At 38.8% G+C, this 72,089-nt stretch overlaps 1 protein-coding gene across 1 annotated transcript; it reads right to left on the bottom strand.

Moving 5' to 3' along the window:
* Nucleotides 1-41,878: 41,878 nt before the first annotated feature.
* klf6a (Kruppel like factor 6a) lies at nucleotides 41,879-49,542 on the bottom strand. The gene is made up of 4 exons (XM_088402275.1): nucleotides 49,208-49,542; nucleotides 47,285-47,867; nucleotides 46,261-46,384; nucleotides 41,879-44,275 (listed from the first exon to the last, which is right to left on the bottom strand). The coding sequence occupies exons 1-4, from the start codon at nucleotides 49,307-49,309 to the stop codon at nucleotides 44,224-44,226; spliced, it is 861 nt and encodes a 286-aa protein (XP_088258401.1). The 5' UTR covers nucleotides 49,310-49,542; the 3' UTR covers nucleotides 41,879-44,223.
* Nucleotides 49,543-72,089: the final 22,547 nt, after the last annotated feature.

Here is a 72,089-nt window from a genome sequence, read left to right as displayed (position 1 = left end):
ACTCCATGTCTAAATCCATGTCTAATAATCTACCAACATAACTGATTGCAAAACAACAAATATGGGAAAACCTTTATAAAATTATTCTAACCACCATTTTTTTTTAAAGTTGACGACAACTTGCAAGTTTGATATTTTAGTCAGAAACTTGAAGACAAATCTGTATTTTGCGGCCACGTAAAAAGATGTTGTGGGCCGGATCTGGCCCCCGGGCCTTGGGTTTGATACCGGTGGACCGATGCAACAGCACCCTATTTGAAGTCTTTTATAAACCTTTGTGTAAAAAAAATGTTTTGCATGTGGAACATCATTGAAAAAAGATGTCATAGAAAGAGCCTCATAAAAAAAAGGATCTATAGCACTGAAGTCACTTTCCATCTTTTTGCTGTTTCATTTTAAGCACAAACCATTGGTGTCCAGGTACACCCTTTGGGGCCTACAAACACAGTTGTCAAGAATGAACATGTCGAGCTATAATCAGAAAAAAAAAGATCCTCAGGTACATTCATTTTGTTCTCTTTGTCGTACATGAACAGTCGAGTGGAGCGTCCCACTTACACAGTGCATGTCTAACCTGAGGCCCGTAGTTTAACAAGGCCCTATAAGGACCTGCGTGAAGAATCTGCAAAGTGCCTCTCATGTTAACTATGTCAGCTATGGCCACTGGTTCAAGCACTGCTTGGAGGCGAAATCAAGTCTCGCATTGCGAGCGCTGAAAAAGCCAGCTTGTTATTCAAAGTCTTTAAGCTGATTTAATAAAAATGATTTTGTTAGGGCATTTGCAATTTCGGTTTGCGTCTGAAAGCTGCGCCACATCAACCTGTGCAGTGTGTATTTGTGTTGTGTGGAGCTTACTGTGTAAAAAAAAAAAAAAAAAAAAAAAAAGAGCACGTACACTATTACAGAACAGACTGCTCAGATCCCTCCTACTGTTCAACACAGACCTCTTAGGTTTTAGTGTGTTTTTATGATGTAACTCGCTTGGCAGCTGCTTGTGTCCTCCAAGTAAAAGACAGAGCATAAGCCCTAATATTTGGTGACCGGAATGCTGATGACTTGAAATCTTTCATGTGCACCGCTTGTCCCCCACAACCCCCTCGCTCTCTCTTTTTCGTTACCCCCGGTTCTGCCGGCTCCAGCCTCTGTGCAGCGTAAGTCACTGAATCACAGAATAATGAGTATCTCATCCTCCCGTGGTGAGCCGCGCAGTGAGCGCAGCAACCCCGGGCTTCTTTTGATATGTATTCTGTTTAAATGAGCCGTCCCACCTATTGGCGGGTTTCCTTGAGAAGGTCACACTCTCATTAAAATCAATCAATGCAAGAACTTTTAAGATCACTTTCCCCCCAGTTTTGTGCACACTGAAAGCCAATTTCTGTCCAAAGTCCAAATCTGGCGAGAAGAAAAAAAAAAAAAAAATGCGAGATTCTGCTAGATCAAAGAGGAGGATGGTTTCCCATCTATCACTAATTTTGCTGAGATGGAATTAGGTGCCACTGCTGTCACCTGAGCTGCAATGCTATTTAACAAAATTGATTTGATTAAATGGAAACTTGGAAATGTGAGCTCAATATCTGATTATTTGGGCCTGCAGCCATGTCCTACTGCGCATGTGACCGTACACCATGTTGTCATTCAGAGCAGTTAGATTAAATTAGAGTTGGGGAGATGTGTAGCATGCAAACTAAAACATCCAAAATATTCAAATCCCGCAAATTATTCAAACACTCCTGCCAGGCCTGAAGATGACAGATTATACATCACTTGACATCGCATCAACTAAACCTTTTCCATTATCTGATGGGATTGATTGCATAAATAACAGCTGTGATGATGAGGAATAAAATACAGGACTTTACAGCAAATTGTGTGTTGTACTGTATTTTTGCAACATATTACAGAACACGATTTCAGTAAACAGGTTTACGCTATTCTAGGAAAATTCCATACATAGATTATATAGATTTTTCATATATATAATGGGTTATAAAGCGGACCGGGTTATAAGGTGCTTTGGGTTCTCAACCGCACAGGGGTCAAGGATGCACCGTGTTATAAGCTTCACTGAGTTATATGGCGCATCAGGTTACAGGAATTAATCGGTTTGATTTAACCCTTTCACTCACATTAAGACAATGCGTTCCACACCTCAAAAAAAAGAAAAAAAAATGCAGTGGGTATAAGAATCATAGCAATAACGTGAAATGGCATCCCATTTGTTCATTACCTTTCTACCTACAGATTGTAGAGGCATTTAGCCACTTTTCCCCCCATACACAAGCCAGTGCTGGCTGTCAACAAGGTATGTTATGTGTTATAATTTCTCGTCAATGAACGATCTTGCACTGTGGAAATATATTGATATGTGCTATATATGTTACTATTGATTACACTGATTTCTATGTATTTTAGGCGTTTTGTGAAAATTCAAGTAATACGTGCGATTTTAATTAAAAAAAAAAAAAGGATTCGGTAGTGAACGGATTATAAAGTGCTTCCTGAGGTATGGCCATCATGTTTTAAAGTGTGCCAGATTATAAATCACAAAATGTTATAACATGCAAGGAATTATAAGGCTCACAAGGTTATAAAGCATGACAGATTAAAATGTACATTATATTATATGGAACAACAGGTTACAATGTGCACCAGTTTATTTGAAAGGTGCACAGGAACAGAAGGTGCATAGAAAAAATGCATGCATTGAATTTTAGGCCATACCGTGTTATAAAGGTAATGCAGCGTCGTGTTAAGGTATTCTGATAAGATACATCACATTAATAAACGTACCTAGTTATAAGGCACAAAAGGTTATACCATTACACACTGAAATAAGACATATCAGTTTGTAATCAGCACCAGGTTAGAAGGCGCACTGGTTTATCAGGCACATTGGCTCATACAGCTGAAGAGGTTATAAAACACACACACACTTATTAAATTACACACACACACACACCTGGATTATTTCCTACTTTGAGTGTGACCTGAATCAGAGTCAGCACTTTGTGAAAATGCTGTTTACAGAATTTACAATCTCAATTACTTTACTAGCGCAATGACAAACCGACACTACACAAACAGAAATCACTCACGTTTCACCGGCCATTCATTGTATCACCATCCATTTCAAAATGTATTATTCATCGTGCCAAATCTCCATACACAAGCACGGTCTCGACATGCCTCCCTTTGAGCGAATCGAGGCAAAGGAAGTGCGACTTGGCTGAGCAATTCTATACTGAATGCGCTCAGAAAAGCCATAACAGTTCAAGCAAGCGAATTGCCAGATGGCTGAGAGTTGTGCGACTCCAGTGTGTCGAAACAAACACTCCCACACACCTCCATTGTATCAAATGACGAGTGGCAAGTCTGGCAGCCAGCCCGTGACATCACAAACCATTAAAGAACAGGTAGATGAATCGTATTGTATCCCTCTGAGTGTGATAACAAGACTTGATAAAAGTGATCGGGGTGGACAGGGAGGCAGGTAAGGAATGGGTAGACGAACTAAATATGAATTATAAGACGGAAAAACAGGAGCGCTGGGGGATGGACTGATTTGATTAAACATGGAGGCTCGGTTGTGCGCGGCATTGTTTACTGTCTGCTTGAACTCCCTGAACTTATGCTGGATGCTGCCGAGGATAAACAGAATCTTACCGCTGAACTAGAAATGACTCCAGAAATAAATAACAGTGTTTTCCATGATGACTGACAACATCCCAAATTCCCATAACAACCGCAATAGCTGTTGGTTAAATCATTTATGAGGTGTACACCTGCCGTCTGCAAAAACATAAATAGAGACATTGTTTTATGCGTGGAAACTTTCCGTTTTGGTATTACCACAAAGCAATTTCTAACGTTGAATCAACCCTTATTGTGAATATAGTGTTGGTAGCAGAGATGAGCAGAGGTCAAATCCAGTCAAGTCTCGAGTCTCTGACCACAATTCTAAGTCAAGTCCAGTATTTTATAACTTTGTTTCCCAGGTCTCATCTAAAACATATACAAGACTTTAACATTCATAGATTTCATATTCATTTATCACTGAAAGTACTCAACAGTAATCCAAGTGCTTTATTGCTCCCTGTTTTTGTAGTTACTTGAAGGGGAAGTACTTTTTCCGTCAAATCGAGTAACATTACAAAAAAAACGTTGTTTCAGTAAATATTTTTGCTACTTCAACCAGCAATGATGACTGAGAAAATGATAGAACGCAACATCAGAATTTCCTAACGTTTGCAAGTCGAAAACGAAGAGTCAAGTCTCAAGTCTAAGTGAAGGAGTCTAAGTCTTGTAGCAAGTCGAAAAAAAAACCCCACTTTAGTTTCTCATGAGTCCTAGTCACGAGTCCCCATTTCCGAATGGAACTCAGATTCTTTTATGGGCCAGTGAGGGTATATTCAGGTGGCTTCATCAATCCTTTTAAGAAATATAAAAATATTTGCAACAATTCCAGCAATGATGAATGAGGCTGTTCCATCCAGTTTCCAAAATAATGGCGTGAAATAACATGGGCGTGTTAAGAACTCCATGTGAATGAATTGTTTTGGCAGGTATCCAGAGAGTTCCTCCGGCTGAGCCAGTTAAAACACAGATAGCCGCACAACTCATTGTTATGTCGGGTTCCGCCCCAGAGCTGGGATTTGTTGCGTCGAGTACAAAAGCACGGAAATCAAATAGTAACACAAACTGTGTTGGGAGGGAATATTCCACCCAGCAGGAATGGAGTAATGTGACAACAGGGTTATTTGGGGTTGAGAATACATCCTTGGGGAGAGGTGAAACTTAACAAAGGCCTTCACATGCTCAGACAAGCACAGAGAGTGCAGATGAACATTTTAGTTAGAAACACTCCCGTGGTTAACGGTGTTTACTAATGCAGATTCGCCATCGGGAAAAATGTGCGCGAAGATGCTATTACTATTTTGCTGCTCTTAATCTGGAGCTACTTTGAAAAGTATTGTTGAGCTTGATTTACTTTTAGTGATTGTGGAATGTGCCTTTCTAGCTGGAAGATGTGATGGGGAAATGAAGCCCCATGAAGTACTTAAGATTTTTTTTTTTTTTCGATCCTCTAGATCAGGGGTCATTTTAGTTCAGGGGCCTCATGGAGGAACATCTATTTTTTCAGCAGCCCGGACTGCTAAAAATCATGCTATATAACTTAAAAACAATCGATTATATGTCGATTTTTCCATGTGTTTCGGCATGGTCTCAATTCATAGCGAAAAGCGGGGATCAACTTTAACGCACCGCTTCCCCAACACCTGAAAACATGCCGGCTACATATTGTATGTGATATTGACACAAAGCTCTGCTTCTCTGATTTCAAACTCCGAATGGGTTAAGTTGCTAGCGCAAATGGCTCAGGAGTTTTGGTTATTTGAAAAACATCTCACGGGACGAGTTGAACCTCTATGCGGACCGCATTCAGTCCGTGAGCTGTAGATTTGAAACCGTGCTCTAGATGGCACCTTTTGTTTAAAGAAGCATTGGAAATGGAATACGTTTCCATTGCACTTTAAACCAAAAGCACCATCTAGAGGACTCAAATAAGATAATAAATGCTTCATGAGGCTTCATGTTCCAGATATTAGTTACTAGTGCAGTTCATTTTTGAAGTTGCCTTGATGTTACGGTAACCAAATTTTCAGAATTGAAAACCGAGACATTAACATTTGGCTGATCTTATTTGAACAATTTATAACACATTTGGTCGTTAGATAATTTGATGACCGGTAAATTATGTCATGACTTTAGCTAATGCGAAATGCTATTGCAATGTACTCATGGACTAATTGCTGCTGATTGGTGCAGTGAGCGCACCTCGATTAACCTTAAGGTGAGTCATCACAGTACTCACTTATTTTGCTTTTTCACATAGCTATCAACCTTTGAATGCAAGCATCTTTTTTTTTGTTGTTGTTTTGTACTAAACCTTGCTCAAAAAAATGAAAATCAATTGTCACAACCTCTTTTGAAGCAGAAGGGCGACGTTGGTGTGCACTCAAAAATAATAATTTAATACGATGTTGAGGAAAAGCAAACATGGTATTGGGACTTATCAAGGTGAAAATAAAGCAACAAGGGCAAGAACTGAGATCCTAAATAACACAGAATCAAATAAGTCAATCTGCAGTCTCACAGAACTTGTCAAAAACAGGACAACACAAGCAGTAAACAAGAGGGGCCTAAAGCATAAATCGTTAGGAAAAGAAAGCAAGCTGGAAATTTAGGCCTAATCTACATGTAGTCTGGTTTCTAGCAACCGGTAGGTAAATGTCTGCATTCTGTTCTCTGCCCTACACACAAACCCCACCCTTAAAAATAAATAAATACATACAGATTCCAGCCAATAACAGCCATAAATTGAGTTTTACATAATCACCTCAAGGTATCAGCTCTCACCTTTGTTTGCTGCGGATGTACTGCTCACACAGCTCCACGTTGAACGAGATTGTGGTCTTAGTGCAAAATGTGACACTAGTTGTTATTGCACTTGTAGTAAAAAGTGTTGTAAAAAAAAAAAAAAAATCAAATAATCCCTACTGCCACCTAGTGGCTTGGCATGATTGTAAATGACATTAAAGATGCTAGAGGCGATTTTTTTTTTTTTAAACTGATGGAGTTGTATGGGGTGAAAGAGAAATTTGGATACGTGTAAACATGGCCTGAACACAAGTCAACTAATGAGACAATGATGAACACATGGACACAAAGGGTTAAAGGGAGCCGATTGGGTGACACAAGCCACCAAGTTAACAAGCATAGGTGGACGCAATCAAATTAAGGGAGACACTCAAATGAAGGACAAGAATACATGACAAAATTAAAATCAAAAGGAAAACAAAATCGGTTTAATTTTGACATTTGGCCACCTGATGCCAATATTAAAGATGTGCTTCACATCATGGCTTTTTCATTTTTATTGGTTGCTATATCAATGAATGAGGTGACATGCTAGCTGGCATTTGGCTACAAACACATACCAACAGTGTCTACAAATGACTTTTGTCATAAATGTTGATGACGATTTGAACTGTAGTGCTGCTGGGAAAAGAACATATCTTAAGGAGGTTCGTTTTAAAGAAATCTCAAAAATTGAAAATATCAAAGACATTTTTAAAGTCAAAGTGTCTTTATTGTCATTTGCACAGTATAGCAACACATTTCTCCATACAATGCATTTTTTACCTTGCCATCCACACAAATGTTGTAAAAATATGTACCAATTTGGACCAAAAAATAAATAAATGAACAGTAAAAACAACACGGAAGTAACAGAGCACAGTAGGACTAGTAAGTAGGTTAGATTGATACCCGCAATACCTTCAATAATGTGCAAGTGTGCGTGGTATTTTAGCTATTTACAAGTAGTGTACAAAAGAAAATTTTGTCCAAAATGATGTATTTTTGTCATTAACTCCAAACAAACTCGATCAAATACATTTGATCTTGTGAAAACGCATCACATATATAAAAATAAAAATCTAGCAATTGTGAGTAATAAATGCATCTCATAGTACTAGCAATAGCAAGACTCGAGGAAAAAGAATTTTAGAAATAACCGGTATTTTACAGGTTTTTTCTCAGATATTATTTCAGATTACACTGGGCAAGCGGCACATTTTAAAGTACTGCACTATCCGGACTATAAGGCACACTGTTATATAAGAAGCAGCAGCAAAATATGAGCAAAAAATGTATTTTTTGTCACGGGTAAGCCACAACATCCTCTCTTTAACAGACTGAACATGCCTACATGTTTAGTCCTAACATATTTATAGAAAATGGATGGATGGATGGACATCTGTTAGTTAAATAGCAGTTCAAAATTGAAAGCAATACTTCAGTAACATCTTTTTTGAAGTGACCATAATACCACATTCTACATCATTCATATACAATCATAAATACATAAATAAAATCACATATACTGTGTACTGTATATGAAATTTACACATCACAAATTTACCCCAAATTTTATACATTCTCTTATTAAATTTAACATATAATAACATATTTTAAACAATATATTTTTTTGACCTATTTTTGAGCACAACCAAATCTTTTCACTTCTCTTTGATAGTTGTTCCATAAATTGACACCTTGAACAGATAGACACATTTGCTTGCTGGTGGCTCGCAAAAAAACAACAAAAACAAACAAACAAACAAACAAACAAAAACGATAAGCCACACTGGACTCTAAGCCGCAGGGCTCAAAACATGAGGAAAGTCACGTCTTATAGTCCGAAAAATACGGTAGATGTAATAGAGGCCTCCAAATATAATCAGGCTATAAGATCAATTATGCATATTAAACTTTGGCATGTATACAAAATGTCTGTAGATGCAGCCAGGCCAATCATCACGCTGGAAAAAACCTACCCAGCAACTGGTTTTGTACCCAGCAGACATTTAAAGACTGTGTTTATCTTTCGCTTCAGTGCTTGCCAAGAAAGTAGATACTTACCCAGAAATGTCAACCATTGCTTCAACTGAAGTATTGTTCTGCACAAATTCCCATCAGGAGAACGTTACCCCGCAATTCCAAATATATATGCCTGAAGATGCACTTTTCTTGGCAACAGCAGGGTTTTATCACTTGGCATCGTCTTTTTTGCAGTAGCTGTTCCACAACTACCCCTCCAGAGATAAGTCTGTCCTTCATCTGCTATGTCTAAGCACCGAACCCAGATTACATGGCCACGGAAGATTCCCTACAGGCTGCCGGCTCCTCCGCCACATCTCCTGGACATAAATAAGGATGCTGCAGGAGAGAGGGAACAGACTTCCACTGTGCTCAGCTTTGTGATCTTGCATGGGCTGTGGATCTTTGTAATCTCATGCGTCACGACTGCGGTAAGAATTGCTTCAGCGCTCAGATGGAGTCATGAATTGGGAGAGTTGAATGTGTGGTCTAATCACCATGGCACCATAGGACAACCTCATTGTACGCTGTGTCTTTATAAAATCGACTGGAACTCAACCTCACACTGCTTTCCGAGTCTTGGAAAACTGTCCCGGACTTAATGGAGCTACTTATTTAGCGCTCGACATTTTTTTTTAGCCCTTTGATTGACTGGTGATTTGGCTAGTGTGAAGCCCACCACTGTGGATCCTAAATCAACTGGGATGGACTACAGTTTCCTCCCGGCCGGTAGTACGGATGTAAATTGGAGGGCCGGATGGCTGGGACTGATTGAGTAACTGACAGTTTCAATATATAAAATTAAAATGATTAAAAGTGGTGAATGCAAAAGGATTTAGAGGTGTTCAATTGCAGGAATTTGTTGATTAAAGCAACTGTTTCGGTGGCATGATAATTGAGAACAGCAGTACTCTACATCAGGGTTGTTCAACTGGCGGCCCATGGACAAATGAGGTGCCCTACCACACCCCGCCTCTTTTTATGTATATGTATATGAAAAACAATTAGCGACCAATCAAAAATGTTAAAAGAATGTTGATAAACATACATTATAGGTTCCCCACAGAAAATGAGGGGAAATATGCAGGAACGAAATTCAAGGTAAAAAAAAAAAAGCCCGAAAGAGGTGAAAATGGGACCATTATGCAAACATTTTCATTTGTTTTTGTTTTGTTTTTTTGTTTTGTTTTTTACTCATTTTGGGTTGGTTTGGATTGGGTTGCTTTTTGGATCTTTAATAAATCAAATAAGCCACAAAATTGGTGTTTTTTTTTAAAAAAAAAAAGCATGCCTAACCTACAAAACAATAGTTTTTTGTTTTGTTGTTTTTATTTGCTGTTGCTATTTACCAAATGTTTTTTTACTAAACTGTTTTTAAAATGTAAACAAAGCTCATCCTTGCCTAGATTCGTGCAGACATTCACTATGTCTCAACTACCTCGTCACTTTGCCACATTAATACAGTACTTCCATGAAAGTTGATATAATACATGTTGATAAATGTTCACATTGCTTATCTTAGAGACAGTTCTATTGTCTCATTTTTTATATAGCATTTCTGATGCATTTCAATAGCATGACAGGAGTAACCAAATTTTCCTTTCTAATCAAGAGAGAATTATTCTTAACATAAAACAAAATTATAGTTATTGATTTGAGAAACTTTGCAGGTCTTAATTTTGTTTCATTTAATACAGATGTGCCTTGTCATAAATGACACAATGTTCCCAGCAGACGAGCCATAATTAAAACAGATTTATGGGATTTATGTTGTAATCTATCTTCTGGAGTTGCTCAATAATATATGCCTAAAGATGCCAGTACAATATGCACCACACTCTGTTTTGAGCATCTTTTTTCCCCTTCCAAAGTGCACTGCGCGGGTTACAGGGTACTTGGCTAAAAAAAAAAAATAAAAAAAAATTCTAAATGGGCAAAAAGCACTGTAACCAGTAAAAGCAATTATCCTTGTCAGAACAACCAACTTTTTTTTTTTTTTAGCTTATGTGCTTTATTGAAGAGAGCCCGTTTTTGTAGCTGTTCAAATTCACAAATGTTTGACCATGACATGACATGCATTTGTTTTATAAGGATTCATATTGCAGAGGCCTGGAAATAACATATCTCCTCAGCAAACAGTCAGTAGAAAGCGGTCTTATATTTAGCGTTATAAATTTTTCAACACCCTGTGAAATATGAACGCTCTGAGGTTGTTTTTTTTTTTTTTTCCTTTCAGGTATTTTACAGCCAAACAAATCAGTTTAACTCTGAACACAAACGCATCACTTGAAATAATCCCCCTTAACTTCAGAGAGGCTGATTTGCATTCTTCAGGAGGTATTTTTATTTTTCAAGATGCACTGATTTTTTTTTTTTTTTATGCATGTTGCAGCAGCGTGCTGACAATACCCTGGCGAGTCCCCACCCCCTGCTTTTTTTTTTTTTTTAAACCCCTCCTCAGATAACCGCCTTTAGCAGGAGATATTCTGTCGGCACCTGGCACCCAGGGGAAGGAAGGCCTCTATTCCCTGCCTTACACACACACACACACACACAAATAGCTCCCCTCTAAGCGTGGGCGTGTGTGCTATGAGAACACGAATCTGTACGTACATGCACTTGCGTGCTCTTGCACAACTACGCCGCATGCCTGTGTCTTTTGCGTGTGCGTTACCGCCGCTACCGCAGCATTATTATTGTGCGCCTGTGCGCTGGTGTTGTCTGTCAATCTCCCCCTTGGTCCCAAACCTGCTCGGGCTGGTTATACTGAAGCAACAAGACAGCGTGGGCACACACTCACACAAGCTTGGAGCAGCCCTGATCCCAGGCTGATAGAGACGGAGACTTGCTGAAGTTGAGAGAACAGCCTCGGGTTGTCTGCAGACCACAGGGAATATGCCCCCGAGTCACACATGCACACACACACACACACACACACACAAATAGAATAGAAGCCAAAAAGTGTGATAAATCCCCCTCCACTAACACTGACATTCAGCTCGGTGGCTGTCGACCTGAATGTCTGCAATTCTGACTCCTGCTGTCATCCGAACCATTACCCATTTAAACTCTCCATTTGTTGACTTTTGCATTCATTTACCCACCGCCATCTATACACGTGTCTTTGGGCATTTCTTTTGTCCGGCGGCTAAGTTGCTGTTCTCTTTTGCTCATTGGTCCCATCAATCTTGTATGCTGAAAACCAATGCATCAGCAGTGTAATTTTGTAATCAGCGCGGCGAAGAATACAAATCAGATCGGCAGCGGGCCTGTAATGCATGTAATCCATCAGAATGAAACTGTTACAGACAACTGATAAACATGCATTTTTTAGGTGATTAAATGACTGAATAACAGATTGATCACTGCGTATACTCACGCTTTCCTTCTTCCTTTTAGTGTGAATCATGTTGATGGACTGGATGTGCAGACAGACAAGGCTGCAGACTAATCAATTCAATTATATTCACGATCAATTTGAATATTAAGAGAGTATAAAAAGAACGGCAGCGGTGTTCATAGTCATTAGAAAGCATTTATGACCAGTAAATTTCATTTATTACGTGAAGGTATTTTATCGCTCGCTGTGATTTGGATTCTCTTAGTAAAAGCTTTTTTTGATTATACAATTAAATTTATCATTAAAAATGTCAGAACTAAACCAATATTGTTACCAATGCAAACCATTAGAAATGAATAAAGACTCCTGGTTTAATAACCCGCAAAGCGCTAACTAAATAAAAAGTGAACATGTACACAAAGCTCTGTTTATCAAATAGTAAAAGGACTAGACTTACCAAGTTAGATTTGTTTTCTATCCATCCTTAAATCATTCAGAGATTGAAATAATTGAAGCCACTTATGGAGTGGCCGAGCTTGGCCAAATGCTTCCCTATACATTTTCTTGCCACCCCCAATGGCTAAAGGTATAGATTTTGTACATCCGCTCAGTAGGTGTTCTATTCATAATAAATGTGCATATTAAGAGCATACATTGAGCCAAATATTGTTTATTTTATGTTTCTATGGTTCACATAAGTGGAAAGTTATGTTTTATTGTGAAAAGCAAACTAGATGTTGTTACATTATGCACTTCCTGTTTAACATCCATGCAAAAAGACTGTAGCACCATGTCCATATTTTAGCTCAACCTGTACACGTTTATTTAGAAAATGTTATGTATGGTGTGGAGAGTTAGAATAAATTAACAGGGTTTGTTTATTATCATTATAGAATGATTTGTTGATACATCGTGGTTTGGTATTTGCGGCCTCACTTCAATTATGACCATAACTTTTTCTATCACAGCTTAAAGTCAGTATTGTGCTCACTATTTATATTCCATTCAAATCAGACCAGTCAAAAATCGCTGATTTATTTAACAAAACAAAATATCCAAACTCTTTTTCTGTGGATTTTCATTATAACCATAACTTTTTAGTATGGTTATCGTCGCTGTTTTTCTTAATATCTTTCCCTTTTCTATCTTGGACCAGACGAAAAAAAATACATTGATTTTATTTATTTTTTTCTAACAAATAAAATAACTAAAAATCAGGGAACAAAAAAAAAAAACCTTTACTTTTGGATTTCACAGACTTTGTTTACTGCTGGTATATTTGGGAATGTAGCCCTAGTGATAAACTAGGAAACACTGAATCAGAAATATGATAAAAAAATATGTTTATTTACAATTAGCATTTGAGATACTGACGATTAGCCTTGATTTAGTAAACAACATTTAAGCTTGTGATTAGTGCACACGCACGTAAACATTAGCATATTTGCTTAGAGTACTGTTTATCATAGACAAATGGGACACATTGTTTTGTTGTTCTATCATAGCATTTCAAGTTTTGAGTCATCTACTCTTAAATAAAGTGCAATAATTATCAACAGAGATTGTCTAGCTACTGCGGGAATGTAGCAAGGGTAAAATTAGACAACTTCTTTATTCATACACAAAATGTACGTTGTACTATGAGTGTGCTTTGTAAGTCTTTCTGAAATTTTTCTACTGGCCGGGTTCCTACAAAAGTAAAGTGATATCCTGAAAATACAGTTTTTTAAGTGTCCCCTCTCTGGCCACCCCTATCAAACATTTCTGGAGGTGCCACTGCCTAAAGCAGTTTTTTGAAGAAACATTTTTACATTCTGAACCATCTGTCACATGGGTTGGATTCTTGGCTCCAGCCTTTCTTTGAGAACTTGGCGTGTTCTCCCTGTACTCACAAGAGTACTGTGGTACCTTGACTCAAGTGCCGCAACTTAACAAGTTTTTCGTGTTTCAAGTCGTTGATTGATTGATGTTGTACTTTGTCTTGCCAGCCAAAAAATTTCCTTACAAGGAGCGTTGGAATAAAGTGGAAAAAAAAGAAAAGCCACAGTTGCCAAATTCAGTTTTAGTTGTTTATTAAAAGGGACCATCAAGTAGAAATTAGAAAATGAGAACACTCTCAAGGAACATGAAGATCTCACACTGTACACCTGCAGCTGGAGTCAGAGCTCCTGACACACGTCAGTGGGCCACACCTCTTTCAAGACACAGTGTACCTTTGTGAACTTTGGCCTAATTACACCTCATATAACGAGTATATTTTTTGCAAACTTTTTACATTTTACGTAGTGTTTTTTTCCCTCTACTAATCACGTTTTAATTAAGTGCATTTAAATTCGTTTCAAAAGGCAACAAGGAGTTGATACATATACACTAAAAATAAGTGGGTTTAAAATTTAAATAAAAATTGTGGTTCAATTTGGCCCGACTTTTAAAGTGCGTCAGTTTGTACAAGATAACTTCAGATATTGGGTTGTTTTGAGCAAAATAACCAGGAAAGTTGGGATAAACATTTAGTTGGTATTTGTATGACACATAACTGGATTATTTTTGACCCAACTGTTTTTTAATGTACAATGTAAGTAAATCGAGCTACAATATTAGTAAAGTAGTAAGACTATTCGTTCATTTTTAGTGCTATTTGATTGATATATTATAATGCAATTTTCCAATAAATTTACTGTTATGAAGCTTGAAATACAGACTAACACCAAATACACTATGAAGGTTTTTATTTTGTTTCCCTTAAAATGGGGTTTCCTAGAACTATGGAATTTTATATGAGATGTTTCCCCTTGAAAAGCTAATAATAATTAAATTCCCATTGTATACCATGTATGTACATAATTTAACTGTGGCTTAAAAAAGGCCCGATCCTAATAGATGCTTGGCTCTCTTGCCCAGCCACTCATATGATGAAGAATGGTATATGTAATACAAATGCTAAATAATTCAGTTTTAAGACATGACTTTGTGAGACTCGGCTTCTCACAAAGCATTTCCGCAAGTGTCCTGCACATGACCCAAACAATAAAGCAGCATCTTCAGAGTAGCGGCTACCTAATTAGAGACCCTGAGAAAAAATAAATAAATACAGTTAATGGATAAAAAGAATAACAGCTTTTAATGTCGCAATAAAAACACGGCTCTTACATTTGCTTTAATTTGCTCATGTTGGCCGGAAAGTAAAGCTTATTAGTCTTCATAGCTGAAATGCCATGCCTGTTTCTTCCTCCTGCTGCTTGAAATGCCAGTGGGCGGGGCAAACGTCGGGCGAAAGTTTGGCGGCGGAAGGCGGGGAGTTTTGAAAGCGCCTGCCAAAGTAATCATTGATTCATTGCTAACGATCAGCTATCCGCTCACTTGCCGTAGATGTATGGCGGTCATTTTCTACAACGGGGCCCAGAGAATAATATCACTTATTGCTCTTTCATTGCAAGCGGCAGTTATTCCTAGCTCTACATAACCGGAGGGAATGCCAGCAGAAGATGTAGCGTCTGACATTGTTTCCCCAGTAGTCAAAGTATTGGACCTGCGCAGCTTGGCCCGGCTGTGGCTATCTCAATGAAAGATTAATGAGGCTCTTCAGGTAGATACAAAGCTAAGTGTCTTGTTTATTAATGTGCTGTGATTGAATCCATTAGTTGCCTTGTGCAAACTAATCGTCGTATAATGTGTGTTGTCATTTCGGGCTAACTGCTCATAATGTATTCCTCCCCCGTCTTTGAAAATGCTGTTATTTTCTAATAGACCGATAGAAATAATGTTGTGTCAGGAGTAAGAATTCCCGACACCCCCCCCCCCCCCTCCCAGCCAAGTGAACTGTAAGCATGTTTCACATTCACATTGATTGCTGAATGGGCTGTTTGCTCTTCTCTGATATGCATGCTTGTAGGGATTCGGTGGCATGTGCAGCAGATTTAGGTGAATCGAGTCACGATGGAGCCCTACCTGTCATATTTAATTCCTCCGGCTGGAGTGCCATTTAGCTTGAAAGGGGTGAGGAGTTTGTAAAAGAAATTGGGTCAAATCCCTGCTGGAATATTATTGAGACAACCTTTCCCATCTGTGCGACATCCAAAAAAAAGGCATCGGCTCAGAGGCGACTCGGGGGACGACCGTTATTGACTCGTAATAGCAGATCTAACGGTATTACTTGCACTGAAAGCAAAAATAAAGAAATAGCATTGCAGAAGCACAACAGCATCATTACCAAACTGGCTGACATCCAGCTTGCCATCTTCGGGGATCAATTTCATCAAAGCGTAATGTATCTCCTTTATTCTCCGAGTGAGAAGCGGAGTTGGTGATCTTAAGGTGTGGAGAGACTTTGAAGTGCAAAAGAGTGAGAGATGGAAGATTCAGAGTGCCGCTTTCTCTCCCTCGACGAGACTATGACCTCCAGTCAGCAGAGCCAACCCGAACAAATTGAAAAGAAGTTGGAGTATGGCGCTCCGCGCTCCGGTGTACATCGTGGAAAATAAACCTTGTGGAAATACCTGTCAGGATCAATTTGAATGCCAAAGAGTTGCAAATGACCTTTTTTCAAATGTACTCCCCAGGCCAAACTGTGCCGAACCTCCAAGGTCAAACACAATCTGTTCTGGGACGTTGGTCTACTTCGGATTTAAGCCTAACCCATAGGCAGGGGTTCTAAAAGTGGGGTCCTCGGATCCCCGGGGGTCCGTGGCCTGACTGCGGGGGTCGATAAAATAATTCAGGTTATTAATAAATATATATTTGTATATTTATATTAAATTAAATACTTTGAATGTATTAATATTAAAATAAATTATCAATACATCCATGACTTTTCAATAAAGCAATCAATCAACCAGTGTAATGTATTTTTAAAAATGTAATAATTTTGAAATTTCTCAAGTTGCGTCAGTTAATACCCCTACATGCTGTATTTTATTTTGCTGTTTTCGATTTAATAATTGGAAGCAACCCGTTTGGGTGAAATAGAACCAGTTTATTTTGAAGAGGCATGAAATTTGTAAATTGAATTTTGTGAACTTCAGTATGGCAAAATTATTGTCAAATTGAATATGTTGGTAAATAAAAAGGGCACCTATGTTTGGAATAATTGACTTTTTTTTTCCTTTGTTTCTGCAAACATTTACACTATTAGGAATGTAAGAAGAACACTTTGAATGCCTTCACACAAAAATCTCATTGTTTCAAACCGACTTTAATTATAATTCAGTGACTGGCTTATTAGGCCATAAAATGTCAAAAAATAGTTCCAAATGGTGATTAGTGTTTTCTATACGTGTCAGTCCCGAACCAACAGTCCGTCCATCTTAATGAACCGCCCATCTCTGCCGGTGAGTGGCAAATATTTTAGATTTCTCGTTGTTCGTTGGCAAAATGGGCGCCCGACCCGACAAACAGTCCATCCTTTTCACCAAACTGCCCTGTTTTATTGAGAGTTGTATCCCTCGCTCAAAATTTGGTTACAGTCATGTAATAAGTGCTCTCTGACAAAACTGATATTTGTCATGTCAAGTACCACTTTTGCAGAGCATTAGAGAATTTGCATGATAACTTGGAGTTTGCAACCCATGTTCTCACGAAGGTAAACAAATGTCGTCCTACGTGTTTTTGTTTTGTTTGCAACAGTCATCACCTCGTCAGAGGTGTATTTGTTGCATCTGGGCGACATTTTCATCAGCTTATTATGCAGACAGACGCAGCAGTCAGGCGCTATAAATAAAACTGCGTGGTTTATCCAGGTTCAATTCGACGTCAAGACGTCTGCCAGTCGCATGGGAACGCTACTTCACAAAGGACGGCACAACAAATATTGTAGGAGAGAATGTGGGAACAAAAGGCAGAGATTGTGTGTCACTTCGCAGTGCTTCATGCCACCCAATGTACCACATAATTTTGTTAGAACAAAAGCTGTTTGGGAGTTGGTGTGGATGGTCGTTTGAGGACGGTTTGTTGACGCTTGAATGAGGATTATGGACTTTAAGGGGGAGTGGAGTGGTGCTTGGGTTATGATTGTAAACAACCCTCTTGGGGGCCACCGTCACACAAAAGATTTAATAGACTGTTAATGAAGCCTAACAAATTTGACCCCTCACCTTTGATTTTGCCGAAACTGTGACGCTTCATCGTTGTTTTCATTCATTCCACAGTTAAAAGAGCTAAATGTGTTTACCTACATGAGAGGTGCAAACCAGTAGAAATATATAATATATACTATATTACAATAATAGAGCTGTTTTAAACGCACCTGCGTTATGTGAAAAAAAGTATTTGGTATGGTTTTGAATGATAGTTCATTTGTGTTCAAGAGTGCCAGGTGACATTTGACTTACTCCATGCCCAGCGATGATGTTGACGCTTCCTCGCCACTCCTTTCTCGCAAATTATTGCAATGACATTGCATAGCTACCAACTTCAACACACCTCTATTAAAATCTCTAAGACGCTGGAAACACACACTAGTTGTTACGCTGACATCGTATGATACGGTAAAAGTCTCTGCTGCTAACATAAAGACGAGACACATGGTGCATTCAAATGCAGTTGAACATTTCAAACTGACAGAAAAAAAGGCAATTAATCCAATAAACCATAATTGTTAATTGTTTTTAGTAAGGTCTCTGGATATAATCTGGAAAAATAAAAATATGTTATCCGAAATAAAATGAAGTACCGTAATGTTGTTATTTTAATAAAACACACCATGTGTTATAATTGGAGAGCCATGATCTACTGTATGTAACCACTAAAATCGGGTGTAGAACTATCATCACGTTTTTGTAAAACTCAATCAAATTGAAGTGTGTGTGTGAGTGTGTGTGTGTGTGTGTGTGGTGGGTGGGTGACTTATAAATCAGGTCAATTTGGAGAAATATGGTAAAGTTTTTCAAGAATACACAACCAACAACATTGTATATTTCAACACAAAAAAATGTCTAACTACTGTACGCTAGCTTAATGCTTATCAAATGGAAATCTGCAAAGATGCTACAAAAATTATAAACTTGATATGCTAGAACTCAGTGCTGCTTATGTTGGTACTCCACAAGAGATGCACACATCTAAATTCTTACTTTCCTGTGTAATGCGGAAACCACACAAAAATCTGCGATAGCAGGGGTGTGAACAATAAACTGTGCTATAGCGGGGCTTCCCTGTATTCAGTTTTAATTCATCACGATAGAATGTGGACAATTTCCTGTCATCCATTCAGCACCCAGAAGTTTGTCTCTCATGCTCCACAAGTGGACCAAAGCATACCAATGTACCACCCAAACAAAGGGCTATTGAACAGTGGGACTATGGCCCCTTTACAAAGAAACAGCAATAAAATGTGTACTGTACCAAAGGGAAGTAAACATTTCACTTACTTGCTCTTGGGTTGGATTTGCACTCATTTTCTTTCATGTGGCATGAAAAGAGAATCGGACATTCTCAGAATGAGACTTTCTTTCTTAGAAATTGATCAAAATTGGATCGGATTCAGATGTATGAGAAAGCAATAGCGATTTACAGTATATTTCATTCTTTATATCGGTTAGGTTGACCTCATTTAGTGGCTTGTGTAGATGGTGGCAGCGCTGGAAAAACACGATCAAACAAAGCCCAAACACCTTATTATCCGCACCATATGCAGTATTTACACAGTTCTTGCTCACATTCTATTGTTCCTGTCCTAAACACACCTGCAATTCCTTCCTTCCTGCGCCGAGTTTCCCACAAATCCAATCGGACGAGCTGAAAGGGAGAATCAGAGTGATGTAATTATTTCTCCAGGTTCCCAGGATACACTGAAAAGAAAACAGAAGGGGGAAGGGGGCGGGATTCAGGACCATGGCTAAAAAGCAAAGCCAGTTTCGGTGCTTTTTAAAAAAGGCGGCCAGGGTGTAAAGCGATTCCGGATTATCCTGATACATGATTTAATGGCACATTCTCCATTGGTTCGGCCCCTTGAGCTTTAAGCAGGATGTATGCGTGAAGGCTTGTCCAGCACTGCAAACAAATACAGTTTTTTTCTAGGCAGCTTTGAAAAATGTACTTATTTCAATCTATATTAGCAACCTGTATGTTTTTAATGACAGATGTTAGAATATTTCTGGGGTACGGGAAATATAATACATTCCAAAGGAGGAAGTAAAAATTTCTCATGAAATCTGATACAGGAGCTGTAACATTCTGCCTTTGCCAAGATATAAATATTTAATGTTTGTCAAACCCTAATTTATTGGATTGGTTGATTGAAATAAAAAGAGCGTGTTTACTGCTTTCCTCACTTTTGAACTTTTTATGCCAAAAAAACTCCAATCATTTTTGAACGATTATTCAACTTCATGAAGGCATTGCTTGGGAAGCTTAAAAACGTATTAGCAGTTGAAAGCTATTTTGCTTGCGATGCTTTTATTATATTTCCTTTCCTACTGCATTGCAGCTGAGAAATGCGTGTAACCAAGTTAAACTTGAAATTATTTGTTTGTATTTGTCCTTGTGGTCACTGTGGAAAAAAAAAAAAAAACACTCACTCTGGAGAGGATGCAGATGAGTACTCTTTGATTACTTTTGAGTGGTATTAAGTGCTTTTTCACAAATAACCTTCCTCGACTTTGTTTCAAGCGAGCTGGAGTGTCTTGGGATTCATCTGCGACTGAAACACAATGGTTTTATGTCACATGATTGGCCACATGCTCAACTTGGACACAGTCCATGATGATCCAGGAAAAAAAGTGGAGGTTCTTGGTCTCATGTTTCAAAATGCGAGAAATCAGAGAACATCACAAGGCCTGGCAAGGATTGGCTTTGGACATGGTTAGCTCTTTTTGATGGCTATTTATTCAAAAAGAGGGACTTCTCTCAAGGGGTATTTATAAAATACTCAAAGAAGTACTTTTAAAAATTAATGCCAAGCTAATGATGTTAATATTTTGATCGTAAGTATTGTTACAAATCAAAAATTAGACAAGGCACATCAGTTATGCAATTATTATGCCTCCAGCATTTTATTGTTTTTATCTTTCAGTATTCACATTAATTAAATTTTACACGTGTAAGAGCGTTAAAGGGGATTTATGGATGTTTTAATAGCTTGAAAACAAAATGTTCAATCCCTAAGGGGTCTGCCCACCATCAAATGTGAAACTTTATAAGCGAGTAAATATTTTTCTATCTGCCTATTTCTAAAAATGTGTTAGTAACAGCGAGGCATTTCTGCCTCGCTGTTACTAACAATGCAACTAATTTACATTATGACCACCCACACACTGAGTTTTTCCTCTTATGATATGACCAGTTACAGCTGGGCTGGAGCAAATATCTGCTATGTTGCTTAAACTGTTGTCAGAGCACAACAGAGACGCCTCTAAATTTTGCTACAAAGTTCACAAGAGTTTAGCTGCCACAGGAAGTAAATATAAGAAACTTACAAAGCATTTTTGTAAATGCTTTGTCTAATTTCAATTAATCTCCAAAGTTAATCCTTTAACTTTGACAGGGATGTCCAATTTTGGATTTCTACAAAAACAACTTCCTTAAGGTCTCCATTTTCACCTCTCAGCAGTCAAAAGCGTCAAAGTGCATGAAAATGAATCATTAGTAGACAATGTGCACCACTGAGATGAATATGAATGTGCCCAAACCTTGGTGTATCTCAAACAGGGTATTTCAACTTGGCAGCGTTCAATATGCAGCACTTAATACATTTTTGAGCAACCTCCATTTATTTTATGCAATTTCAAAGGGAATTAAGTGTAGAATTGGAATATATCAATAACTCAATTTTCATTTTCTGAGACATAAGCCGCATTCTGTGCGTGTATTTGTGCGTGTGTGTGTGTATATATATATATATATATATATATATATATATATATATATATATATATATATATATATATATATATATATATATATATATATACATATATTTATATATGTGTGTGTGTGTGTGTGTATATTTGACAGAATTGAAGAATTGAAGTTGTGGATGTGCGCAGAAAACACACATCGCACAGTCACAGGAAGTAGAGAAAAGTATTGTCAATATAAAGCGGTCTTTCCTCCTTAGAATGATGAGAAAAGCATTGACTAATTTGAATGTATGCAAACTAAAAGGATTCCTTTTGTCTTGTGAGGGCTTTTTGTCTTTTTGCCCATTAGTGCTTAGTTGACAGAGTCCTGGACTAAGCTGAAGAAGAATGTGAGTACTGTCCCAGGCATGGCATAGTCCCAAAAAAGGAGGGGGTGCAAATGGGGTGCACAAGAGGACACACATTCACGCTTCGCCCCCCAACTCACCAGCCTCACTCCCTCCCGTCGGGTTTTCTCAGCAATACTGCAAAGTCCACCGAAGTGAATACAGTATGTAATCTTTTCAATGAACTGGGGAAAATGGTTCGGTGATATTTTTTTTCTATTTCGCTCGCATCCTCCTCTCCCAGCATTGATAAATCTTTGTTTCATTCCCCCGACAGCTTGTTCACTTACTTTGGGTTTGACGTTCATTTGTAACAACTTCAAAACACACTGGCACGGAATACACAGATGTTAGTCATGAAATATTTATCCAATGAATCGCAACCTGAATTCGGCGCTTGTCTTGTGAGCTTAGCTAACATATGTATTATTATTATTAATGATGGACGACAATATTTTTTGTCAGCTCTGTGTTGATGTGTAAAATAGCCGTATGACTGCTTTTTACTTATCATTTCTGCAAAAGCGCAGAGCCGATGATGAACGATTGGAGGCGGTTTAAAAACAGCAAGCTCAGGTCTCCTTTCACTGGCGCTTCATCTGAAATCCATCTTTATCTGCTCTCCAATGGTGATGACCGGCCATTTTAAAGATACTCGGGCTGTCTACAGAGACAGAGCCAGGAGTATTTGAGCCTGAGCCCGGATCCTTTTCTCTCCCACTGCTTTGACACATAAATAAAAGAGAGTAATCATGCTTGGTGGCTGCCTTTGCTGCATGCTAATTTGCGTTAAAGTGCCCTTTAACCAAAGCACCAAATCAAAAGGACAAACATTTGGCACCTAACAATTTGTCCGGCGCTGTCACCGTTCATAACTTGGTCAGTACCGCCTCATTTTGTTTTCTTGAATACAAAACCGATAACGCCCGATAATGTGAGGTAAACGTGACAAAACTCCAGGCATCCGAAAAAGAATAAATCCAGCATGCTTTGTCCTGATTTGTTTTATATCAAGCATAAGACTTTTCTTATTAAGTGGTGAATAAAACAGCAGTGGTGGGAAATTCTGAGGGTGAGATTAATTGGCATGCAAGCGGAGTAACAGCCCACAGTCTGCCGATCACAAGACTAGCCAAGCATGACAAGCATAGCCTATCTTCTACTTTTCATTAGGCCACGGATGGGGCCAGCCACAAGCTTTATGCTAAACAGGGTTGATATGGCTGTCTCCGTCTCCCAAAGACCTTTACACCCTCAAAACAATACGACAGGAAATATACACACTAAACCCGAACAACGTCAACAAATAAGATGGTGGTTACTTGAAGCAAACAAAAGGAGCGCGTCTTCGGAAATGAGGGGGAAGATTCAGAAGTCCCCCATTGATGTGAATAACTGTCTGCAAATGATTAACTAGGCTTGATTCTGGGAGCGCCTTTTCAATTTTCAAAATGTACGTAGAGGGAATAATGAGTAATACGCTGCTCTCCAAAAGCATTAAAACAGTGATGCCGACCCCTCCATTTTATCTGGTCTACAGTAAGTTAGACTTGTACGGCATAGGAATTAATCGCTGAATCCAGAAGAGTTCCCCTTTGGTAAACAGTTGTAAGGCTGGCCAAGAAATCAAATTCATTCAATTAATATGTCATTTTAAAATCAAATATTTAAAAATCAACTCAATTGTGAAATGCAGGTTTTGCAAAAGTGGTAGAATGCAGAATGACTGGTTTAGAAGTAATGTTTGTTCACTAACTTATTAAGTTGCTCTGTGCCAGCATTTTTCCTACTGTCCTTTACTCTAACAAAAGTTATTTAAAAAAATAAATAAATTGTTAACACCTTATCAAGTTTGAAACTGTTGCCCTCTGGAGTTACTGTATAGGTCAAGTTAGGTCAAGTTTATTTGAACAGCCCTGAATCGCAACAGTCTCAAAGGGCTTCACAGGTAAAAAAATAAGTCATACAGAACATCATAAATAAGCAACAGCATCCCCTGAACAAAGCTTCCAGAAAGGGAAGGAAAAACTCAAAAACCCCGGCTGGGAAAAATAAGAAACTGTCAGAAGGGACCGCAGGGGGGAGGAGCCCATTTCAGCCTCAATAAAGCCGGACAAACGGACTCAGAGACAGCTATTCCCCCAAAGCTATGAACACTCTGAATAATAACAAAACTTATTGAAAATTATAATTGCTCTTTGAAACCATGATTTTTATGCCATAATAATTATTATATTTATTTTAGGATGCAACAATCATGCTCACAATTTCCATTTGTACCAGCTATAAAGCGACAAAGTATTCTATTCTATTCTATTCTATTCTATTCTACAACACTAGTATTGAATGTCTGGACTCATAAAAGACATGTAAAAATATGTATTTGACATTTAAGTAGATTTTGCACAAACTATAATTGTTAAGTTTACATTTAAACTGATCAGTATACATTATCGTAGTCTGAATATTTTCCATAAGGGTAATCGGTCAATAAATAAATTGGGAGGGGGCATACAACCCAGCCCTAAAATGTAGATGAATCTTGTAGTATAATTACTGTACACTAAATATACTAAGTAAAACACAAACAAAACTGCGTGCTTTACTTTCATTATGCTAATCTAATAAACATGGCGTTTCAATAAAAGATTGTCTTATTTACTTAGTCTTATTTACTTAGTTGATTGATTAAATTCTTTCAGAATAATTCTGTTTAGGATGAAAGACACACACAGTATGAGAAAGAGCCGACTTACAGTCCCCTGGTTTGGAAACAGGTGTGCACAGATATTACAAGAGCACTACTGTAAATGACACATGTTGTATTTCACAGCAGGCAGCTCCCAAATATGCATTCCAGACATCTTGGGGTTGTGTAAATATATGTGACACCATTGGCAGGCAAAAGACTACATACTTAGGCTTAAACAGGGGGGTGCAGCACTCCCAAGTATGTGGTGTCTATTTCCTTCGACCATCTCCAAAAGTGATCTTGAGATCAAATCGCAATGTGTGCTGATGAAGTTTACCCCTGTTAACTCATTCACTGCCATTGACGGATATAGACGTCCATTTAAACTGTGCAGAAATGAACAGTTGATACCAGGCTGTTCTATTGAAAATGTTCTGGGTTGAGCTTTTTGTATGGGTATGTAATAAGCAACCATTGATTTTCAACACACCCCGATTGATCATTGTGGATTTTTATTACATCTTTTTACAGAAAATGTTTTTGAGGTTTATACAAAGACTTGTGCCATAACTATGTTTTAAAAATACCGCAAAATTGATAGCCCTCTTTTTCTTGGTGAAGGAAGGTAAGGAGCTTGGAAAATGCGCAAAAGACTTGTATCTTCTCCTGGTGGATACGAATGATCTCAGCTCTATAGCCATCAGCATAGGGACTTGCTTTATGGATATCGTCTCTCCACCGAGCAGACACCTCCAGTTCATCATAGGATGCTTTTTCATTGGCTCTTAATGGCCAAGAGGCACATAAAGAGAGAAGAGGGAAGGCAGGGATCTTGTCTCCCCCACTATTCTCCTCTCCCCAAGTGTCTCTTCAAAATGACTAAAGAATGCTGAGGGTTTGAATTTAAAGTCTGCGTGCCATGTTATTTCTAAAGTCAAGATTAAAGCTACCATTATACAGCCAATGGAAGAGCAGATTTTGCCCTACATCCAAAAAATAGCTTTCGTGCTTCGTTTTTCGTAGTTTGCCTATTCTGGACATTGGCAAACAGCTCCAAAAAGCCAATTGTCAGGACAATATTTTGACATCGGACCAGCGCTTTAACGACAGCAATTCTGCCAGATTGTATTTTTCAGTCAAGCATGCGGGGTATGTATTCACAGCCACCGAGTGTTAATAATGTGCCAAACAATTATGTCACAGTCTTTGGTCTCCCATGTGAGAAAGTTAGCCCTTGCTCCCCTGCCGCGTTACAGTATGCAAATAGGAAATGTCTGAACCAAGAGCTCATAGAGCAGGGTCAGACGACTGTTTTCCAGCAACATGAATGGCAATCTGTAGGCGTTTGAGCATGTGTGTGGGGGGGTAAAAATAGATGTGAATTAGTGCACTATTCCATGGGAAATGGATTGTGAATAAAGGGGGCGGTCTTATTGTTCAGGGGTAAAAACAAGGGAAGTGGGAGCGCTGAGGAGAATGGCAGCGTCCATCTGTAAAAGAGCCATTTTAAAATGTTTTTAAATGTACGCTTGAACTTTAAATTGTTGGAATGGGAGGGGGCACGAATTTGAAACAATGGATTATCACTTCCAATTATAGATGCACTGAATTTTTTTAAAATTTGGGGGCAAAAATAGCGCAAAAAATAAATAAATAAAAATCAGTTTTCCACCAAAAGACAAAACAAAAAATTGTGATGACGTAAGACCCAGAAAGCATTGTCTACATTTCCCAGGAAAAGGACAAGCCAACGACTGGTTGCGAAGGCCAATTTCAAAATAAACACACAGCTAAATAATACATGGATACCAATACAATAGCTGTAGTAATGTTTTATTTTGAAGTTGGCCTTGTAACTGTGTTAGCTGAGTATCAAAATTGTGTCCTCACAATTTCACACCAACACATAAAACCGATACCAACACATAAAATATCACAATCTCTGACTAAGGAAGCTAAAAAAAAAAAGCAAATCAATTCAACTATTTATTGTATCAGGCACAAGTCTTCATTATTAGCACTAGCCGCTAACTATATATGTGGTGCATTCAAGCACAGTTGGACATTTCAATCTAACACACAAAAAACAATGCGGGCTTCCTATCAACATATAAAAGCTAACATACCAAGAAGAATGTTTATTATACTTAATCTTTCTGTCTTCCATTTTAGTAGTCAGTGCGTTAATCAAAATAGATAGGCATCGATCTTTCTTATATTTTATCAACATAACATTTACCGCAAAAAAACGATACCACTTACAACTATACAACTTTATAATGTTTAAAAAACTAAACACTGGACAATCATAATATTCATAGCCATAGTATGATATCTACTTCATTTTCATCAGTCATTAACAGACGCTTGCAGGACACTGCTTGTGACAATCTGTTCACACAGTCGATTGGCTGAGCAAAAAGTTGTTATTTTTTTTCTTCTTTCTGCCAAATATTTTCACTTGGTTGCATCCTTCCTTCCGAAGCATGACATTTTGCGGAAAGGCCTTCTCTAGTCCCACATGACTTAGCAATGGTGTACAAAGCCATAAAGGCATGGAAATTGCATGTTAGGCCCTCACTTAAGTCCAACAGCATCAGTAACCTTTGACCTCACAAAAGCTTGTCTGCATGAATGGTCCAAAATTCCATCACTCAAAAAGTCTTCCCAGAAGCGCAGTAGTAGTAAGCCAGTTGTTATTTTGCATATTGTGCTCTAAAAAAGCGCTTTATTTTCCATAACACCAACAATTATATCTGTTTGTTGTGTTTGACAGGCGTTGCGGTCGAAAGAAGGTATGGAATCCCGTCTCACGAAAAAGTAGGTTACCATGACAACAATTTGTACTTGGCACAGTTTCAGCACCACTGACTCTTTCACATTCCAGAAAGCAGGTTGGAGGGATTGAATTTTTTTTCCCCTATTGTTGACACCGGTAAAGTTTTGAAACTACAGAATGTAACTCATGTCAGTTATGTATATTTTCACCTCATGCATTTGTCAACGCTGACTCTCAAAACACCTTGGTAGCAAAATGAGAAATGAGACTGCAGAAGCGCAGTCAATCCTGCTGGGTGACAGAAACTGGAAACATCAAAAACATCTACAGGGATTTAACTTGCGCTCTTTGTTTCCACTTTTCCTTTGCCACTTTTAAAAAAAAGCCATGATGAAGAAAACAGCTTGGAGCGAGGATGATTTATGAGAAACAGACAGTTAATAAAATTGCCTAAACATGTATTATTGATTGTTTTTTTTTCTCCCCCTCTTTAGTTCTCATGAATAACCGTCTGTCATAAATTACAAGGTTCATTTACATTGCGCCAAGACTGGCTTGTGTGAGATTGTAAAAATTGTGATGGGGTCAAAGCGACCTCCGTGCTCTATAAATTATGCGTCCGGTGCATGTTTAATCACATGCTGGTGAACAAACCCTGGCTTGACCTTCTCATAATTAAAATGCAAAGTAACCTGTTGGCTGTCTGTCGTTGTGATTGCACGTGATGCGGCGCAAAGAGTCGGGCTTCCACCAAATTTCTCTCCGCGTGGCAGACAGCTTGTTTGGTTTTTCAAGTTGACTCCAGTGAATCATTTATCTTGATATAGAACGAGGAATGCAAAAGTTAGCAGTGACCTTTTTGCTGGATTAAAGGCCAACCACGTTTGAGCATTTTAATGCATTTTCACCTGGGAGATTGACTTTTAGCAAAAATTGACGCCCTAGTGTTTTTTCTTCTTTTTTTTTTCATTTAATTTTGGACCTTATTGCTCTTCTTAAAAGGCTACATGCTTCCATTAGCCTCACGGTCGATTCAGAGTCACGGACCCTTTTAGCATTCATAAGTTTTGTGGCGTTCACCTTTGCAGCCAGAGACATGTATATTTTACCACCGTTTCGCCTGACTTGAAAAGATAGTTGGCAAACCAACACCGCTTGCTTGCCGCATGGAGTGGAATCTTGAACGCCCTTCGCTTTGTAAAAATTGGATTTTGCTTCTGTCTTCTAACCAAAGGATGCTGAAAAGAATAATAGTCACAAAAGTATGTGTCAGGTCTGAAATGTCAGGACTGAAATCAAGGCCGCCGAGTCTGAATTAAGTTTGTGTCACAGAGGTTCAAGTCCAAGTAAAGTCCAAGTTTAGTTCCAAGTCCAAAAGGTCCATGTTCAAGTCAGGTTTGCGTCCAAGTTCAAGTCCAGTACAACTCCACAGGTATTCAGTCAAATCCACTTCCAGATGAAGCCAAGAGTAGAGAAAATATTTTGTTTTTTTTTTAAACAAAAGTTCATACTGAAGCCATTTGTTTAAAGTTGTCTTCTTACAGAATCTTCATATTCAAGTTTTTTTTAAGGCGTCGTTAAGGCTGACGACAAATTTAAGACACACGGTCAGCTCATCCAATGAGACTGCTATTTAGATCATTTGAAAGACTTTATTTTTCAGGCAAATCTCCACTTGGGCAGGAGATTTTGAAAGATTCAGTTTTGATAAAAAAACAAAAAAAAGCCTGGTCACATTTACTGTAGACAATAGGACAACCCAGAGACATTTGCTGCCAGTTTGCGAGAGCCCACATAAAATTTAGAACCATTTACTCTCATGGTGGTGAGAGATACAGGAAGCTGGACCCAAAAATGCAGGGAAGCCAGAAGGCAAAACACAAACAACACAGGATCCAAAAGGAACAAACAAAACTTGAAACCGAAACCAAAGTCATTGGGAAGCAGCAACAGGGACACGATGAAACCCATAACGCCGCAAAACAACAGCATTAAACAATGACCCAACAACCAACTAAGTGCAAACTGGGACTTAAATAGACTCCACTTAACAAGGAAACACAAAACAGCTGGAGAGGAACTGCTGATTGGATGACACACGAAGGGCAGGTACAGAGGCAGGTGGAAACAAATCACGCTAACGAGGACAGACTCGAGGGACACCAAATACGAACAAGACAAAAGAACAAAAAAAAATCCACAACACATACAAAAAAATGTCAAAAACTGAAAAAAACAACACCAACTCACAACAGAAGCATGCCATTTACAAACAACAAAGTGTTGCAAACCTCATCTACATGTGCCAATTTTCGCCCTTAGTGAGACAGTTACATTTAAACATTTTTGAGAAAACAAAATGAAATTGTTTAGTAAAATTACCATAAAGTTTGGCTCACAAGCCGCTATTTTGTTTTCACTTTGAACCATGCTGTTTATCATCCAATGTGGCGTATCTGGAGTTTTTTTTTTTAGAATAACCACCAGGGGACGATCACTCGGTAAACTTAAGGAGACAGAAGAACAGAAGAAAACTATTGCGGTATTGAGTTCGAACTGCTATTTTAATCACCACCAGCGGGTACTCTTTATAAGTAAACACAATCGGGCGTGTTACTGTTGTGTTGATGCAGCATTCTACCAATCTAACTGTGTGTCAATATGTTGAAAATTTGTTGGTGCTGCTCTTATTTATGTAAGCATGTTCAGTCTGTGTTGAAGACATGATGTTGCTGTAACCAGGTAGTCTGAAAAATAAATATATACACTTCCACATACCATCTTTCTGCATAAATACCTGATATTACAACCTATTGAATATACTTTGGTGCAAAGTCAAAGTCAAAGTCAAAGTTTGCTTTATTGTCAATTCTACCACATGTGCAAGGACAGACAGAGAATTGAAATTACGTGACTCTCTAACCTCAGTGGCAAGTAAAAATGAAATAAAGAAATAGATATATATAAAAATAGACAACTGTAAAATCTGACAATATCTATGAACAAAACAAAATAAAAACAGGTGAATGGAAAAGTAGCTGACTACAATAGTGCAAATGTATTGTCCTATATACATACACCCCCCCACACACGCACATACGCACACGTATACATACATACCGACATGCATGGTTGTGCAAAAAGGGATGGTTATATAAAGTGAGCCTATACATGACAAGTGCAGCCTATACATGACAAAAGAAAGGTTTTCTGTTAAAATGTTGTTGTTGCATCATATAATGCAGATATCCTTACTGTTCAAACTTTACAGCGCTAAGAGCATACAGTACAAGAACCACATTTTTGGGGAAAAAAAAAACAAGAACATATTTTTGAACGTGCTTTTAAAGATTTCAGATTTCTCACTCAGTTTCACTACATTTACCTCACATTCTGTCCTGCAGTTTAGCAGGTAGATCAACTCTTCAACACCAGCGGTAACTACTTCTTTATCTCCCATATGCTCTTCATTCTTGCATTTGATAATTAATTAGTGTGACCAAAATTTAATTAGGGTGTACTCCAACGAATGCTGCGCTGCATTGCTAAATTAATTCCTGGAGATGGAGGTAGAAAGAGTGAGGAGGATTAATATCCAAGTGAATGTTAAAGTTCGTTTGATGCCTCAGGCTTTAATGGGAGATGATGAAGTCAAATGTAAATATCAAACCCGGAAATCCAGCGATTAACCTAACTTGGTCACATTTACAACCTTGTGAAGCAAAGTACACAGTCATTCAAGGGAGTCAATGTATTTTATCCATTTCAAACAACCCCGGTGGATTGGAGTAGAAATAAGACACAAAATACAAATTATACTTGTAATTTTACATGTTCTCCTACTTCATTAAATAACGCCATTTAAGAAGTAATAGATAACAGAAACTGAAAAAGTAAAAGCCAACTTTTATCAGTTGCAGCATAATGAAAATATAAATAATCAGTTTCAAGTTTAAGCTTCCCTCACCGTAAAACCTTGGTTAACAGTGTAGGCAATAATTAAATTCATATTCTCATTTTCATACGTGTAGGGTTGTAAGTCAACCACTACAGAGTAATGAATCGCAGATGTGCCTCACACATCTCACTTTATGGGATTCTTAATCATCACACACGTGTAGCAGGAAATGAACCAATGTTAAAAAAGCATTAACACAATAGAACACTGTAATAACTTGCTGATAATTGCTTTAGAAGCGTATTAAAAAAGAAAACCGTTCAATCGCGCGGCTATTCAGCTTCAGAGGTTCTGGTGTCGTGAATTTTCAGATTTGTGTTGGAAAGAGGCAATCTTGGAACCTTGATGGATTCGTGGAAAAAATTAACACCTCACAGGTGATCTTTATTTTGATTTTAAATCACGGCAATGACCACCCAAATGAAAAAACAAAACATAACACCATTTCAGTTTATTTTTCACTCAAAGTGGTATCTAATGCCAGGCTTGAACCATTTCAAGCGTTCATTACTCGATTACCCGTTCAAAAGAGAAATAATTCATTGAAAAGTGAATGTTGTGGCGATAATTGTGACGCGTTGTAAAGCAATCGGGACTTCATAACTTATTGAAGCTAGAATGACAATTAGATGCAGCGCTGTCGGCAGACTGTGACTGTGATTAAATTTGATGTAAATCACGATGTAAATTAATCACCTCCCCAAAACCTTGTTACATACTGCAGACAACAACTAGCATCATTGTAAAGGTCAAGTCTTGCCATTTGGTTTTAAATGCACTACACCTTAGCTGAGATGAATTCTTCATGAGCAATTCATCCAAGAGGACAGCATGTGAATTTAGATGTGTAATGGCTTTCTTCTTCAGGGCTCTTAAAGACAATTCGCTATAGTGCTGCAAGTTGTAAATCTGGCTAGGCTAAGCTAACATTTGCTGTCGGTGTTCTATTATTACGTGGCGAAAGAATTGTGGTACATCTCAAAATCCATTAGTTAATCACAATTTAGCCTCAAGCCTTTAAGCCCTTTAAATAATTTCCGAGATATTTATAAAATGTGTGACTGGTTGATGATTTCTCATATGTGGCAACATTTTTAATTTGTATGCGAGGCTTTGTTTTGAATATTCAACGCCATCATTTTAAAATGGATTTTTGGCTAGGGTGACCTGATGATCTGTTTTAATGGGGACAGTCATGAATTTTAGAAAACAGATTTTGCCAGCCCTGTTGATTCATCGTGATTTTACGTATACCGCATACCAAGACTCAAGATTCAGAAGATCAAGAAGAGTTTTATTGTCATATGTAGAGTATTATTATGCCACATAATGAAATTCTTATTCTGTTCACTTTCCTGAGCAGCAGACAACGTTCCATAATCGAGCAATAAATAAAAAGCAATTAAAAATAGCAATAAATAGCAATAAAACAATTGAAACAATGGTGCTAATAATGTAGTGCAAACATCATGTAGTGCAAAATATTTGCATGATGCAGTTAGAGGCAGATTAGTGCGTGAGGGATTTGTTGAGAATCCAGATGGCTTGTGGGTAGAAGCTGTTTGCCAGTCCAGCAGTCCTGGCCCTCAGGCTCCTGTAGCGTCTGCCTGATGGCAACAGATCGAACAGATCGTTTTGTGGGTGTGTCTTGTCCTTGATATGGTTTCATCTAATTGTCATTCGAGCTTCAATGAGTTATGAAGTCCCGTTTATTTATTTAGCCCTGCATGAACTATGCATTTTTCAATCACATGATCGTCATAGCAATTTACACGATGAACCAATAAATAAGAAATTAAATTGTTTACATTTATGCTCATGCCATACCAGAACTAGAAATACCTCCTGCTTCTGTCTTAATGAATCATGGGGAATGAAGTCAGACCACAGTGAGGTGAGGTTTCTGTCAAGGCATTTCCAATGTGGAACAGCGAGATATTGTGTGCCGATCACAATTCAGCTATATGAACAGGAACACCCCCAACCTAACACTGTTGTTTCCAGTCACGCAGTTGATTAGAGATGCATTCAATGACCACTCACTGAGTAAAACATCACAGAAATATTTATTCAATCCAGCAAAGTGCAATGATGAGTCTGTGGGTATATTAGAGGGGCTCAATACAGTCGAATGACAACCATTGGCAGTGAATTCGTAAATAATGGGGTTCATAAGAAAATAGAATCACATTAAACTAGATGCAATCTTGAGCATGATTAGTGGATGCATGGTAAAACACTGATTCCTTTTCCATTTCTGTGACACGTGAAGTGAACTGATCAGTTGTCGAAACGGAACGCATAAACCCGTGATCTCGGCTATTCTCACAGTAATTGTGATCTGAGCAAAGCAGAACGCATCACATTACAGGTGAAAATGATCAGATTGTTTGAAATGAAAAGAAATCGTTTCTGCCGTCTATCCGCGGTTTTCCGCCTTCACCTTTTTCAGGCTCACAACATGTCATCAGGAGACACTTTTTCTTGGTGATTCATGCAAATGCTCACTCGTAACTTGCAGGAAAGGAAGGGCAGCTTTTCAAAATGTCAAAGACCTTCCCTTCAACAAGTACAGTATGTGTCTGCTCACTACCTTCAGTATTTAATGGCAGGAGAAATTGAAAATCATAGCAGCTTTAACACAGTTTGACATCTCGCTCAAGTCTTGTAAATGAAATCCCTTCACTCCAGATTGTGGACGGGGTGTGTGGATTGTGTGGAAAAATAATAGGTTGGTCCAAAGTACAGCTTTTGAGGGACGAAAAAAAAAGCTGGAGAATGCAATTTTCATCAAAGTTGGGTGTGAGTCCAGAGAAATCCTGGCACTTAGGCAAAAAGCCAATGAAAGAAATCTCTGTAATGCTGAAACATACGGCTTGTCTGTGGCACTCTTCGGGCAGCCAATCACAGGACACACGGGGCAATTTGGGATATCAAATATACTTACCATGCGTGTACCTGGAGAAGACCCACGCGAACCCAGTGAGAACAATCAAACTCCAAACTGGAGGGCAGGAGCAGGAATCAAACCCACGACTCCCGCACTGCGAGGCGGATGTGCTAACCACTGTGCTGCCTCATAAAAAGATCTTATTTAGGAAATTTAATTCACACATGTAAACAATTTAGCTGTAAACCCAATATTTTTTCCAATGGCTCAGCAAATCTGCGTAGCTAAACATCTACACTGCAGTTTCCATTTAGATTTAAACTGAAAATAATGTCTGTATGATCAAAAAGGTTCACTGCCACTGCGAAAAAAAAGTGCAGTTAGTTATGATTGTTCAACAATTATTAAATGACCTTCAAAGTAGAATGTAGCAAAATTTTTGTTGGAACACTTCAGGAGCAAGTATGAGGCATGCCAAACTATAAAGTTCTCCTATCTATCATTTACTTATCTTATCTATCACTTTGCATCAACTTCTTACATAATATATGAAATTATTAAACTTTAAATGCTGTTTTTCTGAGAACTAGGGATTTCAACTAGGCAACATGCAAATTGCTGTAACTTTGCAAATGTATGAGTTACCTCCATGTATTATATATCATTTTAAGAGGAATTAAGTGTAGAATTAGATAATATCAATATATTTTCTTTTTCAGAGATATCAGCTTAATTTTGTGAAAACATATTTTGGCATATACTGTATACATACAGTATATAATAGTGGTTCACTATTACTACCCTTATTGCTCTGTGACTGTTTTTTGTTTTGTTTTGTTTTATTGCCTACCTAATTATTTGCACGATTATTGAATGTAGTCTGCTCAGGGAAGTGAACAAAATTAGAATTTCATTGTGTGGTATTACTATTCATATGACAATAAAAGTCTTGAATCTTGAATATGTTTATTGGATTAAAATAGCATCTGATAAATATTAGTAGCAGCGATAAAACATTGCTCATCAGATCTAAGACTGCACATTCCCACATCGTCCAAATATAGACTTGCACCCAGTGCAAGAAGTGTTAATAAAAAGTAGAGAACCAACTATGTGAGTGATTTGTGAAAATAAACTTACTTAGTGTGTCTAAATCCACCTGGCACAAGTAAATAATCTTGAAGTAAAAATGTGCTGAAAAGTCAAACAGTGTGTCAAATATTTTCAGACCCAGAAAAAGCTGTATGCCACGTCACTGCTTTACTGTCAAACAATCTTTCCGTTTCAGAGTCAATAAGTGGACTCGAAAGACCCGAATCAGCGTCACAGTACCGGACTTTGAGGAATATATGTACTGTCGCATTGTTTTAAAAGCAACTTGACCACCCAAGCGTTCCAAATAATGAGCCAGGGAAAGAGCATCATGCCACCAGGAGCCATTATAAGAAAATGCGCATTCACCTGCCCTCACATATTCTTGACCGTTTAACCCCATGAACCAAGCAGCCGTGTATTTTTATCCGTCCTCCCGAGCACGCCGTCACCGTCCAGCGGGGTGACACAAGCCAGAGACATTGAGAGAAGTGAATCTAATTACGGCGACGATTATGACTGCGGCTGAGTTCGACCCGGATTGGTGATCAAATGGAGTCATTTACCTCGAGCTGGGACCAACGCACCGTGTATGAACCTCGTTCCCGTGTCACCGCGCGCCCTCACACTTACATGCTGTTGTCATTTAAGAACATGCTTTTGTCAAATGAGATCACCGTGCTTTCATCTTAACCTTTATTGATTTCAAAATGATCCATATAACCAGATGGCTCCCTTCAGGGCTGTGTACCATTGTTTATTGATTGTCAACAGGATCCTGCCGGTGTGACTGGCTTATTATGTTACATGACTTCTAACCATTGTACAAGTCGTTATTAAACATGATGCATTTCACAAAAACAGGCTTATGTTTCCGAAAATGAAAATATTGATATATGCTAATTCTACACTCAATTCCCTTTAAAGTGATAAGTAATACATGGAGGCTTCACGGTTGTAGCAAATTGAATTTTGCCAATTTGAGAAAAATGCATTTAAAGATTTGCTGCATTCATTTTTTTTTAATGGTGCACACCATCCACCACTTGGAATCCCTTTTTTTTCAAACACTTCGATTCCAATTTCACCTTTTTTGCTGCTGGCAAATGAATGGGGTATTTCAGATTCATTTATAGCTATTATGCCAGCATATATCAAGTACTCAAATACTGCTAGCTAGCGGCTAATTTATGCTACATACAGTTATAAGGGCTTGAGGCCTTGTCTACATGTATGATAGCCTTAATAAAAGAAGCGAGCAGATTGAACCAACAGCCGAGTGTCCACACTTAAATTATAACTTACGGATATGAACACAAGAAAATAAGAACAATTTAAAAAGAAGAGATTTATTGTTTTGCTATAGTTTTTACATTGTCGCCAAACTGTTGGTGCGTCCTATACATGGTAACTAATCTCCATGACTTTATTTTTGAATGAATAAAGATTGATTGAAAGACAAAATGTGAATATATTTGTATGAGCACACATACACACATAAGCTAGCATTTGCTTTTTCAAGTGCTCCCTTTTTCCCTCTGGCCTGTTGCTAACACCAGCTAATTAGATAGCTATTAGTGGAAATGTTTACAGGGGCAATGTGACAAAAGGAAACAGGGTACATGTTTGGTGGATTCAGGCACTGTGTTAAGATCAATTCATAATATCACACAATTATGTAAATTACTGACACACTGAAAAAAAACTAGTAGATGGCATTTTCCAGAGTGTATTTTGTTTCGTTTTCTATTTTCAAGTATGACTGCTTTTAATGTGAAAATGTTGCTCCCAAAGTCCTGGTGTGCGCTTGCATTTGTTTGGGTCCGAGCATAACAATGAAACCTTGCTCAATTTCCACAAATTCTCTTTTCGAGAATATGATACATTGTTCACATTAGTTAACTGGTTACACTAATTTCATTTGTGTAATTGAATCTCAGCAGAACCAAATAACAGCATCAGGATGACGAGGGAACTGCTGTCGCTCCCCTGCTGTTTCATTGGGCTCGATTTTTCATTTTCATGCTGCTATTATGGTTATTTCGTACAGGATTTTGTATAGGATTTCAAAAGCCAGGGAGTGAGTTAAATCCCTGACGCCACAATGTTTTTTTGGGGGGGGGGGTCAGTAACTTGCTATCGTCATGCATGTCAGACAAATCTGCCAGATGAGGTGTTATCTTTTCCACGAGATCTTATGGTTTTCAACATCAACAAACGTAATCCCTTTCAGCCATTTTGTCAAAGAACTTGAATGTGCACTCACTCGCTGTTGCCATTCTCTGCAGGGGACTCGGACATTTTCACACTTTAACAAGGTCATGCTCGGCCACATCAGCTGGCAATGGGGTTCTGCAACCCCCCCTCGGCAAGCATTATGTCACCTGCAAATCTCCAGTGAAACTAAAGCGTCTTTGGGCAGGTCATCTCCAGATTTTTGTCTGTGTTCAAAAGATGCACTTTCAGCACACGACTTGTTTGAATTTATGGACTAATGTATAGAGAAAAATATTGTGAAAGATGCGTATTGCATTTGATTCACGTCTCTTAGTTGCAGAGCATCATTCTTGTTGGCGATTTTCAGGGGCGAATTGAAAAGACGACAAAAGCTCCTTTTCACTCTTCTGGGATGCCTTTCTACAAGATTTTAGAGTGTAGACTTTTTCTTTTCATCATAGAGCAGTATGGTTATGATTTTGAGAAAGTATCATATTTTATGGCAGAAATGATTCGCACCCTGGCTAAATTTGGAATTAAAAGTGAATTTGTAATGGATAAGTGGGTATCTTCTGGCTAAAATTGACACAACAAAGCGGTAAATAACTTGAAGATTATTTTATTCAATCAGTGGTTCTCAAATGCAGGCACCAAATGAGATTTTCACAGGGTGTCTGCAGATATCAGTAAATGTATGTAATCCTTGTGCGTTATTTTGACCACTCATTTTGAAATTTGACTTGTTGTCACTATCTGGGTGAATTTTCAGCTCCCTAGTGCCTTCTTTCTATACTTCAGTGTAAAGCTCAAATGATTGAAAAAACATTACAAAGAGCCAATTTAATGTATTTTAATTCTGTAAAAAGAATGGTACATTTCTTTTCAAATTAAGAGCAAAATAATTGGAACATAAAGTAACTGACTTTTTTTTTTTATATACAGCGAAACATTGTTATTCATTACCAGCCCAGTAAAAATGAATCTCTGACACTTCTGGGGAAACAAGAAAATCATATCAAAGATAAGAATATTATTATCTCTTAACATCACATATTTTGACAGTTTCTTTGGTTATTTCAGCAGCCAAAAAAAAAAGCCCACTCACTAAATTAAGAAAGAAGTTCAATCACATTTTAGGGTCATAAAAATGTTCAGATACCTGAAGGACACGCGATAGTACATAAAATGGACAATGGGAATCTGGACAAGGAAAGTGTGATTGTGATGTTATTGATTACAGTGCGGTGGCAGTGAGCGCTTGGTGGGCACTTAGAACGTAAATGAAGGTTGGTGACCTCTGATTTGAGTTCTATTCCCCCAATAAGCCAAGTCCTAATAGACTCCATTAACAGAAAGGGCTGGAGGGAGGGATCCCACACAGTGAAATCGGCATATGTGATGACTTGCAGTCTGGCTGGCTGAATGGACCAGACTCAGAGGCTGATAAGCTCCTCTTCCCTTATTATTTCCCCTCATTTAACTTGCTGGGGGCCTTCATCACAGTCCATTTTCTCATGTGTGTCTGGCTCAGACTCTGTTAATGCACTCACTCACTCTTGCGACTTGTCTGTTATTTCACAGTTTGGATAATGTAATATTTGTCCAGGGTATACTAAAAATAGCAATTACACAATGAGGGATGCTTCTCTTTCACGAGATCTTGAGATTACATGCAATTTAGTGTTGAAAGCTTTGTTTAAAAACACGATGAGTAACAGCACAACAGTAAGTGAATATGGTGAAATAAATAGGATTATTTCTTAATTTGAAAGCCCATATATATATATATATATATATATATATATATATATATATATATATATATATATATATATATATATATATATATATATATATATATATTTGTTGTTGATAGATGTGATTAATCTGATTATTTATTGAAAAATTTGTGATTAATTAGTTAAAAAGTTAAAACTTGACAGCACAAAGTTGTGGCACAAAGTTGTGGCACAAATTCATAAGCAACCCAAGGAAATATTTATATTTGTTGTTGAAACATGATTATTCATGATTAATTGGCAATTAATTAGTGTTTATATATACAGGTTTTCTACAGTTATCAGCAAATCTAATTCAATGCTTTTTAATGCTATAATAGGAATAGTTTATTTCCCTTTTTCTAATTAAGAGCAAATTAACTGGACCAGGAAGCAACTTATTGCTAAATTGTGTTACAGTGATTGCTTTGCAATATATGTTTGCCTTTGTTCTATCAAAATGGATGCAAAATCTCATAGGCGACACAATTTTCCCTGGCACTGCACTGTTTTAGGCCCCCCCCTGGCTTCTAAAAATGCTTTTTGCTAGTTAGGGGGTACTTGGTTGAAAATCATAAGGTGTATTATTAGAAAAAAAAAATGCAGAGAACCATTGCTCTTTAATATTTGAGGACCAGGCGCGCATCACACTTTTTAAGCATTGGAGAAAATGATTGATCAATAATGTGCAAATGATCATTGTTTTCCTCGTACCCGTTGTAAAATACAAGTCAAATCAAACATGTTCCATATCCATGCTCTGTATTATGCATGCTACTGTTGGTAGAATTCAAGTTTGCAAATAAAATGTGGCAGATCAAGGAGCTGCAGCATTGCGGGGCAAAAACAACATTCCTCGCCAAATCGGGGAGGTTCTTTAAAAAACGGGCTAATTACCAACTGCTCGCAAACCTCATTTAAAACTCAAAGGGCATTTACTGGAAATCAGAGGCGCTAATAAGTTGCCTGCCCATTCTAGGTCATCAGCATAAGCAGGGGAGCATGTTATTTCTCGTTAGTTTGTAACTTAAAACTCGGCTCTTTGGTTTATCCACTGCTGTTTTGTATCATTATCTGCGTTAAAGAAAGTAATCATCAAACAAATGTATGAAAGTGGTTCTATAATTAAATGCCATGGGCTATAAGAACTGCAGATAAATTATTTATAATGCTTTGATGAGCGCTAGCTTGCTGTAAGGAATGGGAGCTTTTGGAATTTCAACTATACAGCAGCATTTTGCAGGAAACCTTTCTAGGGGGGGTTATTTGAGGGGGAGCGAGCTGTTATTTTCAAACTGTTATTTACAAGTCAGGAAAAGGTGAGGCCTCACAGAGCAATTTAGGAAAAAGTAGAGATGCAGCTATACTGTTGGTATTTGAATATTTCACAGAAAATTCAATCTGAATATTTAAATGAAAATAACAAATAAAATGAACAAAATGAAGAATAATTGGATACAAAGCAATAGAATGGGATCACTTGGGGAACTTTTGATTTTGTGTGCTTTTTTTGTAAATAAAAAACTTTTGCAGCATACTCTTATTTTCTATTTCTTGCCTCAAAAACTTTAATCAGTAGAAAAACTAAATGAAAAATGACGTGATGCTTCGTCACTGTCTGACATTGCTTTTTAGTGGCTTCTCGCTTTTTTTCCGTCTTTTTTCTCACTCCACTGTAAAATTTGAGTTTTCAAGTTTTCCCTCTCCTCTTGGCCCATACTCAATTATAAACACGAGAGATGAAATAACACATTCCCATGTAATTATTAACAGCCAATTTTTTTAATTTTAGATACATTTACATCTATTATGCTATGATATATGGAGCACTTGAGCACTGCTAGCTAGCAGCTAATTTAAGCTACATGTATCTAAATTCTAGCGCGAACTACTAGTAAACATTGGCAAAAGGTGTTCTGTATGTCAATGTTATGTTTGTTAGCGCCCAAATTGGCAACTGAATAAGATTTTAAAACAAGGTTGTGTTGTTTGTATTGGGGAGAGGGAGCAATAGTTACAATAGAAAGACTACTCAAGTTATTATGCTGCAACTGCAAGGAACTTCAAAATAAAAGCATACCAAGACATTCATATCTATATCCAGCATGCACAAATAATTTGGTTAAAATAAATGGTTTAAAAAGCATACCAAGACATTCATATCTATATCCAGCATACACAAATAATTTGGTTAAAATAAATGGTTTAAGTTTAAGTTTTTTAAGTTTTTCTCTCATAAACAGGTATCCGGGACAAGAAAACATTTCTAGATCTGTCTAGAATTACTAGAGGGCTTGTTTTCACGTCTCGTAGGAAGGATGTTGCACAATGGAGCACCAGGTCAACATCATGGTTTCAAATGTATTACTTGGTGACATAAAATGTCACATTCACTGCCCCACACACTGTCTTTAATCAAATTTTTTGCCTGCGTCACCGCAGGGCAAGAAGCGCTCGCGATCAAGAGGCTAACTGAGGAGACTCAACAAATAAGACAAAAAGAAGCAAGGTCAGATAAGAATTTCTTATTATTCCAATAAAAAATACATTCATACAGAAATATAACAATTTTGCAAAACAATTCCAAATAAAAATTTCATAAAGCATAAACATAACAATTTTACAAAAGTTTTTTTTTTCCTTTTATACAAAGAGTCAATTGAGAACAAAGCTGTGTGTAAGACAGAAGAGCTGGAATAGTGGCATGAAAGAGATGAGTGAAAACCGTGTCAGCAAACAAGAGGCTGTTTCAAGGCTCAATTACGATTTCAACTGTTATCGGCTGCCAGCTATCTCCAATCTAGCGTAGTTTCAAGTTTGTACACGTCTTGGCGCGCCCCCCCATCTGAAATCTATATATTGCAACATCTGATTCCTTTTGGCAAGGTGGCGGGGGATCGTTTAATCCTGCGTGAATTTGCACTTCCAAATCTCCACTGCAAACTGCAATTAAGTGTTTCGCTTCTCATATTCCGATTTCACTCAGACGAGCGCCGGCAAAGGTTGAGCTATATCCCCCCCGTCATGTTTTTTTTTTTTTTTTATTGAGGGGGGGGCAGATCATGCTTTTTGGTTTTCATAATACTGTTGCTACCTTGCTAAAACAACGCTCCCCAGACAGGTCAATATCCAACCTCCACAGTCAGCAGTCTGTGACAGATTCCATGCCAACAAAGCCTTTAGCAATTCATTACTGTGAGGCACTACAAGGCGAGGCCTGTCCAACTGCAGCCTGTTAATTACAATAAATCTTTAGCTGTTTCTTCAGTCCCACTTGCAGGCAGAAAAGGGACAGAAGGGGGGGGGGGGTGACTGCGAAAAAGATCAACTTATGATAAGGGGCGTTTTTGTACCTTTCTGTGTTTGATGGACATCAGTACATACTACACAGTAGTTGACAATCGTTCATAACGGGAAAAAAAATAAGTGCTTTAAACATTACAGCGTTTTTAACTATTTACAGAATTGTAGCTAAATCGGTGCCGTGACTCAAAAAACAAAAGTACTTTCATGACCACAGTTAACAAAGAGACAACTTTTTTTTTTTTTTTGTAATTGAGCCTTGATCAAGCTTGTCAAATCACCCCATATAACAAATACGACCTCCCGGGGGGAGCACACCACCGCTGCCTCGGGGCAGTCACTTGCATAAGGCACCATTCAGGTCAACAGTGCATTATTAGATAGAAAGAAAGTACAAAAAAATTCCAAAATGGTCACCCCAAGGCAGAAAGATGAATGAGAAGAACGAGCAAGCAGTGGTGAAAGAACACAGGAATGAGGAGGATTTGGTTAAATAAAAAAAAAAAAAAAAAAGAGGAAATCATCAAGGCTTTATGTACAATATTGTAACATTTTTTTAAACCGTTTGCATTTTAGCTGCACTTTAATTGAAACTATTTGCAGTCCTGATTATAGTGGAAACGGGAAATGAACAAACCCTAGAACCATGCAACACCTGTCTATGATACTGAAGTTATAATTGTGTTATACCTCTAAGCACACAGCTTATACAATTGGACTACAAAGGAAGCTTTGTAGCTTGTAAAAAAATAAGAAAATCAGGCTACATAACACATTGCACATTTAGTAGCTGCACCAAAAAACACCAAAACAAAACAAACAAAAATAAACTCATCTCATACAGCGACCATGGGGGTGAGTTTTGGTGCTGGACCAGGACCAGGACCAGGTGACATGTTTTTCTCGGGTAGAAAAAAAACAACTCACCCCCGAGTCTAGGTGCCAGACAGACTGCCACTGGGGAAACCAACTGGAATGTTTCCCCCAGAAAGCCCACTCAGTCCACAGCGACGTCGGTGCCAGCCCCCCTCGGACCCTCCGACCGGCCATCCGTCCTCGCTTCTTCCCGAAAGGGGGCGGGCGGCCCGTGCCCACTCATTCACAGTTACATTCGTGCTCACCTCAGACAGTTTTTGCAAAGTACCAGTGTATCAGCTGTCCCCAAAACATCATGCACCATACAAACAAAATCATTCATTCTTTTCTCGATGTTTTTTTTTTTCTTTTTTTTCCTGACCATTTTTTAATCAAAAAAGAAAAAAAAAATGCTCTCAGCATCTTTCTCCCTAACTGATGATTTTGTCCGCTTGTTGCAACCTTCAGGGCGCCCCTCCTCCGAAGAGAGGTCCCGGAGGCACTGGGTTTCAGTATGGTGCAAAACAGCATGCTTTGGCTGGAACACACTCCCACCACTCTGCTCTCTGGGATAAGTTCAACCAAGAGACTGGTTGGGAAACTGTGTTTTTTTTCCCATTTAAAAAAAAAAGAAAAAAAGAAAAAAAAAAGGATTTTGCCCTCCGCTGTGTTGCTTGGGTTGATGCTCACCCCAGCTTTAGATGTGCCTCTTCATGTGAAGAGCCAGATGGTCAGACCTGGAGAAACATCTGGGGATGGGAAGGAGGAGGAGAGAAAAAAAAAAGTCAAATGTTAGTGGAGGGGAAGCTGGAGGGTGAGACACGTGTTTTCAAGGACAAGTGAAAGGTTTTTTGCATTACTTTTTATTATTTATCGAGAAGGTCTCCTGCATGGCAATACAATCATGAGGCCGCATGAAAGTCTATTTAAAAAATTGACTCCATGCTGAAATTGTACTGAGAGAATAAGCCTCTTTAAATGAACTTTAACATAATGTTCTTGTCACTTCATATCCAAGTGTGATAGCCAAAAGTAACAATATTTCCATCAATTTGCCATAAGAAGTCATGTTTTACATATTCAATTCATTCAATTAACTCATTCAATCCTAAAGATGTATTTTTGTGTATTCAAGTCTAGACATTATTTTAGTGCTGCCAAGGAAATATATTAACTAATTCATCACAATGTTTTCATTATTAATTGTGATTAATGCCATTTTTCAACAACAAACTTTACAATTATTTATTTAAGGTACTTATCTATATATGCTTTTTATTGTCATTCACAATAAATCACATTTTCCAATGACAAATATTACAAATATTTACATGACCTATTTTTATATATTAGTTGAATATTACTTTATTTTTTCAATGAATAATCACATTTTTACAGCACATATTAAAAACATTTACTTGAGGTAATTCTGTATTTATTTTTGTCGAGTGATTAAACTAACCAATTAATCACAAAAAATTCCAACATTCATTATAAATATATTCATTTATGCTGCTACTTATAACGTTGCGCTTTCAAGTGATTACATTTTAAACTAATTAATCACAAACTTTTCAATAAATAATTACATTAATCATATTTTTCAACAACAAATAAGAAATATTTACTTGATCAGACTTATTGTAAAATCATCAACTGAAAAAACATCTTTTGCTTCAAAGACTGTCTTGCTTGAAATGGTACGCCAAAGACATACAGTTAATCAACGTTGAAATGTGGCTTTGCAAAGAGTACACATTTTTTATCTCTCAAATGAACCCTCAAGCTACTTTTGAAAAAGTTGAATGTATGTAAATCTCCTTTGTTTGTCTTCGTGCCAGTGATTCCCTTCGAAGTTTGGATCCAACGTTAGCATGGTTCGCTGCCCACATGTGTGAATAGCCCCGAGTTTTGTAGAAATCAATAGAAATTCATCTCCAAAATTAAAGTCAAACGAACGTGTTCTTCTTTTTGGTCAATTTTTTTTGTATGAGAATAAAAAAATTGCCGGCACTGTTAAAGAAAAGATGTATAAAGTTCCCTTGACTTCCTACTGTTGTAGTCATGTTTTTTTCCTGTAAAATGAAGTTTTTCCTGTTTTTTGATCAATTAAAACTTGTTGAATTCTATGGTTTTAACTTTGCCAATAAATATTATCTTGAGTTCATATTGCTATCTGTTATGGCAATGATGTATTAAGGCATTTAGAGAGATTTTACTTAGGGATGACCAGATCCCGATTGTGTGATTGGAAATCGGGCCCGATTGCATCATTTTCAGATGATTGGAATCGGAGTAAAAAAAAATACGGGTTTAAGAAATTTCACTTTATAATTATTTCTTTCCGTACACTTTCTGTACCATTATATCACACATACACAGTATATGGTACCCGCAATATAGCCAGAAATAGTGAACGTAAACACAACAGCCCACCACTGGTTCACTTGGCTTATAAAATGTCAATTGGATACTTTTTTTTTGCCCTCTCCTTAAAACATTGCTGACAAATCAGGACTTGGTACCGACAGATCCTCAAAAATCAGGTGACTCATACCAAAAATGTGATCGGGACATCCCTCGATGTTGAATCAAGAAAATAGAATTTGACTTATCCCTAACCCACATAACGTTAAATGATCTCCCCTTGTTTCATTTCCAATCAAGTTGCCAATCTTATGACCACATCTTTGGCCAGACTTGTAAGTGTAAACCTCCGCGATGCCAAACTTACCTGTCACAGTGACTGCATTTGAATGGCTTTGCCCCGGTGTGCTTCCTGAAGTGTCTGGTCAACTCGTCGCTGCGTGCAAAGCGCCACTCGCAGCCCTCCCATGAACACCTGTACGGCTTCTCTCCTGCAATAAAAAACACAGGGACCCATATGAAGCAAAACCAGACACAAAGAGTCTCATTTGCATCAACATTCTCAATCAATCACCCCTCAGGGTGAAACTGGCCCGATGAGTCGTGCCGATTCGCCAGAGACAGATTCCGCTGAACCCGTTTGATGACTAGCATGTTTTGTTTAACTCTTTTAACGCACCGGGAATCATGTTTGGAATGCTGCCGGCGATGTGGGTACACAATCTATGCCCAACCAGAAAACCCACCCGTGCAATTTCACGCCTCTAATCAAAAAGTGACCACTCAAAGCCCGCCGTAAGACAGCCGGCCCCCATCTGAGCCCATTCTGCCTTTCCCATGGCGAAACTCAATCTGTTTTGAAGTCCTTTTATCTCCCATGTGCGGCCCCTCCCCCTTTACTCCTGCTTGCTTGGCTCTCTCTCACTGGGCCAGTCAGTCGCATTCCACATAGATTAGGTCACAGTTTAGGTATCCAGCCATGCGAGGCTAATGTTGCTGTGCACCAGCTGAGGACATCATGCAACGCGGACCTTTAATTACGTCGGAAGTGCAATGACGTTTCAGGTGGATGTCTGAATTAGTCGCATCTTCAATCAAAGACTTTATTTTTTGGTCTGGAAATGCATCGAGTTAGCAAAACGGGGCTGGTGGATTAATCGATAAGTTATCGATTACCACTTTTTGAGAACCGATGTTGGCAAACTTTTGTGTTCGATCAATGTCAAACTTTTGATTTTATGATGGAAAGGGTCAATCATCGCTTTTATGCTTTTTTTCTGACCAAACTAGTAATCATAACTGTTTGTGCTCCCTGTCAATAGCCTATGAACCCGATTCATCGAGGGTTTACTCAGCCGTAATATAACTACCAGTTACAGTGTCTGACTCACCTGTATGAGTGCGCTGGTGTGCTTTTAGGTGGGAGCTCTTCGTGTAAACCTTGCGACACCCGTTGAACTGACACCTGTGTATTCTCCTCCTGCCATCCGGAGAAACGTCCCCGCAGGTGAGTCCCGTCTTTTCCGTCTTTGCCACTCCGCCGCTCCTGATTTTGCCCGGCAAGTGCAAGTCACCGTGCGTGCCCACCCAGCCGCTGACGACGCCGCCGGGTTCGGAGTTGGCCTCCGGCGAGGACGGCGGAGTGCTGATCACGGACGGGCTAAAAGGTCCAGAGCCTACCAAGGCCGAGCCGAGCGGGTTGGAGATAAAGCTGTGCGTGGGCGAGAGCTCCTCGGAACTGTCTGACGCTTCGCTGCTGGCATCCGAATTCACACTGTTGGTGTCAAAAATTTGGCTGTCGTGATTGTCCTCCTCTTGAGGGGCCGGGGGCAGCTTGGGGTCGGACTCGGCTTTGGCCTTATCCCCGCAGGCCAATATCAACTTGCTCCACAGGTCCTCCTGGCCATCAAACTTGAGATCAGGAGTGGAGACGTAAGGCTCGCTCTGTAGATAGCGCTCCAGCTCCAAGCATGTCTGAAGCAATGACAACAAACCAGAATGTACAGTGAGAAAACATGAATTTTAACACAACCCCTGCAGAGCGTTGTACGCTCCTGCACGCTGGCTTCTACAGGAGGGAGGAGGAGGGGGGGTCCTTTTAAATAATGTATGTGTTCACAAGCCACAACACTGCATGAGGAATACGTGCATGCAGCAGCAAGTGGAACACCAACAAATTGGCATGTGGATTCATGAGCTAAAGATTAGGAATGTCTTTGACGTTCAAGAAAATATCTACCTCTAAGTGTCAATCATTCTTCGGAGAAGAACATTTTGTTTTGGAGCCCATTGGCATGAGTGTGACTATGACTAGCACAATTTACACCTTCCTCATTGAGAAACATATACAACGTCGTCATTTCAGCGGCCCGATGACTCACTGAACAAATTTAGATACCTTTTAAGGAAGCCACCCCCCTCCAGCTATTCAGCTGCTTTTCCTCATGCGTACCTCTGACATGCAATCACATCCTTCCTCACAGTGTCAGCTACACTACACAAGCTCCAATTTACTCCAGCGGCCATTAAAGTTGAAAGGCAGGGCCATTCATTAGACGCTGCTCAGAAGACAGCCACGTTCATGTAGAATAAATATTTCCTCCAGGAATAAAATGTACTCCTCGCTCTTGTGCAGGCTTAACAATGTTTCCCAGCTGTGCTTGCTTCCATGCATGCCAGTGGGGAATTGGAATTTGATATGCTCTCGTCTTGTCCTGCTGCTTTCAGTTTAAACACATACTGGCCGAAATATCACTTGTACACTGATGCAGTTTCAGAAACCTACTTCCTTTTCAATGTGTGTAAGAATGTGGTTTTAGTTTTTAGTGGCGTGGGACTGCGCTGCGTCGCGATGGTAATGTTTTATTTGCGTTAATTCGTTTAAAATACTCTCAGTATACTGCAAAAACTTCGAGCAATACGTTCGGGTTTATAACTGACAGCGTTAATGACAACTGGTTGCCTTGCAGGCAGAAATTTCACTCGAGTCTCTCCAGTCTGCGATTTGCTCGTGACGTTCTTCAAACGAAAGAAAGTAGAGCAAAAGCAACCTTTCGGACAGAACCAGTGTGAAATGCTTGAATGGAGTAGGCTGGAACCGTGCACACGCGCGCAGGAGCGCAGCTCCACATGCACGCGGCTGTTTTGGACTTCCAGCTGTCAGACGTGACACAGTGATCCACTTCGCTCAAAGCTCCGCATTCAAGCCGTCTAATCGCGAGCAATTGACCGAGCTCAATCTCAAGCATGCACATACGATCGCAACGCCGTGTTATTTAGTGACTTAGCTGAAAAGAAGTGGATGACATATTCACCTGCTGCCAGTACTCCTCCAGTGACGGTAAAGCGGAAAAATAGCCCGTGTCGTGAACTATTTGAAGTTCTTGAAAGATGCTGCACATGGGTAGAACATCCATTTTCCCGAGCTTCAAAGTAAGCCTATTTCAGCTGTTAAATGTTAGGAGGAAGAAATAAAAACAAGCCAAGAGGAAAAGGAGCGAAGAGTGTCCCCTGCTGCAACTCGCATGCGACGCAAAGCAAGCAAGCAAGCGCTTGTTTTCCTTCCGTCCCCCTCCTTCTTCTCTCGCTTGGCGTTTAAGGTATTTGCAAACACTGCACCGGACTAGATGGCGAGCTACTGGCTCTGCAAAGTTCCCTCTTCAAACCTCCGACACCGCCCCTCCTTCCTCACGGCACGATGACGCTGCCTTCACTTAATCCAATCAGCAGCGAGCAGTTCCTTGCATGCCAAATGAGATCACAATCGACCAATCGTGATGAAGCTTCACATTCATGAGGCTCGCTCTCCGCTGCGATTGGCGCGTTTGACTCCCAGCGTTTCGTCGCTGATTGGCTAGTTATTTTTAGCATGTATATAAGCACCGGGCGCGTATGGCTACTCTCTTCAGTCTGTGTGTTGCTAGCTTCGTGTTTGACCACAGACAGCGCATTTGAGCCGAAACTGCTTCATGCTTCTTCAAAACATATCATCTCGCTGGTTTTGTCCTCTCAAGTAGCACGGTGACAGCAGCGTTTAAACGCTATGAGCTCACAAAACTGCGGTGAGGAGTGTGTGTGTTGACATCGGTCAAAAAAAAAAAAGTTTCAGCATATTCATGGTCTTTTGCTGGCCTTGTTTACATATTGCATAAGCACATTAGTTTTATGAGTTGAAAGAACTCTTTCGTATGAGTAGCTTTGTCGAATATTCATTTTATCACGTTACAAAACAAGATTTCATTTGTTAGAAAATTCAACCAGAGTTGTAGATCCAGGAATATTGTTCTTTAAAGTGTTTTATATTCACTATTTTCATTTTACATCTGCCTAGTCTATCAATGGTGTCTATCAAAATATCTAAAAAAATAAAGCTGTTAAGAATACAGAAACCCATCTGACAAATTCTGAAAGTATTTAATAAAACATTTTACATGGAATGGGAACAATTCTTCACAGTTGGTTACACAGTTCACATCAAGGTGATAGAATCATGCCAAACATGTTCCAGCATCACATTGTTGATCATTGCCAAAGTTTCTGTTATTTAAGTCACAGAAATTTACTATGCTATCTCAATACACACTTCTGATACCACTTTTCAGAAATTGTCACGAAATGTATTTTTGGAGAGGCAACAGAAGTGCCATTTACAATTGGCTGACTGACCGACTGAACGATTTCAGTTTGGGTAAACTTATAAAAATAATGTATGGATGACAGTGTACCAGCAAAAAAAAAAAAAAAAAAAGTAAAATGCCCACCTCTGCTAATCACCGTAGCAGACAATATATTTAGTGTAACGGTTTTATCTTGTTACCAAATGCACTTCAGTAGATATGAGAACTTGAATAGTGTCCATGACTTCAGGAACACCCTGTGTATTGTAACACCCTCGTACGTACGTAGTTAATGGATGACACACTTTCTACTATCTTACTCAACCTAACCCTCTGCACGCTGACTCCTCACTTGGGCCCGAGTTCAAGATCACGAGCAGAGGTGGGCAGCTTGTTGGGACCGACAGACTGTTTATTTGTCCCTTAATGATGGACAATTGTTTTTCAGCAAAAATTTAAAAATTGCCGGGGTGACAAAGTGATGACTGATGATTATGGCTTTGTTCGGCTTGAACAATAAATTACGGACTAAAGATGATGGAAGGGGTTCTGCCCTCTGACGAATGATGAATGACAAACTAGCAAAAATATGTAAAATTACAATCTCTGCTTACTCATATACAGTATGTCCATCCTGTTCTTTCATGTAGGATGGCCCTTTGTCACTTGGAAATCAAAGACATCAGAGGCACACTCATGTCTAAGCATTTAAAGAGGAGCAACGGCAACTTGGGCTGCAGCTATCGAGTATGGCACTCTACGTTTCTCTCGAGATACATTAGATTTCAGACCAAGGTTGTCCAAAACCTTTCTTCTGAGCGCCACATACAGAAAAAACAAATGATTTATGGACCAATTTGATTTTTTTATTTTTATTTTTATATCAATCCCACCAAATACATTCATTTGCACGTTGTGTATATAAGAATCTCTTGCTACCTGAGCAGCTTTTGACTTGGGAAATAGTTAATGATTTGAAAAAAATTGGAGTGATCAGAAACCCTGCAACCCACCAGAAAACCGTTTGTACCTGCACTGAACATCAGCCGAAAACAATCTCTACATTTCGAAGGAAAGCAATCTGTCTTAAGATGATCATTTCTAAAGCGGTTACTTACAATTTGATCAGTATTGTATATTAAGAATGATCAGTGGGAACAGTAACTGAGTCAGGCTGTCAGCAATAAAGTGTGCTAAGTCTTTTACGTCTTTCACGCCAGCCTATATGGAGCAGGTCGGGCGCTGCTAGCTAGCAACAAATGTATGCTAGCCGCAGCTTTAATGGAGCCCGAGCCACCAGTAAACACAGGCAATAAGTGCCTTATGTCAGTCAGCATTATCGAGTCTTTTGTTAGTGCCTTGAATTGTACTTTGGTAATTGTATGATTTAATGCAGGTTCGAATTCAGGTACAATCACTTTAGTCATTAATTGCACAGGCCAAACATCCAAAATACAATTTAAGAATGCAAGCGAACTCACCCTCAGGAGCTCACAGGCAGACGTGATGAATATTCAGGCAATCATGACAACAAGAACTATGATGCTACCTTATAAAGCTGCATTAGGGAAAAGTGTTAGGTATAGAGTTGGGGACATTTACTGATAGTAGAGGGTAAAGCCAGCGTGTGTCAGCGTTCTTTTAAAAAATTCCATCGCTTATAAACCTGCCTGAGATTAGTTTTGGATGAGGATGAGCCTTGAAAATCTCCTAACCTTGCAATTTAGGATAGAATTCTTGCTTCCCCGTTCCGTGACTGGAAGTAACCCCAAAGTATTTTTCCTCTTGACACAGAGTACATTTTTGCTCTGGTGAGCTTACGTTCAATGGCGACACTCGTCATGAATGATCCGCTCGTAACATTCCACGGCGTGGCGGCTCGACGTCACGTCCTCTTATCATTTCCTCTGCCGCCGTGCCAGGCCGCACTTCCAGTAAGATATTGCATAAGCCCAGAGTGCGAAGTTAGACCACGACCTGGCACGCCATCTCTCGATGAGATAAACAACATTTCGAACACAAGAAGCACATTGTCTTCCGAGTGGCAGTATTTTCTGACATTGGCTAAGTAGACAACTGAGCATCCTTTGTGCCGCTCTCAGCTGTGAGGCCGTATTTGTCACCCACGGCATCTGATTCAGTCATATGGTGGCGGCATGCCTTGTTCAGCCTGGAGCTGGACTCGGTAGCCCCGCGAAGGAATTCCACTTTACTTTTATGTTTCAAAAGAGGCTATTCATTGTGTCCTCGTAGAACTCAATAGAAAGTCCGATTTGAAAAGTGTCCATTTAGTAGAGCTGCTAAAACTTCTTTTGTCACAGCGCACGAAATGAAGAAGAATGCAAGGCTCCTCATTGTACAATAATGACCCGGCATTACTGGTGCACTTTCCAAGTTTCCAAAGCTTCCACTGTATGCATTTGATGAATAACATAGTACATGTTCGGGCCCGGCTGGAGCGGTAGTGGGCTGCTCTACGGTAATCACTTCCTTCAGAAGGCGTCTTAGATGAAGCATTTAGAGAATGCGCGGGGTCCTTGCATGGCAGTTTTATCTTGGAAGGCCAGGTCTGCAGCTTTATCATCGTTATGTAATTCCAGGCCCGCAAGTAGCCGCAAGGAAAGAGCAATTACGGGGTGACCCATTTAATGCATCACTGTCAACCCAATCAGTGAGTTGTTCCATGGAGGTTTTCTTTTTTTTGGGTACGATTCACCATTATGAGACCCCTTTACTCTCTTAATGCTCACCATGAGGACCCATAGAGAAGTCGATAGTCCAATGTTGTGCTAGGTTTCAGTAACTCAAGGTGATTTCCCACTTAGATTTGAAATTTCACTGGTACTGGAACTTAAATCATTCACTCCTAGACATATTTTTTCATTTTGGCCAAAGTAATGTCTGAAGGTAGCTGGTCCTACATATATATATATATATATATATATATATATATATATATATATATATATATATATATATATATATATATTTCAACTGAGCAACATTAAATTTGCTTTTTCGCTACATCCATGTATTATTTCTCATTAAAATCAATTAAGTGTAGAATTAGAATATATCATAATCTCAATATCCCAAAGCAAATGATAAGAGACATATCACAGAAGAATGAAATATTTTGGAGCATTCATGTGTTGCATTTAATGACCCACCACTCCAAGTTTAAATAATCAGGTCACTGCCATTTAACTACTGTACCCATAAAAGTTAATGTTCAGAAGTCACTACTGTATGTAGGATTAGTCACAAATTATAAACTGCTTCCACAGAACTGCACCGATAAATTAACATAAAATTATTGCTCGATGAAAAGCATGTCATATTTGAAAGTAAATGCCACCAACTGGATGAAAAAAAAATCCATTTTATATAGATTAATGCAAAGTGACAATGTGAAAAAATATTAATGAATTATATGTAGTTAATGCTTTGATCTGAAACATTTTGGAAAATACAATGGACAAAAATATTGGCCATTGTATTCCAAAGTTGGAGCAAATATTTTAATCCAGACAATCTGTTTGCTTTCATTGATAATTGACAAGATTCTGGAGTTTTGCGCAATTTTAAATGGGGGAAAAAAAATCTAATTGATTATTTCATCGTCAAATTAATAAAAGATTACTTGTTGACTAATCAGTGAATTGTTGCATCTTTATATTACAGCAGTTTTTATTCTTCAAAGATCAAATGGAAGATAATTAATGACAGTTAGTAAAAATTTAGGTCATCACGAATACAATGGGGAGGATTAGAAGTTTGTTGGCATGATTTTTCTGTATTTCTATTGTATTTTCTCTGATTGTCTGGCATTAAGTTAAAAATATGATTACAGTTATACTTGTATTCTGTATTTGCATGCACCTGTCGTATAAAGTATATGATAGAATACCATTTGAAACAACTAAAGGATTGTGGCAAAGCCTTAATTAAAATAGGGATGTCAGAAAACATGACGAAAACACAAAATAAAACACAAGGTAATATACAGAAATTCATTGTATGATGAAATATCACTGAAACGAATCATCAGGATATGCCTGTCAAATCATGAAAGCACAAAGAGTCAAAGAGTCTTGTAATTTAGTTGAATAACAGTCATGCGTTTCTGCGAGCGCCCTTTAAAGGGTTAAAGAGCAAGATTGGGTCGAAAATGAGCTGACATGTTCATTTAGCATATTTGTTTATGAGTGTCAGGTAAAGGCTCCGGCGACAAATTTATTGCCCGACGATGTTTATGCCGGCATGACAGATTCCGAAATAAACCTTTGCTCATTATTTCCCCGCCAACTATCAGAAGGCCAGTTAGTAATGAGGTACATCACTATTGATAGAGATGCATTGCCCTCTGTGGGGGCCACTGAAATTTGTCCAGGCTTAAATAAAATGAAAATAAAAATAATTGATTGGAAATCAATGCACATATATCATTCACTCTTTTGTTAAAAGGAGGAATGGATGGAGAGCGAGAGAGGGGTGGCGGGGGATTGTGGAGTGGGGGTGGGGTCGGAGCTCCTGGAAAATCAATATTCATTCAAATCATAAATCAGAATTGAGTCAGCGCTTGGAGGGAGGGGAGATAATCATTGGCCTGGTTTTGGATTACATACTTGGCCAAGCTCACGCTTGTCCAGCCTGCATCATATGCGCACACTTAGGACGGACACACCAACGAGCTCTTCTCGTTGAAATGCAATGGTGCTTTCGTGCCACGTTGGCCTCACGTCTGGGGACGGATCAACATGTGTGTACTATGGGCCACATGGTGTCACTTCCATCAGTCAACGACCTAGCTCTTGACCTTGAAGATGAAGAGCCCCCCCCAAGTGTGTGTGCGTCTTCGCTGCTAAACGGACATGCATCAGACATAGCAATCAGTCAGGGGGCTCTTGTGATGTTTGGAGATGGGGCTTCATGAATTGCTCTGTGTGCTCGCATTCAGAGCACAACGATACATCAGGTTGCTGATACATTGAGGCGAGAATCAATATTGTCCACCTCCGATATGATAAAGGATTTGGGATTCTTACTGCACTCAAACGCAGCAATCTTTGATTTGGGGGGCATGATTCATCCGTTACAAACTCCCAGGAACAAAGGAAATATCAAATATAGTAACTTCTGATATTACAAGCAGAAAACCTGTGCAATACACCTATAAAAGTTAATTTCACATAAAATCGCAGCTAATACTAGTACTTACACTTTGAAATATTTTGATACAGTATTGTACTTTTTTCCCCATGTATATATATATATATATATATATATATATATATATATATATATATATATATATATATATACACACCGTATTTTCCGCACTAAGGCGCACCAGATTATAAGACGCACCCTCAATTAATGACATATTTTAAAACTTTTTCCGTATATAAGGCAAACCGGATTATAAGGCGCGCCCTCAATTAATGACATATTTTAAAACTTTTTCAATCACAATATAGTAACACTCAAAGTAATAATAATAACTCTAAACGCTCAATAGCATAATAACTGAATGTCAATATGAGCAAGCTTGTTCAACTGTAAACACACAAAAGAAACAGAAAAGGCTTACTTTATCACTTCATTCCCCATCTACCAATCTCAATATTGATCCATATATAAGGCGCACCTGATTATAAGGCACACCATCAGCTTTTTTTTTAAAAAAAAAATAAGGTTTTTTTAGGTGTGCCTTATAGTGCGGAAAATACGGTGTGTGTGTGTGTGTATATATATATATATATATATATATATATATATATATATATGTAGAGGCTCAGTGGAAGAGTGGTTAGCATGTCCGCATCACAGTTTAGTGACCCTTCCTCTGTGGAGTTTGCATGTTCCCCCAAGCCCGTTTGGGTTCTCTTTGGGCATTCCAGCTTCCTCCCACAATTCATAAACATGCACAACACCTTTTCTTTCATTTTAGCTGAACTTCTTCTATCACGCATAACACCTGACACTTTTCTCCACCCATTCCAGCGTGGCTGCACATGTTTCTTCACTTCTTTTCCACAGTTTCCATTGCTCTGGACTGTTGATCCCAAATACTTAAACTTCTCCAATCTCTTCTCTTCTCTTCTTCTCACTTTTCCACCTGGGTCCTTCTCATTCACATTCATATATTCCCTCTTGCTGCGGTGAAGCTTCATTCCTTTCTTTTCTAGACCCAACCTCCACCAGTCTAGCTTTTCCCCACCCTACTCTCTCTACAGATTACAATGTCATCTGCAAACATCATCGTCCATGGAGATCCGTCTCTAACCTCATCTGTCAGTCTGTCCATCACTATAGCAAACAAGAAGGGGCTCAGAGCTGATCCCTGATGCAGTCCCACCTCTGCCTTGAACTATTCTGTCACACCTACAGCACATCCCACCACTGCCTTACTGTCCGTGTACATGTTCTGCACTGTTCTAACATACATATACATATATAGAATATTGGTTATCAACATCCTACTACAAAACGAATGATTGATATTGACCCCCAAAAAAACATTCTGTAGTTTTCTATCTCCAATAGTAATGCATGTGGGGTCAATTTTAACTTGCCTTTACGTGACCACAAATGGCTCTCTTGTCTCTAAAGGTTTCAGGTATTGACAATGATGTATTCTGTTTCATTCTGTAAATTGCGTATGATGTTTAACCATAGTGTTGGGAGTTGATGTGTAACATTCTTGGCAAAGTGGTTGTTATGTGTTCATATTCATTCTACAGCTTGTTAGAACACAAACATCACCTTATTAGTGCAATGGAATGTGAGAATTCATGAAGGTATTTAGCCAGAGATCTAAATACCGCAGAGCATGTAAATATTATTATTTAACTTCCAGCATGACTTCTGCACATTATTTTCAAAGTATAAAAAATGTTGTCTTAGAGAGGCCTGATAAAAAATGTGCCCAAAAGTTGTGGATTTCACAGTTGTGAATGGAATTGTTCATAAAATTGTAATTAACTTTCAGAGTGATTATGTGATTTAAGCTTTTCAGTACATTTTAAAAATGTAAAGCTCATTACTATTCCTGCCAAATAGTGCAACGACCCGTCCTTTAAATTGTCCCGAGGGTGAAATGGGTGGGAAGCATAAATATTATGCCTCAGAAAATACAACTCTGTGTTTAGATCTAAGAATTGCATTTTCTTCTTTAATCTCCTAGAGTCAGCCAATTCATTTGTGTCCAATGTAGCTGGCATTTGTTTTGCTCGATAACTTATTACTTACTAATACAAAGCTGTTTTAATTTTTTTTTCTTGCGTATCAACAAGATGACCAGATAACACAATGCCACTTATTTATGAATGAGTTTTTAAAACATTTTGACTTTATTTTTTTACTTAAATTTTACCTTAGCTTCACACACAGCTTTCCTTTCCAGAAACATTACATTTCAGACAGCCCATCCCATAAATTTTGGTATATGAGATGATTTTTCCACCAGAAAAAAAGCACTTTAGATTCAGCATTATTTGTTAAACAGTGATCAGTAGGAACAGTATCAAAGTCTGCAGACTCAATTACGTCTATCACGCCAGCCTAAATGGAGCACTTCTGCTAGCTAGTTGCTAATTTATGCTGGAAGCAGCTACGATGAAGCCATAGCTATGAGTAAACACTGCCAACAGGTGCTGTATGTTATTGTTGGCGAAATTAAGTTGTTTGCTAGCGTTCTGAATAGGCAATTGAATGTGAGTTCAGAAAAAAAATGTTTGCATGAGCAAGTTGCAATAGAAAGACTGGTCAAGTTGTTACACCGCGATGGTGTCGGGAACAACTTCAAAATAAAAGCATAGCAAGCATTTGTGGCCATATATTATTTGGTGAATCAATTTGTGGTTTCTGGCGGGCTTTACTGCCATGCCTTAACAATGGTTGCTGCAATTGTCTTGACATAGTTTTGGATGTCTTCACAATACACACGCATTAGAGAATATCGCTAGATAAAGGTCCATCCAACGAACTAAATCTGCATTCAGGAAAGCAAAATGCGGACAAATTGTACAATTCTGCACAGTCATTTCTGTGTGTATTGACAACAGTAAATTACCTCTAACCATGCAGGCTTCGTCATATAGCCTTGAGGTTATCATGCAAGTGAATCGAAACAGTGTCTGCCTCCTATCTCTGCTTGCCTTGAGCGCTTCCTATGTTACAATGAAACTGATGAACAAATACTCCCTTGCTACTGCAGTAGGCAAACACGAAAGCCGTCACATGCACCGGGAGGATTTGAAGTTTGTTTGAACATTGCAGTCACGCACAAAGAGATTTCAGCGGCGGATCTTAAAGGTGCTGGAAAATCAGTGGGACAGTTCAATAGTCATTGTTTCATGCGGAATGGTGCATTCAGGGGTTACATGTTGTTTTTGTTTCCATTAATGCCAACAACTTAAGACCACTACATTATACTTGGTGAAGGAATGCCGGGTATTTGATTGTTTTCTGCCAACCGCTGTGGGAACTAGACCTTGGTATTTATTGAGGCTGTGGTATAAACAGACACCCAAGCTGCTGATTAGCAAACAAAGATGTCGTCACTGTACACATTCTGTGGGAGAAAAAGTGAGGGTTGGGGGTTCTGATCAGGTTTCCATGACCATAAGTTTCACATGCTATTTGGTCAGATAGAGTTTCACCTATCACCCAGTTGAAGACAGCCCACTCAGGCATTCTTTGTACGTGAGTGTTAGCACATCTCTGTGGCTCATAGTTTAAATGCTGTGTTGCAGGAAACGTATTGTACACCTAGTGCTGTAGTCATAGTTTATCACTCATGCCAAAGCCAGCTGATTGTTGTCTCACCTGGCCTGGATTGCGTCTGGAATTTGACTGTGTTACTAAATAAAGACTTGAGTCAATAAAGAACCAGTTTCAGCTTATTCACTGGCACGACAATGAGTGGCAATACAAATGAGAGGAACTAAACTTTGTCTCATTTCTTCTATTTAACTTATTATGTTAACCGGGGGTAGATATTTTCTTACAATTTCAGCAATGCTCCTGCTCAAGGAGATATGTTTTATTTTGGGTAAATTCCAGCGAGTGCTTGGCAAACTACTGACACCTCGTCGGCCAAACCCGTGTTTATGATTGGTTGTTTTTCTTCGGGTGCTGTTGTTGGAGACCACCCCAAAAGAAAAAAGTACTAATGAATTACTGACTACTTTAAAAAACACGATAGACAAAATTTGTTGTTGTTTTTAGGAGTGTCAGATGAACAAGTTAAACAAGAGTTATTAATTACAACATAATTATGTTTTATTTTTTACTGTGTTCTCAATTTTAAACTAACTTTATGGGTTGGGAAATCCATTTTTATGCATTGAATTTTATGTGGTTGAGTTTTTGGGGTTTGTATACAAATGTCACTGATTGGCTGCCATTGTGCCTGTGTGTAACCTGATTGGCTCCTTTTGTGGGGGAAAGCGACAAGACACCAAAATGAAAGAGCATCTGAGAGTAGTCGGTCTGATAAATGATAAATTTAACTTTAGAAAAAAAGCACCGGGACAGCACCTTTGATAAAGGTTTAGCAATGTGCATTCTTTTTATGAAGGAGTTTGCTCACCATAGAAGCAGCTCGAGTTTAGCCTAACTCATAAATCCAAAACACCCAGCAGCGATTGCAGCTGTAGCGAATGATAGCAATGACAACACGATGTAGAGAGCCATAGCAAAACACTCAAGAACACGTGTTTTCTAAAGACTTTAGTTGCAAAGCCATCTTGGCTTTTAATTTTGGGAATAGTATGTATGCAACGATTAATCAACAATTGAATGCCAAATTAAATGTTACGTACTTTTGACAATGTTTTGAAGGCCTTCAATTGCCTAAATGCTCAGGATTTTAGACATAACAAGTTAATGAGTTTGACTGGAACTATTCTTAGATTTATGGAAGCAGACTGATTAGCGTTGTCTCAAATCAGACTTTATTTTTGATGAAAGGGATTTAAATTAAATTGACTGACAAAATAATTGACAGATTAATCTCGCATAAAAATGATCAATTAGTTGCAGGACGAATAATATTTGACCCTGACATTTTAGCAGTATGTCCCTTGCATGTCTCTTTCTTCTGTTGACGTCTTTATCTTAGGCTGTGTGTTAAAGAATAGGCCTTTGCCCGCAGTGGGCTTGTCTTCAAAAAAGACCAAAGAATGTGACTCTCCCGCTTGCTTATCAAGCTTATCCAAACTCCGATCTATCATTTATTGCCACAGATCTGTGTCACGGATCAGCTAGCCGACTCCTTTGCTGTACTGATGATAGGATTGATTTGAATTACAATGGCGGTTTAAGAGAGGACGAGTGCTTTTCTTCTCTTTAAGGCAGACAAAGTGGGACTTTTTTCCACTTGGTTAAGTTTGTAATGAATCACCATCTGTTTTCAAGTGAAACTTCAAGCAGCAAAAGCGCTCTGAGTAAACCTTTGGTCATCGCATTAGGACTCCAGTTTCTTGCTGGAATACAAATAGGACAAGCAAAGATTTGTGGACTTGTGAAGAATTCACATACGGAATTGGTCTGAAGCGTAGTTAATCATAATTGCGTTATTGTCAGGAAAGCTGATGGCGCACTGCTAATGCTGCGTGTGAACTTTAGGAAGCTGCGGTGTATAGGAAACACATCAGCTCTCCTGCACCTTTCGCCAAGGTCGTGACTTTTAAAGGTTGACTCCAAACAGACTTTGTTGACTCAGCGGCTGTCTGTACATTAGGACACTCTTAGTGGGAAACCTAACAGCCTGCTGTTGCCAAAGTAACAAATCCTATTCGTTATGACCTCAGCAGCCACTGCAGGTTGTTGAACTTTGAACAGTTATGTCATTTATTTGATCTGTATATCACTGGCACTTCCTGTTGTAAGCTCCTCCCCTTCATAGCCCTTCCCCTTTAGAAATCCTAAACCAGAGCCACTTGTCTCACTTTATAACCCATTATTGTCATTTCCTTTTGCAAGCTTCCATTGTGGGTTTTGTACGGCAAAATCTTTATGATGTTAGCCCTTTTCTCTTCATGTATGTAAGTCCATTTCCCCAAGCTTAAAAAATGGATACAATCTTCTAAAGTGATCCATACAAGAAGGTTTTATTAAACTAAAGCTAATTCTTTCAGTCACAAAAGGAATTACGACACTAATGTCATGTTCAAAATACAATTTATTCAGATTAAAGCTGGAATGACGCCACTGGCCTTTTACTTACTCCGCCTGGCTATTTTAAGCATATTAAACAAACAACCATCAAGTTCCCCATTAAACAACATGTGGCCCACTTTGTACATGATCATCATCATGGTGGTTGCAGCAATCAGCTGATAATCATCCATGATAGAGAATGCCCTTCTCTCCTTCCCATCAGCAGATACCTTTGCCCTGCTGAGAATGACTCATTCATATCTCATGACTGCTTTTCAATGCAACATGTTGTTCCTAGCGGCACTTATACAGGAAATGGGATGAGTGCTGAATTATACCATGCACCAGCTGCAGGGAAAAATAAACAAATATACGAACATCGCCAACTATATTTACTCGTGACTCCTGTGTGTATATATATATATATATATATATATATATATATATAATTTTATACATTTACTGGTAGTTTTTACATATATTTTTTGATTTAACAATGATATTTAGTGTGCGTTCACAGTGAATTATAGTCGTTTGAGAACATTTACAGTGTCTGAAAATCTCTAAATGATTAAAGAAAAAAAATCAAGCATTGCTTTAGGTTGATGTAACAAAGTATTGTTTTCATATTTAACAATAAAAACACTTTTTTTCACTCGTTGCTTTCAGAACTCATCTTGAATCTATGATTTTGCCTCAGCCAAGTTAACAAGGGTTTTGAATAATAAGCTCGTTGACCGTAAGAAATTTTGATGTGTGACTTATTGCCACCCTTATCATGCAGAAACATTTTATTCTATCTCAAGGGTATGCGCAGTAATCTATTTGTTTATCTTTATGTTAGCACGTTCCTCAACATCTTGCTATCCCCCTAGTTTCTAGAAACAGTGAGAAGGAAATAAAAAACATTATTAATGGAAGGTGTGTCCCCTAGTGTCATTTTGAAGCTGAACAAGGGGACAGCCACCATGAGGTCCGCTACACTGTTGCAACAAGGTGACATATAAAGACAGACAGACACGCAGGCAGACCGGAGCAGACAGGTAAACACACAAGCAAACAGGGTCGCGCGAATGCCCTAGAGAGCAATGACACAAGCCGCCGCTTCCATCCCACAACACACAAACCGAGCAGACGGCATCCCATCGACTAGGACGCACGGTGCGCTGCTTGCCTGAATCAAACACACATCTTCTAATGACAGGAGACATGGCTGGCATCCCTTGGGAACAAATGAGGGAGGGCTGCACAGCACATGACGAAAACCACCTCTTTCCCCAAATGGCCCGGGCTCGGTAAATAACAAGAATGACAACACCAAGCCAAATAAGCCATGACAGCATGCAGGGTACCCGCACCGGCACCTAATTGATCATTCTCCGCCGTTGACTCGCACCCGGCTCATCTATGCCGCTCTCACTTTTGCATCCAGGCTATTCTTGGCGCAGGTGTGCTGCACGGCTGGATTTCTGATTTTGAGCTCAGGTGCTTTAGCTGCATACACTCGTAGAATGTGTCTCTGCCCCTGTGACACTGTGACTTCTTTACTCCTCATTAGGGAATCAAACTTAGGGTAACCAGAGGTCCCATATTACGCGGAACTGTTTTTATTTAGTCCAATATCAAGCCGAGTGTTTGGGCTATGTATATGTCAATCATACAATTATCATTACTATCGATCTATGAAGGATGAACCAATTAAAAATTACAAACTATCGCATTCATATTTGAGGCATATCAAAACTGGAACTTTTTCTTTCTTTCGTGTCTAAGATTCATGGGAAATGTAGTAAGATTGAATGTGAGCTGAACAATTCTGGCGGCAAGTTCCCACATGGTATGTTGTGTCAATCAATTGTCAGCTTTATGAATAAGGTTTTGTAACTCAAACCAAAAAAGGTGTTTATGGTAGCTGATAGCTGCTTGAATAAGCGAAAGACGCAAGTTTGATACTACGTGTTACTCACAGTAGGACATCTCAAACATGTCAAGCTCCTATCCCAGTGAGATGCGGACTTACGCAAGTGTTGAGAAAGGTTGCAAATGTGCGTTAACGTTAGAGATTCGTTAAGGTTTCATCAAAAGAGCTTTTCAATATTAAAATGATGGACAGACAGACATATATATATATATATATATATATATATATATATATATATATATATATTGATTTAGTATTTATTTACTGGTTCAGACTACAGTATAATCGGATACAATATTAATAATCGAATTTCAAAGTAAAATGTTTTTTCATATCTTACTTTGATTTAACAACGATATTTATTTTGCATTCACGGTGAAATACAGAAATCTGAGAACATTTACAGTGTCGGAAACTGGAATTGGACAACTTTGGTCTCTAAATGATTAAAAAATTTTCAAAAATATTTATCAGTTAATTTGATTATCCATTCGTTGTTGCTGAATCGTCATCCCTCAACAAACATTTGGAAAAAATACTCATTTAATGCACCAAACAGCAATGACAAGCATTGCTGGGGGGTATGTGGACACATTTTATAATTTAAGACATCGATTATTGACTCCACTCGACAAAAGCCTGGTTTGTACTGAAAATATACCCGTCTGTACTCTACCTACTGCTTTTTGATTCCAAAAATATGACAACAATTTTGAAGACCAGTGATTGGTTCGAAACAGATTTGTCATCAATGTGCGGCTCCGCAAACTAACCACAAAAAGCAGCCACCATTAACAAAACGAAGAAAAGAAAATGAATAAAAAAAGAGTAAAATAGAGCAAAGCAGAGTATATACATTCAGTGGAAACATGGTTTAATTTTACTACATTGGCATTGAGTGCTTTGACTTGTTCAGCTTTGTTGAACTACCAAAAAAGGTCTCGTTTAGCTAGCATTAGCTGATGTATTAACATAACCACTCGTCACAGGTCGCGAAAATTTATTACAAATAGTTACTAGATGACTAGATAGTTAATATATGTGAATGTATTGAATATTTCTGTTTTTTTATTTTGAAAATCTCCTCACTCAGGCTGAATCTGCAACGTTCCCAAAGTAGGTTTGACAACCATCAGCAGGCTGACCCATTGTGAGAATTCATTAGCAGCCTTGGCAGATTCTCACACTGTTATTTGGGACTTTCTGTATATAGGTGTGATATGTGGGTCAATGTGGAGCGGGAGCAGGCGGGCTAACGTCACGACTGGACGTCATGTCATCCTCGCGCTATCAGTCCTCGACAGACACGCCAAACACCCTCAATAATAAAACATGCTTATCCCAGCCGGGCCTGCTGACCAGCAGTTTAGCATTCCCCTCTTTTTACAGTGCCCTAATCTGGGAATTCCACAATGTGTCCAGGGCGCAAATCCCTCCCTCTCTTGACTGGTTGACTCTGTATTAGTCCAGTTAGCACATGTGCCCACCCACAAAGCCGACAAGTAGAAGTTCACACTCCCACACCCTGTGCTCATTCAGCAACCCCAACCACACGCAACACTGAGTCACACAGGGACGCTAATAAGAGCTGTGGACTTCTTCTCGTCTCCCTCAATTTTTTTAGTTTCTCTCAATGAGACCTTATATAAGTAACCTTCAAACTAATAAAGCCACATCGGCGGCCCGTAAGGTCTTTAACTTGCATTATGCCGCGCGACATTGACAACGTTGAAAGGGGAGCGTTTGCGCTGCAGAAGGTGGACTCAAATCCTCAGAGAAATCTATTTCCTCGAGAAGCCAAACAAAAACAAGGAGAATAACCCGACACTTCCTGACACGCAATTAGGCCACAAGCGCACATAGGGAGAATTGCAATTAGCATCTGTCATTTTCATGCTTTTTTTGTTGGGAGCTTCTTGTGTTTCAGCTCAGGCCATCACAAGGGCAGATAGAAGAGATAGTCAAGGCCGGTGTTGGAACCTCTCAGCTGTATGCGGTAATTACTAGTGTCCTTGATATTTGATGTGAAATGGGGATGGTAACCTTTAGTGTTTGCCTGTTAGCCCAGCCCTCCTCTCAATGCCCCTGCCCTCGATTGCCCTCCCGCCCTCCCTCTCTCCCCGTATCACTCCCCTGCTCTCCTGGAGAATAGATGGAAAACAAGAGGCTCACTTTGGAAGGAAGTGCGAAGTGTGTTTGCGTGCCAGCTGGTGCCCTGGGACCTGCTTGAACATTGTCATTACTTTGATGCAGGATGGAGCAGTAGATGCTGTCAAGGGAGGGCAGGTGAAAGGGGAAAGGGCCCAAGGTGAACACTTTGCTCCTATTTACAGTAGACTCTGTGTTTTATGATGACGTTTGCTGGATTTTAAGCAGTGTGCAAGCAGCTATACTGATTGATTGTTTACTGTAGGATCCATCCATCAATTTCTATGTCGCTCATTCTGTTTAGGTTTGCAAGGGGGCTTGAGACTCAAGTGCCTTTTGGGGAAAGGCCAAATACGCTTTTGGATTGGTTGGCAGTCTAGTTATTCTCCTGAGAGACAGCCTATATATTTGTGTCCACTGTAATGGACATTTGATTTTAGTCGATAGCTTTTGACTCAATGGAGCTACAGTACTAAGTCTTTGTGTTTTCAATAGAAAGCATCCTGGCGTTTCCAATGATTTCTTAAAATGTCCCAAAATGGACACACCTCTGAGGACAAATGGAGTAGGCTACGTCTGGAGGATATTTTATTCGGGATCTTCAATACAGCTTTCTTGAATATGGTCGTATTTGGTCGTTCTTGAAGACACCTTGTGTAACATTTAATATTTTGTCAGTTATTTGGTCTAGGCCTTGTGCTGAAGGGCTCTACCAGCGGCCTCAACCCAAAGGAAATGATTCATCCTTTGTTGAATGTGGAATTTGGTTCTGCGTAACACCTCTAGTAGCTCATTCAGTGCCATTGACTGCTACAGACAAGACAAATCTAGTTTGACTGGGCTAGCAACAAATGATGATGGGTCAACTCATATTTTCCAATACTTTTTCCCACATACGTTATTCAATCGAGTTTCGAATTTTCCTGAGCTATGCCTCACGAGATACTTAACATGATTGCTGTGGGGGTCCTTGGAAATTTTGCTTTCTAAAAGGAGTCCTAGAAGTTTGACAACCCCTCTTTTAACTCATTCCAGCAACCCAACTAAAACCTCGCCCTGATGATGTCTCATGCATTTGGGTGTGTTGCAATTACTTGCGGTCTTGCTGAGACAACTTGGACATAACAGTGGACTCAAAGTTTACAATGGTGTCACATTACTATATTTAACTACTTTGGCATTATCCATAATATTTTATTACTTTTCAATGGTATCAACAATCAATATAACAGTTCCTAAAATAATGTTACTGCTTTTTTTAAGCAAATACATTTTACAAGCTACAACATACATTTAAATTCCTTGAAATCCACTAGCAAGCTCCCCCTTTACTCCGAACACCCTAAAATGAGAAAACAACATTCTTCGTGCCTGTCTAGCATATACATTATGTTGGTGTTTTAGTATTAGTAATCACGATGTTATGACAGGAGTGTGTACTCTTTTCCACCTGGTAAGTGTTAACCCTGGCAAAAGAACTAAACACACTGAGCTGAGTTTCTTAGAAGTCTTAACAGATGTGTGTATCTGTCAATATCTTTTACTGTTTTATGGTCATCATTGTTTTGGTCATATAAAGAGCAAATATGGACATATTGTATAGTTTTCATTAACAAACATGTCAGGAGTCAAGATTGGTAACACATTCAAAAACTGGACCCGTGATGACTTGCTGTTATAATGGCTTCTCTCAGAGTTCGGAGATTCCAAAATGGCCTGGGGCAACTAATTAGTCCAGCTATGCCATCGGTCTCTGATGAGCTGTTTTAATTGGTAGAGCAACAACTGAAGGCAAACTTGCAGCCATTAGTGAAAACTAAACATGGCCTAAAGAAGTTGACGTGTTGTGCAACATGCAACGGAGAGGCCTTGCCGACACATTCTTAGCAAACGTGGCAGGTTGCAGCACGTCAGGTGTTTTGACAGTCAGCTTGCGTTAAACTTCTCTTTAGGCGCCGACGTCAATCCTGTTCCGAGGGCCAACCCACCGGCTGAAAAGCTCTGGTTTATATAACGCAGCTTCACATTCATCAAGCTATACATATCAATGTTTACTTTGAGATCTTACCATTTTTCTTGGAGTTCCTGTTTCGTGGAAAGCTGCAATGGAACATAAGTGGTCACCTGCATATTTGGAATGGCTGGCAGGATGTATCATCACGGGCCACTATAAACACACACGTGCTGATCGCTGTGCATGTGCGTAACAATAGCTTCAGGAAATGTGACAGTCGGAGAAACATTGAAGGGATAAATCACACGTGAGTCCAGGTTTGGGCTTGTCATTGGGAAAAGAAAAAAAAAATCTGATTTGTGTTGAAACATGTTGGAAAAGTAGCTGCTTTGCTACTTTTACAAACGTGGGTATTCTTGAGTATCTTACTGTTTATTAATGTTTGGCTCATTCCACTGAGAGGAAATATAGATGTTGCATCAATAAAAATATCACAACTGCTCTGTAATAGGCTATAATATTGCAATTACAACTGGTTAGGGAATTCGGCAGTAAAACAGTAATGGCTTTCCATTACAGCCACAGCAATAAAGACGTTTGGAGTCACATTATCTACACTTATTGATATTTTTTGTCATTACTTTTCCCAGCTAATTTCAAGTCAGCCATTCTATACGGGTCTTATTGATTCGCTGAAAAAACACCAAGAAGCGGGTGGAAAGATATGAAGGTGAAAGCAGGAGAGAATGTAGCAGAGCGACTGAGGTCAGCACCATTGTGTGGTCGTGATCTCCATCTTCATCCATTGTCCGTCCAAGGATGCCGGGCCTGAATAGGGCTTTTCTTTCTTTGAGATAAACTTTTGACCTACACATATCTCATCCTTGGGCAAACATGTTGACCTTGTCCCGCTATGAAGTGACCAGGTGAGGTATTGGACTGAGAGTTACGGTGTAGCAAGTTTTGATGAGTACATCGCGTTCATATTTGTGGGTTTGTACACGATGTAACCGCAGAAGGTTTGACCAACTGAAATGGACAACTACGAGTTACCTTATGTGAATTGTATGCTTTCAAGATGTAAGAGTTTTATTATCGTATGCATAGTAATACCACACAATGAAATTCTTATTCTGTTCACTTTCCCGAGCAGCATTCCATAATCGAGCAAATAATAAGGTAGGCAATACTGTCATTATAGGTCAAAGTTCTCTATACTGTTCTGTAGAAACAGTTAATACTTACCAGGACTCAATGTGAAGATTCAGTCCATCACTGCTTGCTAAATATATTATAATTTGTAAAATGCTAAGAAATTCTGAATTTTAGTTAAAATGTTTCCCATACAACTACAATAAATATTATCATGTGCCAGATTAACATGACATACTACCATATTTTTCAGACTGTAAGGTAGGTCGTTAGTCCAGCCTTGTTGAGTCAAAATCAAGTTCCAGTCACAAAAGTCTGAATCCATGTCAAGTTCGAGTCACAAAGGTCTGAGTCAAAGTCTAAACGCAGATAAGATCAAGTGTAAACTTTAAGACAAAAAAAATACAATTTTACAACCATGAATTTACAGAAATGTTACTATACCAACACTCTTGTTAGATGGCATGTAAACGTTTGTTGTCTGTATAGATTAAAAAAAAAGAAAAAAAAAACAACATGCCTGAAATGATCTCCTTACAGAATATGCATCTTCATATTTTTTTAAGATGTGGCTAACACAAGTTATCTGTGGCGCCCACAGTCAGATTAACAAATTAGTAGACATTTTAAAATTTCGTTTGAAGTTTGCCTGATAATTTTAAGGGATAAAAACATAGTTAGTCTCTGTTGAGCCGATAAAAATATTTTCAGAGTCCACTGGCTGAGAAAGTGCAAGTCTAATGCCAGAGTCCAAGTCAGGTTAGCAAAAGAACATTTCCAGTCCAGACTCAGACTTTTGCAGCCCTGTTTAAAGGCACAGTTAAAAACCTCAAAATGTTCTCCAAATTTAACAATCTGTCTTATGTACAGATGTTGAAATGAAGTTGAACAAAGTTACACTCATATAGTATAGTGGTACAGTATGTTTCCCATTGTGCAATAATGCATCTTATATTCCTCATAATCTTAAAACCCAGTGCATCCTATACATGAAAAATCCCCAAAATAGACCTGTTTATTAAGACTGCACTTTATAAAACGATGCACCTTATCATTTGAATCCCACTGGGTGAAAATTGCACTTAGAGGGATAATGAGACCACAAAATGATCAGAAGCATCATATTAAAGGATTTCAAAATTTCTCTGCTTGCAAGAACCTAAGCCAGAATTCAATCACGGGCCCTTTGGAATCTTCACCCAAAAACGAATGAATGGCATCCTATGCCGTAAGCCTTTGTCAAAAATTGCTCATCAGTGACTGGGAATGATGGATGATCTCATAGAAGCGCATTGTTGATGGTTTCTCCATGCACTTGCATACATTTTCATCACATATGCTCATCTCTCAACTTTTCATCAGAGGTCATTAGCATCAGGTAGTGTGCTGCTACCAAAGTCCTAAAAGACCTCCACTCTGTTTTTTATAATACTTCTGTAAAATAAGAGCAGAAGGGGAGGGTTGGGGAGCGTGTGATTGCCACCTGCCACTTCATTCGACTGCATTTTAATCTGAGCTGTCGGGAGGAATCTTGTTTCGCAAATGACTTCAACTGAGGAGTGGCGGCGCGGACGGAAAGAAGACGAGATTTTAGCAGCTGATACCTCGTAACAAATCACCTGGATATGAACTATCCGCTTTCTAATGGGAATCCATATTCATCTTCTTTTCCAAAAGCTCTCCAGCGGGGATGCAGATGTGTGGCTGCTTTTATATCTTCCCCCTTATCAACTTTTCCATCCGTGTCCCCTAATCAAAACCCCCCCATACACACATCTTCGAGGCCCTCCGCCATCCGCATACTCATATTGAATTTCCACAGCTACACCATTGGTTTTATGGACCATCTTTGGGATTATTAATGACACGGCACAGAGTTCTACATATGAATATGGAGATCAGCCACATTGTGCGTGCGCGCTCCTATAAAACCGGATTGATGTAAATCTCAAATGTCTTCTGATTGATGGCACCACCCTGCTGCTCCACCAGCTTTTCTTAATAATGCGCCTTTCGTACCGCCATTATCTGTGTATTTCCAAACCGAGACCTCCCCATAAGCAGCCATGAATGATAACTGTCCTTAACACAAACACCTCACACTACTTCAATTCAGTGGGCTGCATTGATAAAGGGGTCAACTTCATGCTACAAGGGATCACATTGAAATCATAACAGGTTTAGTTCTAGTGGTCCATTACAATTTAAGAAATGTGCATTTTGTTTAGGCTTCTGCAAGGGCACCTTCATGCTTGTTGCTATTTCAGAGGTGTTTTACAATACTCATATGATGCATGGACAAGATATGTAAGATGAATTATTACAGTCAAGGCATTGCATTTATTAACCCACCCATGAAAGTCTGGAAGGAGCTTGAATGCAGTGACTTGTTTTATTCCTATATTTCTGGATGATATTCCTAATAATAATAGTTTGCATCTCCAACACAGCTAATTTGTATGAACGTTGACTACAGGTATTTACTGATTATCAGTCGGACCTATTAGCAACACTGACATTTTCATTTTTAAGACATGCTGATGTCAGGATTGAGGTCGAGGACAGAAAGGCAAGGAAGCCAATTGTTTGAAACTCATTCTTAACAAAACTAAAAGTATTTGGTATAACAAAGAATCACCAAAACAACACAGTAAAAAAAAAGAAGCAAAAACCAAACAAACAAAATAAAAACCTTGCACCTGGATGAAACCAAGGAACAAGAAAGACGTGACCAGGACAATAACAATGAACCGACAAGAACTGAATGAAAGTGGAGAACTAAATACAAACCAAATGGATGAGACAACGAGGAACACCTGGGCAAGACACAAGGCAGAGGGAGCTGATTGGTGGACACAAGGGACACAGTTAACAAGCCCAGACTGACGCAATCAAACAAAACGAGACGCCTGCAATGGGAACACGACATGACACGGCTAAAATCTAAACAAAACCCAATACAAACTTGGATCATGACAGCTGAACAATACACCAAAGATGGATGTATTTAAAATGTATTTTAAAAAATCAAATTAAATAAAAATGCAAAAGTTGACTATAGTTGACGACATCCGGTCAAAGGACCATACAAATTCCACACAGGAGGGGTCAGGATTCAAACCCAGAACCCCGCAAAATCCAGCAACTTAATTCTGAATCAATGATGTATTTAATGAAGTGGTATTTATAAAATTAATTTTAACTAGTAAGGGTCTAGAGAATAATGTAAACAGCTT

This window comes from Hippichthys cyanospilos, chromosome 19, assembly GCF_059441005.1.
Source record: "Hippichthys cyanospilos isolate Australia breed blue-spotted pipefish chromosome 19, RoL_Hcya_1.0, whole genome shotgun sequence".
Lineage (NCBI taxonomy): Eukaryota > Metazoa > Chordata > Actinopteri > Syngnathiformes > Syngnathidae > Hippichthys > Hippichthys cyanospilos.
The sequence above is the reverse complement of the archived record's forward strand: the minus strand, read 5'-3'. Positions and strand labels throughout refer to the sequence as shown.

Coding starts and splice junctions, on each gene's coding strand:
- klf6a (XM_088402275.1), bottom strand. CDS start 49,309: ATGGATGTTCTACCCATGTGCAGCATCTTTCAAGAACTTCAAATAGTT. Junction 47,868..49,207: donor TGGAGGAGTACTGGCAGCAG/GTGAATATGTCA, acceptor TCATTGCTTCAG/ACATGCTTGGAGCTGGAGCG. Junction 44,276..46,260: donor AAATGCAGTCACTGTGACAG/GTAAGTTTGGCA, acceptor TCCCATCCCCAG/ATGTTTCTCCAGGTCTGACC.